General features: G+C 33.6%; 1 pseudogene; it reads right to left on the bottom strand.

Moving 5' to 3' along the window:
- Positions 1–29,051: 29,051 nt before the first annotated feature.
- Positions 29,052–31,182, bottom strand: LOC134237526 (uncharacterized; annotated as a pseudogene).
- Between the last annotated feature and the right edge of the window lie 23,683 nt (positions 31,183–54,865).

The following is a 54,865-nucleotide window of genomic DNA, read 5'->3' on the forward strand; positions in this document are numbered from 1 at the left end:
CAAATGGCATGAACTTTGTAAATCTTACATGATAAATTGTAAGAGAACTGAAATTTACAAAGGGAAAATCCATCACCAGGCTATATTCAATCAGTCTTACCGGGGTGTGTTCTCTTAAGGACAGATGATACAAACAAACTTTTGTCAAAGAATTTGAAAATAACAAATTGGGTCATGTTAAACTAAGTAAAATGAATAACTTTCACTGCATAGTTTTTATTTTTTTATTCAAATTTGCATAAAAATGGAATTTGAAGTGAAAATTATTTGTATAGATTAATAAGGATGATTTCAGAAGGGCAGACTTTTGAACACCACAGAAGGTTTACAATTTCTTTATATTCTAGAAATTTATTATTTGCATCATTTGCAATGAAATTAGGCCAAAAAATATACACCAATCCAGGCATCCATTTTTTTGTTTGTATCATCTGTCCTTAAATGGTAATAACTTTTTTATTTATCAATGAAATTTGGCAAGTTTGGTTTTATTTTTCTTGCAATGGCATGAACTTTGTAAATCTTACATGATAAATTGTAAGAGAATTAACTGAAATTTACACATTCACAATCCATCACCAGGCTATATTCAGTCAGTCATACCAGGGTAAACTCTTAAATGGTAATAACTTTTTCATTTTTCAATGAAATTTGGCAAGTTTGGTTTTATTTTTCTTGCAATGGCATAAATTTTGTAAATCTTGCGTGATAAGCGGTAAGAGAACTGAAATTTACATAGGGAGAATCCATCACCAGGCTATATGCAGTCATGCAGTCATACCGGTGTGTTCAGTTCCCTTCAATGGTCAACACTTTTTCCTTTTTCACTGAAATTTGGCAAGTATGGTTTTATTTTTCTTACAATGGCATGAACTTTGTAAATCTTACATGATAAATTGTAAGAGAACTGAAATTTACCTATAGGGAGAATCCATCACCAGGTTATATTCAGTCAGGCGTACTCTGGTGTGTTAATTCTCTTAAATGGTAATAACTTTTTCATTTTTCAATGAAATTTGGCAAGTTTGGTTTTATTTTTCTTGCAATGGCATAAATTTTGTAAATCTTGCATGATAAGCGGTAAGAGAACTGAAATTTACATAGGGAGAATCCATCACCAGGTTATATTCAGTCAGGCGTACGTACTCTGGTGTGTTCTCTTAAATGGTCATAACTTTTTTCTCTTTCACTGAAATTTGGCAAGTATGGTTTTATTTTTCTAACAGTGGCAAGAACTTTGTAAATCTTACATGATCAATTGTAAGAGAACTGAAATTTACATAGGGAGAATCCATCACCAGGCTATAATAATGCAGTCAGTCATACCGGTGTGTTCAGTTTCCTTAAATGGTCAAAACTTTTTCCTTTTTCACTGAAATTTGGCAAGTATAATTGGTTTTATCTTTCTTGCAATGGCATAAACTATGTAAATCTTACATGATAAATTGTAAAAGATCTGAAATTTACATAGGGAGAATCCATAACAAAGCTATATGCAGTCAGTCGTACCGGTGTGTTCAGTTCTCTTAAATGGTCATAACTTTTTCATTTTTGAATGAAATTTGGCAAGTATGGGATTTTTTTTTCTTATAAAAGCATGAACTATCCAAATATGAAATTATAATTTGTAAATATTAAAGGACTGAAATTTTCATGGGGAGAATCCATAATTATGTTATGCTCGAAGAGTCATAATGGTGAGTTCTCATAAAGGCAGTTTATAGTATATGGTATAATAATTTTTTTTAAAGGATAGGGGTGTTAAATTAAACATTAAAAAATATATAATTCAATACCTTGGTACTTGAGAAGCCTTTCTACTACTTATTCAAAGTTGTTTTAAAATCCCTATCACAGGTATAATTAGTTAATGACACCTTAGGGTATTTCACTGTGTATCCATTCATGCAGGTAGACTGCTAGCTCCAAGGCAATCACACCTGTACAAAATTAGCCCCTCCCTCACCTGGAATAAAAATACCACCCGGTAAAAATTCTCTGCCTTTAAATGACCATTTCTTTTTCTTCTTTTTTTTCTCAATCATATTAAGCCAATTTGGAATATTATTTTTGTTGTTGTTAATTAATGTTGTTGAAATATTTAAGATAACTTTCGTATCTGCATTATATCAAGTTACATTTATATCCACATATATTACTTGCACTTACAAAAAGAAGACTAATGTTAAAATGTAAAATTTTACATACATGTATATCTTGTTGCAGTGATGTTTATTAATCAAATTTAGTTGTCTAAAATATATAATATATATTACCTTTACAATATTAAAATATGTAGGAGTTGATGCCTCAGATTTAATTACACCGGGAAAACAAAGACAATCTGCGCATAATGGTATAGGAAAAATCAGAGGCATAAAGAAAAACTTTGTAGAGGAGTTGACTCCTCAATTTTTTTTAAACCTTAAGTACGACTTGGTTTGTGTACGAGTTGACTGTAAATCATCCGAGATCTCAACTGCGCTTGGCAATCGTAGTAAAATAATACATCATTTGATGAATTGTCGCAACAGAGATGCAAGAACTCGGAAAGAAGAATTTGGTGATTTGATCAGATTTTAGTCAATAATTGATTTAAAGACTAAATTTTAAGGATTAATTCACGTTCATTTAAATCAATTTAGTCTCATTCATATTCATTTCTGTGAGATATTGGTTTAACATGCTTGAATTAGTTCATTATCATCTCAACACAAAGTGAAGCAACTAGCAAGTGAGTATATAATTATAAATCAGTAAATGGTCAAAGTTATATCAACTGGTACAGATAGTATAGCTGTATATGAGCCTTGGGTAAATTCACCTTTCAACAGACACTAAACAGGTGTAAATAAAAAGAAATACATTTTATTATCAGAAAGAAGTGTTAGGAAGGAGCATGTTACATGTTACATGTGAACAAATAATGAAATATGACTGTATCAAACACAATAACAGAAGTACAAATCTGTGACTTTGACACATTTTTAATTGAAAGACATGTAAAAAGTACTGCCAGAATTATGAAGTTCATATCTTGGATTCATTAATCATGTTAATTAATTATGTTAGCAGCTGTCATTATAATCATAATCATTCAGAGAAGTTAAAGAAATATATTGTAACATAGATAACCTGCGTAGACCTAGATATTCATATGATAGATACATGTATAACAAATATCATTTCAATGTGTACAACCACTGCAAAGAAAATGAATGGCAACTGATGGTGGACAGACAAATCATCAGTAGCAAGACAATATGCCTTCTTGGGGGTAAATAACAAAAAATGATAATGAAAAAAAAAAAATTTTGAGAATACTACATGTATACTACATGTTACATTCTTCGGCACTAGAAATAAAACACCACTCTTAACGGTGCTTAAGGTTACTTATTGTGGTTATTTCAGATTTGTTATATATTTAATAGGTTGGTGGGATAATTTCTCCCATCACATACCAAAAATATGGGATAAATCCTATATTGACATCAATTAGTGGGATATTTTGTCCTGTGGGAAAAATAATCCCATTTTTGCAACAACCGTGGGATTTTTTTTCACATGTGGGAGAAATTATCCCACAGTACTTTTTCTCCCATGGGATTTTGGTGGGATTTTTGGTGGGATGAATAATCCCGCCATTCTCTCATGGGATTTTAGGTTTGGACAGAGGTTTATGAGAAAACTACTACAATGTGGAAGTTGAGATTGACATGATGAGGTCAGAATAAAAAATCCCACCAAAATATAGAAAAAAAAATCTAATGTAGGTCTTTTCGAAAGGGTACCTAAAAGTCCGGACTTTGTCGTGTCCGGACTTAAATGTCGCAGTGTTTAAGATAACTTGTTCAAAATAAAAAAAAAATATTTTAAAATGTGGATCATTCAATTCTCAAATATTAAAAGTTCATGTTACATATAATGGTTTTTAAAAATTCCTGTTAATCTTTTATTTCAATCTTACGTAATCAAGCCACAATTTTAACACTCTACTAATGACACCGTAACTGAATGCTTAATCATCTGCCTCTGTTACACTGCATATGATAATTACGATTACTCAAGTCCTATCGTAATTATTTTTTCTCGAAATTCTCTCTACTTTGTGGGTACTTCTTTACCTGCTACCCAAATTCCAACAACTTTGAAAAACTCAAATAATCTTTAACTTCATTCAATAAGCTTTAAAAACTCTCATCCACATTATATTATATTATATTGAAGATTAGCAACCGAACTGATAAGACGTGTTTTTGATTGCTCCTGATTACCTGTACTTAATTGCTATGAGTGATAATGCTGTGGGTTCTATGGCTAAATACCTGACGACATCTCAAAATAATTATGGATCAAAGTATTAACTCGAGCTTATTTACATCTTTTTCTGGACTTTCTCAATCATTTAGTGAAACTGGAATTATCACGCCTAATGGAGTGAGTATACCAAGTTTTTTGAATGTGACTTTTAACAAATACAGCATAACTATATCATTTCAACAAGACAAATATGCCACTATTTTGAGCTATTTGGAAGAAGAACTCAAAGCAATTAAAGAAGTAGGGAAGAATGGTCAGATTTTCAAGTCTGAGTGCAATACTGTGACAGCCACACTCTATTCTGGCACCAGCGTCCTGCACATTCAAGGATCATCGGCAAACTCGTGGCTGGATAAATTCCTTCATGACATAAAAAACAAAGACTCTAACAGCACTAGTAATATCTTGCAATTGGAACAATCTATTCCACAAATGTCATCAACACCTGTAAAAAATGATTCTCTTCTGACAGCCAATACTGATAATGTTCAAAATTTTACACAGTATGCGGCTTCAACACCAAAAACTGAAAATAAAATACGTAAAAACAATGAACTCGGAGAATGCAGCAACTGCAATAGTGCAGCTATGATAAAACAGCTTACTGAGACTGTGAAATTCCTTACCCTTGAGGTAGAAAAACTGAAAGAAAAACTCAGCACTAAAGAACCTACATCGTCAGTGTCTGCCAGTACGCAAACCTACAAACTGGCAGTTAAACACAAGGAGACATCTACAGAAAGGTCTTCAATGTTGTCTGTTGGCATTTCTAGACATGTGCAGTGCAACACTGTTAATTCCGTGACTGATTCGAGCACAAACACAGAGTTTTGCGTCCCAGAATTAGAAGAGGAAACCCCAATGGCCCCAAAAGCAACAAATGATGAAGAACTACAATTACGAAGTGGATCATCTCTCTTAATTGGAAGTTCAATCCTGCAAAGAGTGAGAACCCGTGGATTGAATAAATCTGTAAAAGTTTCCTCGAACAGAGGAGCCAAAGTCTCGCATGTCAAAGCAAAATTGGCCAAAATGGATGTATCGCCCTTCCGTAATATTGTCATTCAGGCTGGTGGGAATGATGTATCAAGCAACCGCGACCCGGAATCAACTGAAAACGACTTCGTGGAAATAATCTGCGATCTACAGAAACGGCATCCAGGAATACAAGTGTACCTCTCCGAAGTTTTACCGCGAAGAGATGTAAATGTGAGAGTAGTGAATGAAATTATTAGATATGTGTGCAAAGAGTACGGAGCTACTCCTATCCCGATGAGCAAATCGTTCCAAAGAAATCAGGCAAATGAGCTCTACTGGAAAGACGGCATTCACTTGTCTGATAAAGGCACAGCTGAATTATTAAAGAACATCAACAAGTCCGTTCCCATTCTTAAACAAAAGGAATACAGTATCCGTGTGGATTCATTTGCTATGAGGAATTATATGTGTTTCTATTGTGGAGAAGAGGGGCATTCTACTCGGAACTGTCGACATGGGAAAAAAGTTTCGTGTTGGCAATGTGGGAAAATGGGGCACAAGCAAAAGTTTTGTTCCCTCTAGGAAATCGGCTATGAAAGAAATGCCGTAGAACAAAATCGCGAAGATGCCGAACTTATTGTCTCAAATAACTTTTTGTCCCCTGTGAATAACAATATTTACTCAGTTTTAAATAATTTATGTGATGAATGTAACAATTTTGATTGCACATGTGAACACTACTTGTATACACCTAAACTTCTCAAAAAGTGTTCAAATTCTCAAAACAAGAATGTATCAATTAGTATTAACGTTCATGATGGAATACAAAAAAGTAACCTTACTGAAATTGTTGCACAGATAAGTCCTCAGAAAAAATTAAATCAGAAAGAAACCCAAAAACTCCCCAATAAGTCATGCACTCGAAGTAATTTTACTGGATTTGGACTGGTTAAAAGAGGTTTACGTTTTGGAAATTTAAATGTATGTAATCTTACACCCAAAATTGACGAAATTAAACTATTGCTACAAGACAATCATTCACTCGACATTTTAGGACTCTGTGAAACATTCTTAAATGATAATCACTGTGATTCAGGTTTAGATATTAATGGATTTACTTTTGAAAGAAAGGATAGACAATTTAATTCAGGCGGGGGAATTGTTGTTTATATTTCAAATGATATTAATTACAAGCGTAAAACTGAATTTGAAGTAAGTAATATTGAAACAATATGGCTAGAAATCAATCTTAAAAATTCTAAACCTATTTTTTATTGCTCTGTATACCGTCCACCATCTGCCCCCTCTTCCTGGGTAGAGGATTTTGCTAGGGAGATAAATATCGCCTCCTGCTGTGACGACAGTGAAATTATTATTACAGGTGACTTTAATATTGACTTACTCAAAGACCCCCCGCTATGCTGGACATCTGCTTTAGAGGAATTTGGACTAACACAAGTAATTAATGCACCCACTAGAGTTACTAACACCTCTTGTACTCTAATTGATCACTTTTATACCACCATATCAGATAACATATGTGAAGTTAGTGTACCCCCAATATCCGTATCTGACCATTACCCTATTTGTGCAACCCGGAAATCTAATTGCATACAACGTAGAAACAAACACATTGAAATTAAATACCGTGATTTCAAGAACTTTAATGAAGCAAATTTTCTGTCTGACCTGACAAATCAAAATTTTGATACTCTTGAAGACTTACACGATCCTAATGACATTCTTGATACTTTCTATATAATGTTTAATAATGTCCTTGACAAACATGCCAAAATAAAATGTAAGAGAGTTAAAAGTGAAACTAGACCAAAGTGGCTTACTAAAGAAATAAACGAAGCTAGGCATTTACGAGATTTATACCACCGTAATGGGGATTATGATAATTTCCGAATATGGAGAAATAAAGTTGTACTCTTGATAGACAATGCAAAAACTTTGTATTACAAATCAGCCATCGAAGAAAGTTCAAATCCTAGAGAGATGTGGGGATATCTTAATCAATTGGCATCTAAATCTAAAACCTTATCCCCTTCCCATAGCATTCATAATGACTCAGAAACTAAAAATTCACAAGATATTGCTAATATTCTTAATGAGCACTTTACAGGGATTTCAAATAAACTTTTACATAATCTACCAAACTACAAATTCGATCCAGAATTGTTAAGACAATTCACAAAATCTAAACTTGGTGATGACAACTTTTTTAGCCTTAAACCAATTAGTGAAACTGAAGTATTTGATTCATTGAACGGGCTAGATGTCAATAAATCTGCAGGCACTGACTTCATTGGACCTCGTCTCCTAAAACTATCAGCTAATATTATTAGTAAATCATTAACTCATTTAATAAACGCTAGTATCAGCAATGGTAGTTTTCCATCAAAGTTGAAACAAGCAAAAGTCACCCCTGTATATAACAAGAATAGATATGGGTTACCCCATATCCAAAGATATTCGACTGTTAGATTTAATATGTTTAACAGTGTTTATAATGACGTTAATAAAAAAACTGCACTGTCTAATTATGGAACTATTGTAAATTTCGTGATTCCATAGCATTACGGTCACCCAGTCTCCTAACAAACAGTACACATAGGCCTACATGTACCTGTGTCCGCAAGACCAATTTTAGCCTTGGTCTACACACGTGCAATGGAGCTGTCACACGCATCCAGCGAGCTCGGAGAAACACGTTTTGTGTTGCCGAGAAGTTACGGTGTCAGACAAAACTTTTCTTTTCTTAATTAGATCATATAAATACGAATTCTGATTAATAAAAATTATACAATCCCTGTTGAACTATATATAGTTTGTTCTAACATTTTCATCTGCAACAACTTGTGTTTAAAATGGCCGGGTTGGGAAAATCAGGTCAGGGTCTGAAAATTCTAAACTGAAAACATGGAAAACCTTTTTTGTTTTGAAAATAACTGAAATATACTAATGTACAGAAATTACTTACATTATTCAAGTTCTATATATATAATGGTATATGCTGAACTTCAACACGAAGAATCTCCAACCCAGTTCTCGTTTTGCCACACATACCCTACAGTTTACAAAGTGTACACACGAGCAGGCCAGGGATTGAAAATTCCGTCATTTAATAATACACATACACAGATCTAGAATGATTAATTTTTTCTTTAAGAACAAATTGTATGATAATTAACGGGCTATAAACATGTACTTAATACAATTTTTGATATAGTATTATCAATTCATCGGTGAAAAGATATGAATCGAAGAATGACCTAATTATTCTCTGTTATCAAACATGTAAAAAAAAAAAAGGCTGAGGAGGGAGCGAGCGTAGGAATATTGATATTTTTTATTTGCATTTCGGGGGGAAAGTGACTTTCTAATGATATTTTGACGTTATTTTTGAAACGTATGACATACACAACTAAATACTCTTATCATGAACAATAATGTGTATCTACTTAATATCATGATGGAATTATTTTGGTCGGACCAATATGTGTGAGCTGCCGCTGAATACAGTTATATATCTTGCAAAGATAGTATGCATTGATCGAATATATGAAAAGGGCAGCAAAACAGACCCCACTAACTACCGTCCCATTTCTATACTTCCAACATTATCCAAAATAATTGAAAAGCACATAGCAAACCAAATACGAGATTTTACCTCCACTTTTGATCTTATAACAAAATCTCAATCTGGATTCAGAGAATTTCACTTTTGTCAAACAGCACTAACTAAATTACCAGATGCTTGTTTGCATGCTATGGACGACGGTAATCTAATAGGATAACATTTTTGGATTTTAGCACAGCGTTTGATGTAGTGAGTCATGAAATTCTGATAGAAAAATTAAAGAATTACAACTTTGATGAATTGTCAATTAAATGGTTTCACTCATATCTGTATAACAGGACACAATGTGTAAAAATTGGTACAACTTCTTCTGATGTCTTACCTGTCAGCAGGAGTGCCACAGGGATCAATATTAGGCCCCCTATTGTTCTTGTTGTATATTAATGACCTTCCCTTACATGTAAGTCATTCAAATATCGATATGTTTGCTGATGATGCAACTCTACATGTTTACGATAATAATATATTTAGTATTAAAACAGCTCTAAATTCTGATTTAGTAAATATTGAAAAATGGTGTTTAGAAAATCAAATGGCTCTAAATGTTGATAAAACAAAATGTATGCTGATGGGTACTAAACAAAGGAAATCAAAATTAGATAATCAAAATCTCAGTTTACATATCTCTGACAAACACCTTACCAATGTTGAAACAGAAAAACTACTTGGGGTACATATAGATCAAACACTGAACTTTCATGATCATGTAGACTCGGTCTGCAAATCTTTAACATATAAATTGTTTACTTTGCGGAAAATCAAAAAATTTCTTCCTTTGAAAATCAGAAAACTTTTTTACAATGCCTTTATCCTGCCTTCCATTAATTATTGTCTGACTATCTGGGGTAATGCACCACATAATTACATGGAGAGAATCCATAAGCTCCAAAAACGGGCTGCTAGAATTATACTTGATGCTGCCCCTGACGCTCCTTCTAAGGCATTATTTGAAAAATTAAGGTGGCTATCTGTTTTTGACTTAGTAACTTTGCATAAATGTATTTTGTTGTACAAGATATTTAACAATCAGAGCCCGGTTTACTTGCAAGATTTATTTATTTCTCAAACTTCTAATGCTTATACTTTACGTTCAGAATCTAATTTTGACCCTCGCCTACCTAAACACCGAACAAATTTATTTAAAAATTCACTTCAATATTCCGGTGTTCATATTTGGAACAATTTACCTATAGATATAAGATATGCGCCAACTCTGCCAATCTTTAAACGAAATGTAGAAAAGTATATCTTCAACAACAGAACTTTATTACTCTGAATTATGTATATCTTTTGCACATGTATATAATTATACATTGTTAAATCTTACTCATGTGACATTATATTACTTTTTATGTCATATAAATATATCTGTTTATTATTTCTATTTTATTATGATTATCATTATTATCATGTGACATTGTGTATATACGTGTATTATAATTCACTTTCTAAGTTGTTCATCTTTGCTAATTTGATGTAATACTGTTGTAATTAGAAGGCCCTGAGGAAGAATAGTGTGTCACACTAATCAGGCCACCTTCTCTAAATAAAGTATTATTATTATTATTATATGTTTTTCGATATTCTATGAAGTAAACTGTCATTTAGAATAATAGTATTATAGTTAAAAACATTTTAACTAAAATTACACTACAACTGCCCCTCTAACTTATATCAGTATATGGCTATTTATCTTTTTTTTTTTTAAAAAAGTGTCCAATGTAGGAAAGAACATGAACATTTAACCTATCATAAAACGGTGTTAAGTTGTCATCTTACGTCCGTATTAGATTTAGTTGTAATTTGTATGTTAGTTATTAATTTCTCTTGCCTGTCCACACCTTCTTCTTCTCAGTACGCATATTAACTTTTCACTTCCATTAAAACATTATTGATCAGAAGCAGTTGAATTCATTAATTTATTAATTTTATGATCTAGCAACACAACCCTCGTTTACTTTTAATTATATTTGTAGTACATGTACTAGTTATCTAATACTACTTCACGGACCAAAAAGTAAGTCGTACACAAGCAATTCGAAAAAAATCTTAACCTTGATTTGAAATGGAGATCGATTAATTCGTTTGACAACCTTACTTTCACTATACATAGGAAACGAAAAAGGGCAAATAATATATAATTGTCATGACCTAAGATGTAAAAATGATAAAATTAAGACATTCCTAGTTTCCCCTAATGGTGCCTAGATTTTGTGTGAATGGATATTCCCTGTCTTCAAGGCCGGGGGCGACCTAAATTTTTTGCCACCTGGTAAAATAGGCGGCGTATCTCCATCACTGTCAGTGTTGCTGATAAGAACTGCACTGAGCTGAAGAAGCATAGAATACAAACTACCGATAGTGGAAATTCAATTACATTTTGTGTGTAAATATTAAGAAATGAAATCAGCTTACACTGCAAATCAAATTATTCAAGTTTAATTAACAGAAACATTTACTTATGGGACGACCTTTTGATTCTGAGGGGGGGGGGGGGGCTGTCAGATTTAGGAAATAATTAATCTGCCCCTGAAAATGTTTTTTTTTTTTTTTTTTTTTTTTTTTATTGCCCCATCACATGTCCAAGTATATAATAGTGCCAGGGTTGGGGCCCTGGGTTCACTAAGTAACATACATAATACACATATATATTACACAATCATAATGTGACAGGACATTTTTTTCACATATCATTCACACACCTTTCGCTACATAACATGCATATGATTATATTTATAATAATATTTAACAACTGAAATCTTAATATAATCAGTGAAAAGTTGATGTACATCTGTAACTGCATTGTTTTTTCAAATATATTAATCATATTAAAACATTATCAAATTCCATCGTTTTTTAAAACTGTCCATTTCCCCATTTTTCTTATAAATATATTTTTCACAATTAAAATAATACATAACCTCTTGTTTGACCCTCTCAAAAGATGGTACACATTTTTTGCATCTATTTCTATAAATATGCTTTTTAATTATACATACTACTTAATTAAATATATTGTTATATTTATAATGTTTTCCCAACAAAACATCAACTTTGTTTAGAGATATATCAACTCCAAACTGTTCTTTCATCCAATCCAGTACATTTTCCCAAATTTCTGCAACACACTCGCATTCCCAAAAAAGATGACAAAGTGTCTCTGGGTGTTTCTTACAAAAACTACATAAATCTGAGTCGGTAACACCAATTTTGTGTAAATATGTATTTGTAGCTAAAATTCTATGTACAATTCTATAGTGGAACCATCTTAACTGTATATCATTTGTTATGTTAAAAAACAGAATGTTTTGTTTTTTCCACCAAAATTCATCAACAATAAGTTCTAAAATGTTTTCCCATTTCATTTCACTTTTTGGTTTTTTGTATTTCTGAATAATTTAATTTTGTTTGTATTCTTGCCTCTCATTGGTTGATTTCCAAAAAGGAACGCATACCATTTTGTATAATCTGGTTTGGTATGGGGACACACCCCCTTGACAACCAGCTGAATCATCTGTATCCATCAATCCCCTCATTTCCAGTCCTTGGGATTCATGGAAAATTCCAGATTTAATGAATGTACCTTTATCTTCAAACAGTTGCTCGATCTTACCTCATGTAAACAAGCATCATGGCTGCTAGATCTATGTATCAGTTTTTACCTCCCCTTGCATTCCCATCACTTCCGTTACTACGGTTGTATTATTGCGCGGTAAATTTGAACTCATAAAAACAGCACAATTTTACATCCCCAGTTGTTTAATTATATTAAAATTAAATTATAAGGAATGACTCTAATTCTTGGCCAAATTATCGAGTATAATATGGTTTGGGTCAGTTTACGATTTTTTATAACCCGCTTCGCGTATTATAACGCTTAAACTGACCCAAACCATATTATACTCGATAATTTGGCCAACAATTTAGAGTCATTCCTTAACTAATAAAAACATCATAGAAATCTCTTGCACCTTGTTTGCTTTTTGTTATTGTTTGTAAGAATTTTGGGAAGAAAGGTTGATTTCTTTGAATTATATTATGGTCATAATTCAACTGTAATTTTCTAATACAATTTGTTATGCCTAAAAACATTGTAAAAGGTGTTTTTAAATTATATTGTTTACAAAAGTCTTGGTATCCTAACAAAGTCCCATTTGTATCATAAAAATCAAAAACAAATTGTATACCTTGTCTCAGCCATGACTTATAACAAACACTTCTGTTGTTTATACATATTGATGGATTATACCATATGGGACTTAAAATAGATGTTTGATCATCAATACATAATCTCAAATCCAACAATGCTGAAAAAACATCATTCCAGAAAACATTTTCCGTATCTTTCTTAAGTTTTTTTGAAAAATCCCTACCATAGATAACTAAATATTTAATGTCAGGAATTAAATCTTTTAGCAATTCTTTCCAGGCTGATTTACATGAACTATCAAACAATCTGCGAATCCATGTAATTTTTAAACTTTTACAAAATGAATCAAGACATGTCATTCTCATACCACCGTTTTCATAACTTTGGCATATAATATTTTTAGCCACCCTAGCCGTTTTGGTATTCCAGATATAATGAAAAAATATAGCTTCAATTTCTTTGAGTTTTTCTTTAGAAGGGCTCGGTAAACTAATTAATAAGTGACTAAATTTAGGTAAAAGCAAGGTTTTTACTACTGTTATACGACCTGCCGTTGATAAATGTCTTCTAGACCATGATGATATAAGCTTTTTGACAGAGTCAATCTTTGGCAAAAAATTCAAATCAAACGTAGTGTTTGTGTCTAGATCTACACAGTATGCTATACCTAACACTGTAAATGGTTCCTGTGACCACATCAAGTTTTGATATTTATCACACAAGTTATCATCAGTATGAACAGTAGATCCAATCCTAATACTTTGAGTTTTATCATAATTTGGCTTCAGTCCAGAGAATTTGGAATACTGATTGACTAAAGACAAAGCTTATCTAATTGAGTCTTCTGAACCATCCATTAATAAAACTGTATCATCAGCATATTGTAGTAGTTTATATTCTTTATCTTCAATAACAATGCCCTTTATTAATTTATTATTTCTAATCATAATTCCCATTATTTCTGCACATAGTAGGAACAAGTAAGGTGAAATTGGGTCACCTTGCCTACAACCTCGTCCCATTTGGAAAAATTCAGAAAAAATACCATTTTGAATAACACATAACTTAGGTTCTCTAAACAAAATCTTTATCCATTTTAAAAAATTCTCACCAAAATTAAAAAATCTGAGTACTTTAAAAATAAATCTCCAAGAAATAGAGTCAAATGCTTTCTCAAAGTCAATCAATAAAACAAGACCTGAATGATCATTCTCTTTACAATAATGTATGATGTCATATAATAACCTTGAGTTTTCACCAATATATATCCACCATTATATTTGATATAATGAAATTCCCCTCATTATCACTATAAACTTTAGAAATTTTTATTTCATTTGTGTTATTAAAAAGGGTTAAAGTCCCTCTTGCATCTGATTTTCCTGAGCTGATGAGTATGTCATTACCCCATTGGGCATAACCTGAATTTTTCTCTAATTCTGTACAGTGGGTGTCTTGTAAACAATAAATAATTAATAAGTGACTAAATTTAGGTAAAAGCAAGGTTTTTACTACTGTTATACGACCTGCCGTTGATAAATGTCTTCTAGACCATGATGATATAAGCTTTTTGACAGAGTCAATCTTTGGCAAAAAATTCAAATCAAACGTAGTGTTTGTGTCTAGATCTACACAGTATGCTATACCTAACACTGTAAATGGTTCCTGTGACCACATCAAGTTTTGATATTTATCACACAAGTTATCATCAGTATGAACAGTAGATCCAATCCTAATACTTTGAGTTTTATCATAATTTGGCTTCAGTCCAGAGAATTTGGAATACTGATTGACTAAAGACAAAGCTTATCTAATTGAGTCTTCTGAACCATCCATTAATAAAACTGTATCATCAGCATATTGTAGTAGTTTATATTCTTTATCTTCAATAACAATGCCCTTTATTAATTTATTATTTCTAATCATAATTCCCATTATTTCTGCACATAGTAGGAACAAGTAAGGTGAAATTGGGTCACCTTGCCTACAACCTCGTCCCATTTGGAAAAATTCAGAAAAAATACCATTTTGAATAACACATAACTTAGGTTCTCTAAACAAAATCGTTATCCATTTTAAAAAATTCTCACCAAAATTAAAAAATCTGAGTACTTTAAAAATAAATCTCCAAGAAATAGAGTCAAATGCTTTCTCAAAGTCAATCAATAAAACAAGACCTGAATGATCATTCTCTTTACAATAATGTATGATGTCATATAATAACCTTGAGTTTTCACCAATATATCTACCAGCAAGAAACCCTTTTTGATTTTCATGTATTACTTTTGACAGAATTGGTTTCATTCGATTTGCTATGACACTAGATAAGAGTTTATATGTAATGTTCAATAATGTAATTGGTCGCCAATTTTTTAATTGTTCCCTTGGCTTATTGCCTTTTGGTAGAATAGAAATAATTCCAAGCATCTGAGTATAAGATAATTGACCTACTTCATAGCTGTAATTAAAGGATTTGAGAATATATGAATTAATATCTGTCCAAAAAAACTTGAAAAATTCTGCTGTAAAACCGTCAGTTCCAGGTGTTTTGTCGTTCTTAAAATTTTTAAGAGCTTGAAGTATTTCTTGTTTTGTAATTTCAGCATTTAAAATGTTTTTCATATCATTATTTATTTTAGGAACCTCAAAGTTTTGGAATAAGTCTTCAAGATTTACATCATCAAGCTCCTGATCTTTGTTTTCATATAATTTTTTGTAAAAGTTCCTTACTTCTTCTAAGATATCTGCTTGCTTATTTACATATTTACCATCATTATTGATTAAATTGCTAATATTTTTATTGACATAAATTCTTTTTTCTAAGGCACAAAAATATTTTGTAGGTTTCTCCCCATCTTCTATCCATTTACAATGACTTCTTAACAATAGCCCCTTCAATTCATATTTTTTAATTTCCTCTAATTCTGTCTCAAGGTCACTTATCATATCTAGATAAATTGACAAAGGGTAATTATTATACATATCATGTAAAATTCTAAGTTGATTTCCAATCTTTGCTTTGTGATCCCTCCTTTCTCGGGTCAAATTTGCAGATAATTGTATTGCCATATCCCTTATTTTCATTAATAGAACATCAAGAAAAAGATTATCTGGTATTCCTAACATTGATTCATCAATACGATATTCATTATCCGTTTCCCTTATAATTTTTTTAACATTTGTCACAAATTCTTTGTTTCTCAATAAGGAATTGTTAAAACGCCAGAATCCCTTTCCACGTTTAAATTCATTAATAGTAATATCTAATTCTATGATAGAGTGATCAGTCCTATAGCCTGGCATCATGTGAACATCATTTATAATTGATAAGAGTTCCTCTGATACTAAAAAAAAGTCAAGTCTAGCCTGTTTTACTGGGTTCTTCCTACTCCATGTATATTTTTTAGCATCTGGGTTTTTGATTCTCCAAGGATCTACTAAATTGAATTTTGATTTTAATTTTTCAATTTCAAGTTTATTTTTGGGATTGTTTTCTCTAACATAATTGTAACAGTCTAACTGGTAATCTTGTACTACATTCCAGTCTCCACACATAATTATAAAGTCAGTATCAAAAAAATCATCCATTTTATCACTTATTTCTGCATAAAATTTAGGATTATCTTTATTGTGACCATATAAATTAACCAAAGTGATTGAGTACTTGTTATCCACCATTATATTTGATATAATGAAATTCCCCTCATTATCACTATAAACTTTAGAAATTTTTATTTCATTTGTGTTATTAAAAAGGGTTAAAGTCCCTCTTGCATCTGATTTTCCTGAGCTGATGAGTATGTCATTACCCTATTGGGCATAACCTGAATTTTTCTCTAATTCTGTACAGTGGGTGTCTTGTAAACAGTAAATAGATGATTTAAAATTTCTTAAATAGTTTAGGACATCCTTTCTTTTCATAGAATCATGTAAACCTCTGCAGTTTACAGAAGTAATTTTTAACTTAGTCATAGATTACACTACACAGTTGAATAAAGGCAAAAAAATATGCATGTTGCATACTCTCCATTCTTTCACACATATATCAAAAATGAAAAATACTTCCTGTATGGTAACAAAACAAATCAAGAAAATTCATGTATTACATCGCATTGGGTCTTTTTAATTTAACTTAGCCACCTAAATAAGATAGTGAACCGTAGTTCTCTCATAGAAAAAATAATAATAAATACAAGCTCCTCTATGAACTTCTACCAGTAATCTTTGTAATCTTTGTTGAAATTTAGGTATTTATTACATTAAAAAGAAAAAACCAATATGTCCCCATGTAATTTATACAGCAAACCATAAGCTGCCAAACAAATATATATCCTGAGACATACTACATGTAGATATGTTACAAGTTATCAACTATGACATAACACAGTAGTTCACAGATAACGATACCAAAAATTCTCAATATTTTACAAGTTATTAACAACTAAGGCATAACTCTGAATTTTACAGATATCATCCAAAGCTCAAAACACTGGTATTTTACTTTTAAACATCTACAGCATACCTTAGTATATCTTTCTAATAGCATCTAAAACCTACTTATTATTTGACAAGTAAACAACACGATACCAACTGTAGCATAACTCAGCACTTTACAGATATACAAAACCTTCACCATATCATACTCCTACAACCTGTCATCTCCTGCAAATAATATTGTTCTTATCTAGATCAATTAGAAGGAATCACTAAAAGCGAGCCATTCTTTTTCTCCTTTTTGTCGATACTCCAGAATCACATCGTCTTTCGTTTCACGGATTCTCGTCTTCATTCCTGATTTCCTGAGTTCATATGCCTTTTGAGCCAGTTCTGCCCTCTTTCTCTTCAAATGCACGGGTAGATCTGTTCGTATTGCATAGCCTTTCGGTAGGGTAGTGTTTCTGGCATGATTTAGTATCATATTACGGTCCTCCATAAGAACGAATTTAACAATGACTGCTTCTGGTGCCCCAGGTTTGTAACTGCTGTTGGGGTTTTTTGGAACCCTATGAGAGTTTTTAATCATTATAGACTCTGCTGTTGACATGCCCAATTTTTCACTCAAAAAGTTCACAATAACCTCGTTTGAAACTTCATTCTCTGCTTTAGGAATGCCATAAAATAAGAGGTTGTATTTCCGAGATCTTAACTCTTGGTATGTAATATGATCTTGCAGTTCTTTTAAAGAAGCCTCAAGAAGGCTTACCTTTTTACTTTGGGGTTGTATAACCTCTGTGTTTAGCTTTTCTAAATCAGTTAATCGGTCATCTTGGTTTTGAAGCGCTGTTTTCATATCAGTTATCTCCTCCTTAATAACGATCAGCGTTTCCTCAACTTTTTTGTCAAGCGCAGTAAGCCTCTCGTTCATTGAACTCTCCAACTTCTGTATTAGATTAGAGAAAAGTTCCTTTAACTCTTTATTTGACACCTCATCATTTTGCGCACTCTCCTTCTCCGTATCTTTTCTCTTCGGCATCTTGCACGAGCTTCCCAAATTTCCTTGTGCAAAGTAGTGACTTACAGTCTGTTGCATTTAACAAAGAGGAAAATACCTGAAATTCACTTAAAACACGAATGTCTTCACGTAATTAAGAAAACTATCTGCAATGCCTCGTATCAAATATTAATGTTCACTTATGAAAACAGAAAAAACGACCCTCTGCTCCTTCTCACTTCACGCCATTTGCGCAGCCCCTGAAAATGTTGAAAATAAATAATCTGTCCTCCACTACAGAGAAAATAAATAATCCGACCTTGACTTCTGATAAATATTGTAAAAAAAACCTTATTAATTTACGTGTAATTTATTCTCAAAAGTCTTCTATTCAAAAGATTTTTAAGGCTCCCTTCGCTCGCCATTTTAGAACCAAATAGTATTTAAAATCAGATTACCAGACTGGATACTTGAGTCAGTTTATCAACATGACAATGTGCACTTAGTAGGTGTGATAAAAAACTTTAAATACAAACCAATTCTTATACACAAACCAATTCTTATACACCACGAAAGATCAATTTTCTTTTCGAATAATTGTACTTTCCAGATAAATTCATACAAAATATACACTGGTGGAATAAAAGGGGGACGTACATGTGTACGACCCCAGGCCATCCCTTAAAATGTCAAACTTTGATACGAATAATAATAATAATGCCATACTTCGGGACAATACCAATATTTTTGTGCCTAGTTTGACTCTTAAAATACACAAAAACCCAAGAGCTCCGAGGCCCTTTTCATTCAAAGTATGATGTGACATAATAATGTCATATTGTTACACATCTAACCATTCCCACAAAAGTTTTACTCTTATACATATTGAGAAACCCAAGAGGTTCAGGTGGCTTTGATCCCTGAACTTACTTCATTCAAATTACAGTATGACCAGTATTAATTAATTCTGTCATTCTTTGGTTCATAATAACAAATATGACTATAAGGGGTTTTACTCTTAAAATTCTGATGCTAGAATAATTTCTATATGCAATCAGCATTTATCAATAGAGCTCTCAGAGGATGACATTTTTAGATCACATCCCATTGGTAAACCCAACAAAGACGGCAATATTCAAATTATATGTCGCTTTAAAAATTGGAAAGTAAAAATTAAAATCTACATATTTATAACCGAAGACCTCACTAAATACAGACAATCAATTGTCAAAGAACTGGCAAGTGCCAAACGTGCTGAAAAAGTGCATTCTTATTGGACAAGCGATGGACGGATATTTACCCAGTTGAATGAAAAGGGACGCAAATACATGATCCAGTCTATTAGAGATTTGTATGAACTGGCCCCACCACAGTCCTATCCACCAGAGGATGTGTTTTCTGAGGAAATGTAAATTTAGTACCCATTAACTATTTAATGGTGTCATCATTTCACCCACAAACTTGAAATCAAAAGTGTTTAAAGCGATTTAAATCTGGTCTTTTTAAGTTAATAACTTCTAATACATATCATTTTGGACTATTTATGATATTTCTCAATTGTTTACCCTAAACTCTCCCATTACAATTACCAGGTCCAGCACAATACCCCGATAAAGGTATATAGCTTGATAAAGCTATATAGCTTTATCAAGGTATTTAAAATACCTTGATCAAGGTATTTTATGTAATGAAAATTCAAAAAAATTCTTTAAAAATTAATTACTGAAAGTCGAGTTCGGAGTTGTTGTCAGTAAATTCACCCATGCATGTAAAGTACTCAAACACAAACAAATCAGTATAAAAACGTGTCGTAAGAGGAGACATTATTTTATGCTTTCATTTTGATACCAGAGTGTTTTTCATGCACGCATAGACACATTGTCAAAAACTCAGAACTCGACTTTCAGTAATTTATTTTTAAAGAATTTTTTTGAATTTTCATTACATAAAATACCTTGATCAAGGTATTTTAAATACCTTGATAAAGCTATATAGCTTTATCAAGCTATATACCTTTATCGGGGTATTGTGCTGGACCTGATTACAGTATGTTTACTGTTAATTGGAAAATCTTGTACAGAGTACAAATATTTTTATTGTCTTTCGACAATGCTTCTGTCACTACGCGCCATGTTTTGCCTAGTGACATAGAGGTGCCATTTTCCTCACGCTTGTTTACAATTTTTATTTTGTTTCCTTCATTATTGTTCCTGTCTGTTTTGTTTTTTGATTTCTTTCTACACAAACTTTTTTTTCAACGTTTTTTCGTTTTTATTTTTAAGCAAAGGTCATACAAACAAATTTGCATGTTTATTTACTATATGTCTCCTTGTGGCTGGTTCAAATATTGCTTTATACGTCTCTCTATGTCTTGAAAATGGCTAATTCAATAGAACAATATCGAGCTGCAATCGGACTTTTCTATTGTAAATTTAGATGTTCATCAAAATCACTGCTATTCAACGTACTACGATTTATTGATTTTGTTTACTTTTTTATTGAGTGTCTTAATTATATTTGGAAAAATACCAAATGCTTATTGTCAAAAGGGGCACAAGAAAACATTTTTTTAAATTATGTGTTACAAATTATGTACTTCCTTATTTTGTTGTCAGGCGACATAGAGACAAATCCGGGGCCATCTCAAAGTATACAATCCACACTACACATTTTTCATTTAAATATGAGAAGTATTAGAAATAAGTTTCTGAGTATTGTGTCAGATTTCGATATTTTATGTTTCACAGAACCCATCTTGATGCTAACATTTTAAATGAATACATCGCTATTGAAGGATTTAACTCAATTTTTCGTAAAGATAGAAACTCACATGGGGGCGGTGTAATTATTTATGCATCTGACTCGTTGCGCACTTATTGACGCCTTAATCTTGAACCTGTGAACCTTGAATGTGTAAGGGTAGAAATTAGCGATCCTACCTGCAATATCTTGCTCTGTTGTTTTTATCGTCCTCCTAACTCCGATAATTCCTTTTGGAAAAAAATCGAATGGTCTCATGAAAAAGCTGTTGATATATCCGATAGAATTTTAGTCATAGGTGACCTAAATGTAAATTTTTTAAATCTTCAAATCACACATGTAGTCAACGAAATTCTTTTAAAATACGCCACTAGAGTCACGAAAAACACGAGATCTCTCATAGACCCAATTCTTGTCAGCGAAAATTTACATGCCGATGTACTGGACTCGGGGACAATAGATGTAGAACAATCTCTCAGCGATCACAAAGCCACATACATATATCTTAAATCACATACAATACAAGCACAATCATATGAAAGGAAAGTATGGCTATATAAAAATGCAGATTTTGAAACACTAAACACACTCATACGCAATACAGATTGGAATACACTTATTAATGACGCTAAAGATATAGATCAGGCGGAGAGTAATTTCTCAACAAGTTTTTTAAATCATGTTAAATATTGTATTCCCGAAAAAACAGTAACGATTAGGCCTAAAGATAAACCCTGGTTCGATTCCGCATTACGAAAAACAGTTCGACAGAGAAATCGTGCAAGAGATAACCCTAACAAAAAAATACTATAGTTAACTATAGTTAACTATAGTTTACTATAGTTAACTATAGTAAATCAAAGTGTCCAAGTTTTCGTCAAAGTTTTTCAAAGTGTCAAAGTTTTCGCCAAAGTTTTTCAAAGTGTCAAAGTTTTTGTCAAAGTTTTTCAAAGTGTCAAAGTTTTCGCCAAAGTTTTTCAAAGTGCCAAAGTTTTCGTCAAAGTTTTTCAAAGTGTCAAAGTTTTCGCCAAAGTTTTTCAAAGTGTCAAAGTTTTTGCCAAAGTTTTTTAAAGTGTCAAAAGTTTTCGTCAAAGTTTTTCAAAGTGTCAAAGTTATCACTATAGTTAATCAAAGTTTTCAAAGTGTCAAAGTTATCACTATAGTTAACTATAGTATTTTTTTGTTAGGGAAAGCCCACAAAACCAAAAAAGAATCAGATAAGGATAAGTTTAGAAAACTACGTAACAAAGTAAATAACATGAAAAAAGTAGCGATGGCAAACTATTTTAACAATATAGAAACCAATCTTATCGAAGCAAGTATCAAAAGTTCTAAAATTTATTGGAAATTATTAAAAGATGTTTTTAAAACTAAGGTTAGGTCCGATATTCCACCGCTGCAGGACACTACAGAAAATGGAAATGTACATATTACTTACAGCGATATTGACAAGGTTGAAGCGTTAAACAGCTATTTTGCTTCGATTTCGTCTTCGCATGATGTCGAACCCGAATTACCTGCCTTTTCTTTACTGTGCAATAGTGTTCTTAATAGTATTGAGCTAGTTGAGCAGGACATTATTGATATAATTTCTATTCTCCCTGTGAACAAGGCCATAGGACCTGACAATATCAGTCATAAAATGTTAAAAGCTACCATTTTTAGCGTCTCTTTTCCCTTGTGCATTTTGTTTAACAGATCTTTAAGAGAATGTGTATTTCCTAAACAGTGGAAGGTAGCTAATGTACTTCCTTTATTTAAAAAAGGTGACCCATTATTATTGTCAAATTATAGACCTGTGTCATTATTAAGCTGCGTAGGTAAAATTATGGAGCGAGTTATTTTCAAATATGTTTATAATTATTTTCATTCTAACAATCTTTTTTTATAAATACCAGGCTGGTTTTTTACCAGGTCATTTAACGGTTTATCAACTTATTGAGACATATGATTATATAGTTAAAGCTATTGATGAAGGAAAACACTGTTGTATGGTTTTTTGTGATTTGTCTAAGGCTTTTGATCGGTTGTGGCATAAAGGTCTTCTCTTTAAGCTACAAACATATGGTGTTAGTGATAAGTTATTACTATGGTTTCAAAGTTATTTAGATTTAAGGACACAAAGAGTATTGCATAGGAATACTATGTCTAGTTTTAAATCTTTACATGCTGGAGTCCCCCAGGGGTCTGTATTGGGGCCACTTTTATTCTTTATATATGTTAATGATGTTGCTGAAAATTTGTCGACTTTAAGCAGATTGTATGCTGATGATAATTCTTTACAGAAATGTTCAGAAAATGTACATGATATTCAATTAGGATTGAATAATGATTTAAATCAACTTGAGCGGTGGTCTAAACAGTGGCTATTTAAATTCAATCCTACGAAAACAAAAGCTGTATTTTTTAGCACAAAGAAAAATGTAGATTTACCGCGTCTCAAAATTCAAGATTGTGACTTAGATTTTGTATCGTCACATAATCACATAGGTATTCTCTTTTCAAACGACCTCACTTGGTCAGCGTACATTGACTCTATCGTGGCCAATGCATATAAAAAATTAGGTCTACTTAAAAAAAACTGCAATTCAGGGTCAGTGCTAAAACTTTATCTCTTTTATATCCTACTTTTACAAGACCTCAGTTAGAATACGCAACTGAAGTTTGGTGTGGGTGTTCTAGTCAAGATTCCGAAAAATTAGAAAAATTACAACTTGCAGCGGCAAGAATAGTCACTGGGTTAACTTCATTAGCATCGCGAGATTCTCTTTATTTTGAAACTGGTTGGGAACCACTTGCTGTAAGACGAATTTCCAAAGTTAGAACAACCATGTATAAAATATATAATAACATGGTACCCGAGTATCTGAAAGATATATTTCCAAATATTCGATCACAAGAATCAAATTACGTAACAAGACAGTCACAAAATTATTGCATCCCTAAGTGTAGATTAAATATATATAAATCATCATTTGTTCCAATAGCAATAGGGAGTGAACTCTTTGTCTCTTGAAACACGACAATCTACTACTATAGGTTCCTTCAAAAATTGTGTAAACTCTCAGAGAACACCTGCCTCGTCCTTTTTTACTTTTGGTGATCGTTACTGGAGTGTAATTCATACTAGATTAAGAAACAATTGTGTTCTAAATAAAGACTTATTTATGTGTAATATAATTGACAGTCCATTATGCACGTGTGGAAAAATAGAAGACGCATATCATTTCTTTTTCTCTTGTACGAAATACACTGCTCCAAAAAACGACTTGTTCAATGCTATTTTTAAAATGATTAACTTGCGTATTGTAGACACTCATGTTCTGTTATGGGGAGATAATTCGATCAGTATTTCTGAAAATGAAAGTTTATTTTTAAATGTGCAATTGTTTATCAAGAGATCTGGTCGTTTTTGAGTATTTTGATTCGTTTGTACATACTGCATCAATTTTAAATTCTGTACATGCATTACTTATGTTAAATAATCTTATTGACCTTTGGTTCCAGTGTAAATTAATTTTTGGACAAAACTTTGTGTAATTAATTGTTATAAAGGAGAGGACGTTTTAAGTATTAAGTATTTGTGTCCAATCCTTTTGTTGTAAGATCTTAACAATAAAATATGTTCAAACCAACTCTTAAAATTCACGAAACCCCAAGAGCTTCGGGGGTGGGGGTGTACTTTCTTGGCCTCCACCAGGGCTTCGCCCAGGACCCACTGTGGCCCTTACGGCGGCCCAAGACCTCTTGCCTAAACAAAGTTATACCTGTCCCCTCCCCAAATCCTGTATCCGAATATTGTATATAAATGATTAGTCTTTTAGAATCAATTGATCAAGGTACGGTAAGACTTGGAAGAAAATAAGACATACGGCCAAATTAGATCTTGGAAGAAAATAAGACATACGGCCAAAATAGATCTTGCTTTGTACATGTCATTAGAAAATGATACTCTTATCCTGGTATACATTGTGATATTGTTAAAGCTTTCAACATAAAAGGTATCATGGCATAAAATGACATCCTGTGAATCCTTATAAACAATAGACTTTTGTGTGACCCCTAGCAACAACTTCTCGGCACACGTGTTAGAAATTACTTTTTAAAGAGATTTTATAGTTTGGATTCATTCTGCACCTGGAGGACGAATGGCAATTTGAGTGATTGTTCTGATAATGCTTTACTATGTCCAGTAGATGTGCTTGAAGTTTTGAGGCATCTTCACCGTTGCTAATGGCCCAGTGAAAGTGAGTGCACACTGGCACCACTTTGTCGTCAATTTTAAATGACCAGGTTTTCCCCTCAAAATATGCTGAACTTCTCAACTCAACTCTTGGGAGTTCCTGAGAATATAAGATTAAAAGAGTTTAAGGTATTTTTATTTTTCTCAACTTTTTTATGACGGCCGTTGAGTCGGAGAATTTTGGATTCGAGAAAATTCAGACTTGAGAGCATTCTCAGACTTACCATGTTTTATAACAGCGGACCCAGATGTCATTTTGATTTGTAGACTCGCATTCCTCACGAATATATTTATTAATTGACAGATTCCTGTCATGGGTATGAATTCCTACAGTTACATTTTGATCTTTTAAATGATGGTATATTCTTTCCGTTCCGAGCCTTTCATGCCGTTTTGACACTTGATCAACAGATTTTGTTATGTGTTGACATGATAAAGCTTTGTGTGTATTGTCCCCAATAGCCTCTACGCTGGAATCTTGCACATTTTTGCGCCAGCCATGTCGTGCATCAGTCATTATATTTACACTCTCCAGATCATCATATGATGCTACTACCTCCAGAGTTGCTGTGTAGATTTTAGTCTTCATACTTCTTTTGAATGTGTTTCTTAGATTGATTGAAAAACTTTTGCCTATCCTGTTTTGATATTTTTCCAATACCTGCTCCATCGGCAAATCTAGTGTAATGAAGGATATGGAAATAACGAACAGTATTCAATCTCAACGTCCATTAAACAAATATACAAAATAAGAGCAGAGCAAACACGGACCTCCGAAACATCAGAGGTGGGATCAGGTGCCATGGAGGAGTGAGCATCCCCTGCCGACCGGTCACACCCGCCGTGTGGTCGTTGTCATAATCAAGAAATAACGGAAAAAATCCGTGGTCAATTCAGTGTATAAATAATGGACTAACAATTGGTATGAAAAACGTCAGTCAGCATTTCATTCAATGATAAATTGTATTTGTTGACAAGGTCATTGCATCGACCATAGAATTTACGAAATGATGACTTTAAACGAGACTTGATATTCTTGTTTCATCAACTTCAATAATTTACCTCGTTTAAGAAATTGTTCATACGTAGAGCATGCTCTTACGTATCGAATCAACTGAGATATAAATACTCCTTATGCAAATATGAATCTAGTGTAATGTGATGGAAGCATCCCGCTGTGTAATAAAGACTGGTTGACACCGTTACCAGGGTATATTCATTGTTGGGCAAATAAGGAGATGATGACCACAGAAACGTATGCCTACACCCCTCTTCCTCGCATTGAAATTTGGTTGACATTACATGTCCTCTTTGTTGCACTTTTTAAATTTTAATTCTTTGAACAATTTTGACCAAGGTATTCTTCAATCAGTCTCCTCAAAGATTCTTCGGCACGCAAGAAGAGTTTTTCATTCACATCCTTTTTCTGAACTTCTATGTAAGGACTATGAGCTGGAGATTTTTCTTGTACAGACTGTGGAATATCACATTGGATTTGTTCCTATTTCTTTTCTCATTCCAAAGATAAAATAGTTACTCAATGACGTTGTTTCCAATATGATTGTTCTGTTGGCTCTCTAATTCGCTCCTTATTTTTGCAAAATTCCAAAAGACTGATTTTCTTATTTTGATCTCCCGATAAACTTTAAACTTGGTGTTCTCTTTCGTTTTTTCGGTGGACTAGACATATTCAATTTCACTTACTCATTATCTTTTGAGGTTTTTAGTTTTTACAAATATACAAGACACCAATTCTGGGAATATATTTTTTCATTATGAAGGGGAGTTGGTTTCAGTTAAGTATATTTCAGTTAAATTTGTTCTTTCATAAAATGAACATCAGGATATATTCTTCAGCATGTAATTCTTTACGAGAACATACAATGAAACCACAAAAAGAAATTCCAGTGACCAGAAGTTGTCCTTGAATTTGAAAATAGAAGGTATGAGAATTTTTCAAAGTAATTTTTCTATCAGTTCTGTTCAGCCCCATGGGAATCCGGATGAGAATAGGTCCCCAGTACTCCTTTGCTTGCCGTTAAAGGCGAATAAATTCAGTCTTCGAATAAATGGGGCGGTCCTTCGGATGAGACCGTATAAACCGAGGCCCCGTGTCACAGCAGGTGTGGCACGATAAAGATCCCTCCCTGCTCAAAGGCCGTAAGTGCCGAGCATAGGCGTAAATTTGCAGCCCTTCACTTTTGCGTCGAATTAATATCAGGTGTTGTTTGATTTAGTGTAATTTTGTATCGGTAATTATCATATCTTAAACAGTATTAAATCAATCCATCAGTTCAAGTAAACAAATATTTGGAAGGGACAGAGATTCTTGAATTAACAAGTCTCTACCATAGTAGGGACACTTAATTTCAACAATTACACCTGTATCACAGACAATACCATCTCGAGTTGCCCCTAAGAATGGAAATTCTGGATTAATGCACAGTCCGCAATCATGAACATGCAATCCCTGTCCTATAACATATATTTCTCTTGCTTTCTTTTCATTTGGAACTCCATATGACATATTTTCCGTTGAGAGCGGAGACATTTTGCAGAAATTCGGACTTCATTCTCCTTGTTGCTTTTAAACACCCTCTTGAAAAAAAGTCTCACTACAATATTTACAGCCTTGTTTAATTGAAAGGTTCATTCTCTATAAGGCCGTTTTCCGGCCTACGATGAAATTATCTAAAATGTGTTATTATGTTATTTTAATCCTTCTATATGATTTTGATCCTTTTTTTCCAACACCGATCATGCGAGTCACGTGATTCACAAATTAAAAAGGGCGACCAAGCATAAAAATATTGAGGGTATGTCTATTTAAACTTTATTTTTATGCATAAATTTTGAGATAATGTAGAATAAGTCATATAAATAGAAATGAAATATATTATATTTGAAATTTAAATGTAAAAAATGTACAAAAAAATGTTTAAATTCATGCAACGTGATGCAAATTATTGTCCATTAACAATTTGCATATTTTGACTTTAAATCTTTAGAAAATGCTCGCCTTATGACAAAATTATTTTTTTTTTTAATCATTTTTTTTTTGTCAAAAATACTTTTTTTAATCAATATGTATTGTGTGTCATTTATATACATATTTTACTTAATTTCATATAAGATCCCGGATTAAAAATACGGTATCGAATAACCTGTAATAATGTGGTTTAGCCAAGAAAACCGGCATCACGGTTTGTATTTAGATCAAACATATGAGTGATTATTGTTAAAGATATTGCTATTAAAATACTTAAATGAATACAAATAAATGCGTAAAAATATGCTTTTAAAATTATTTTTCATATAGTTGACAGGTATCATATAATTAATCATTGAATATGAAGTGTACGTTTTAAAGGGGGTATTAAAAATTTCTGAAAACGAATTAAAATGACGTATCGAATAAATACCTGGTATATATATAAAATTAGGCTTATTCTAAATTTACAACAGAACGAAAGCTTCTATACATGTAGTTCAGGATCTAAATTTAACTAAACAGATACATTTACTCTGGATTATCTTCAGACAACCAGTCACAATCCGCCGCGTCTTTTGTATAGTCAAAGAAGGGTCGTGGTACCAACTCACTATCTTGATGTCGCTGGAAGGACAATACCATAGCACAGCGGGAATATGTGCACAGCAGCCTAATGTGCGAGCTCCTGATTTACATTGACAATACCAGCCTGTTATTGGATTTCTTTTCTCGCAATCGTACGATATCCATAGTATGTAAGTTTTCGAGGAACTATGTCTTGATTGTAACTTGGCCTTCAATAGATTTTTATAAAAATATTCGATTAACTATTTTCTAAGGTGTTTGAATGAATTTTGTTTTCTCAACAGCGGCTGGGCCTACGTACCATATTTTTACTCGTAAACTCAGTTTGGCGGTGAAGAAGCGGCATTTTCTGTTGCTCACCGTCGCAATAGCCGGGCATTGCTCTACGAGCAATGAGCCCGGCTAAAAATCAGAGTTGTCCTTCTTGCCATGTCAATTGTTTAACATAAATTAATTTATATTGTAAATATTTTGTTTGTTCAATTGAATTTTAAAGTAGTATAGGGGAATCCCAATATACGGCATTTTCTTTGTTATGGTTTTAAGAATTGCATTGCTAATTTTATAATTAATTTTTTCAATGGAATTTAAAGAATTCGTAGTGTTTTAATTCATACATTATCATTATTTACTTTGCGGCTGTTTTGTTTGATTCTCCTTAGAATCAAATCGAATGATTTTAGGACATAAACAAAAAAGGAGAAGATATATATAAAGGAGCATTTATTAATTACTGAAATAGTTAAATGTTGTTTAGACAATTACATTTATTTTACAAGCAAATCCGCATTTTTTGTTCAAATCATATTTTAAAATTTTATAAATGTAAAAAAAAACTTATTTTTCATTTTTGTTTTTTTAAATTAGGCACCTCTAAGTAAGATCCACTTCTTATGCTTGAGGGACTTTTGCATGTTTTGCATTGGAAAATTTCCCCCATCTGAAATGTCCTTTTTTGGCTTCAAGTCCATGGGTATTTTACAAATTATGCAGTCCAAATTGGTTTTTAGAATTCCATATTTTCTCATATATTCAATTGTTTTTTGGACATCAATGGCGATAGGTATAATTTCAAAAATACCAGGTGCTTTCGGGAGGTCCGATTTATTTATATTTTCGTCTTCCATTTTTGTGTGTATCACTGTGATGACTGCACACACAACGTATACTTATGAAATCTACAATTTCATTTCATTAGCTTAAAAAAAATAGTAAGTGTTCTTTTAAAGCTCTTATTATTACCTTTACAATACTGTATTTTGAAAGCTCGACTTGTGTACAGTTTTACAATAAATCTGGCAAAGGTACTCTCCTTAGCTCTTTGAGCTTGTTGCATAAGTTCAGAAATAGAAACTCCTATCAAATAAGCTTTTGAATTTTCATCCAAAATGGCCTTAGCCTTTCTATAATCTCCCTTAAATTTTACCCTGGCGTTCACCCTGTGGTGATCTACTGCCACACTCGGCTGTCCCAGTAAACACACCGATTGTTTCTCAATGAAAAAATTTCCTGCATCGGGTATTGGATACTTTCGAGGATCTTAAGTTTTCAGGGTTTTGTCACTGAAATATTTATAAAAATATGGAAGACAAAACTGTTTCAACTCATAGTCAATTTTTTCTCCTTCGACATCGTGATTAATGTCAAATCTTTCGTAAACTTCAATCGTTTCTGACGTTACACTTCTTTTTGGTTTAGAGGTGTTACTTTCGTTTTCTCTACTTCCGGTGTTGGAATTAATGGATTCCGAACCCGACTTCTGTGACTTACGAGAAGAAGCTCTAGAATCACTGCTACTCCTAGAACTGTCAGAACTTTTAGAATCTGAACTGGAGCCAGAACTCGAACAAGAGTGTCTCCTTTTCTCTGCTCTACTCTTACTAGGATTTTGAGCTTTTGTGTGCCAACTACTTGGGGTTTCACCTATATCAAAATGGCGACCATCATGTTGAGAAAAGTGTTCTTTAGAATTCGCCGGCGAACTCGACTTACAAAGCCTAGACTGCTGTCTCGACCAGTTAGAGAAGAACATGAAACTGTCTGGTATGTTCAACACAACGGAAAGTTTCCTCATAAGACCAAGGTCGAGGTAAAAACATAACAACGAACACGGGCACCGCGAAGTGTAGTGGACCGTAACAATTCCAGCTAAGTGTCACTCACGAGCCAAATTGAAGAATGAGTAAATTTCTATAGGGAGACTTTTTATATGTCTATTCATAGCGTCACCTAGCGGCGAGTTAAGCGGAGAGAACACTAAGTATCTTTTCGAAGGTTATGTAATAGAATTGCAAACCGGGCCCTTCACCGAAGAATGCTGTGCTTACGGTTTATTGCCTTCACCCTCCTTGATAAAAAAAATTTTGCTTCATATATTAAGTGCGTCTGACATCACTAGCTAGAACCATTGGCGAAGACAAGTTGACATTTGAGACGCAGCTAAATCAAATCAAGACCGTAATGCCCTGTATTTAATTAGTTCAACATTATTACACAGAGATCTATGGACGGGGTTTAACACGAAGGTTTTAATCACTCTCGTACAGAATTTGTCAGCTTCCATTCATATTTTGAAAAAAATTCCTTATCACAATCAATTATCAGAATGAAAGGTTCATTTGATAAGAGCGTAATAAAATAAGAAATTAGCCTACAAAATTGAAGGAGCAATTGACAATGGATAATTATGAGATAAATTAAGGCAAAAAGTTAACACTTTATATATATACAACATATAACTGTTGCTGCTAGGTATTTACGATGTTCAGGACCTTTTAAATACTCAGGACAAAAGACTAAAAATGATTTTAAATAAGGATCTTGTGTCTCGATGCATTTCTCTGATAAATGAAAAAAAAAACATTTGAAAGTGGTTCTTCTTTCATTGTTCTATCTTTTCCCCGATATGGTCTTTTCATATTGGAAAACAATGACCAAATTTCGCGCGGAATCTAAAATATCCCCGGCACCTAAACCATTTGTAACGTTGGGGTAACAAAAGTCAAGCATGGCTATGACATAGGACCATAGAATTAAATTATCTTGAAATACTACTAATGATAGTAGTCCTCAACATACTTCACTAATACCTGTCGTTTTTTCTTTGGATTTCCAACCTTTCTTCTAGATGCTGACTGAATAGGGTTTTGTATTTAGGGTTTTCCTTGACCGATTCCAATTCAGCGGCTATGTCAGGAAGTTCGTACATATTTTTGGCATTCCTTTATAGTTATTTTGGGAAACTTCGCTATCTTTACCTTCAGTATTGCCTCGACCAATTCTTGGGACCCATACCGCTCATCGAGCTTATCCCAAATTCTGGCGAGTTCTTTCAATAGGTAAGTCGGGTGTGATGCGCGAAGTCGCATAGCAAGTTGCTTCGAATCTGATCCAAAGAACTAAAAAGATCCAACTCTTTCATGGGGTAACACTTTAGTCAGTCAGAATGATGGAAAAACTGCCTTTCCACAAGAGGTAATTATCGGGTCTGTCGTTGAAAGCAGATAATCTTATTATTATTATTATGTTTATTCAGGCAAAGAGTCAAATTCATTATAAATCATAACACAAATCTTGATAAGAGAATTTTTTTGACGAGAAACTTTGCAAGTTCTGTGCTGACGCTCGGAGAGTTGTTGTTACAATCTGTTCACATGATTTTCAATTGACGATTAAACAACGACGCCTTTCTGCCATGGCTGCTGGAAATTGCCTAACCACTCGGTATGGAGAAGACCGCAGGAGTGATTACTGATTAAGGCACAAGTCAAGGTCACCTTGATATAAGAACATTGCTACAATAGCTCTGTTATATCCATCCAAATCTGTTGATGTTAATGAACTCTTTGGAGGAAGCACTTTTAGTAAAATTCTTCATCTTGTATACCACAAATTGTGGAAAATCGGGTTAATCTTCATTGAACGGTATTTTAAATCAGTTATCGGGAAAAGACAAAGGATCATTCTGAACTGATTTCGTGTTGTCTTTGATACTATTGCTGAAATTTTAATAGATATAACCGGCGCATAAATGCTGGTACTTGCAGTTTGTTTTACAGGGTTTACTTCATAAAATTTAGAGCAGAATTTTCGAAAGGTACAATTCCGAAATATAGAGGAAGTGGCCATTCTGCCCCCCCCCCCCCAATATTTTCATAAAAGCTGTAGTGTATAGCACTTTTTTCTACTTGACGCCAAGAGGTAGATGAATCTGCCTGTCTAGCTTTGCGAAATGTCTTATTATAGTGATACGAATCACCCCGTCTTTCTGAATTGATCGAACAAGATCAATATATATACATGTATAGCCAAATCCAGCCCCGTGGGGATCCGGGTTAGAATAGGTCCTCCGTACCCCCTTGCTTGTCGTAAAAGGCGTATAAGGACAACTTATATTACTTAATTGTATTGTGTTTAATGTACTGAATACAGAAAGGACAGTACAATGGACGTGTTGCAATATAAATCGAAAGGACAAGTGAGGCCTAGTTAAAAGCCACTTTTCTGCACATTCAGTCAAAGACTACATTTTTTAAAGGCCGCATATTGCCAGCGACATTATTTAGGTCTCTGTTATAGCTTACAGTCTAAGCATCATTCTTCAGAAAAGGGCTGCTTATGCATCAGATGTAATGAATAAAACTATGGGAGACGTTAAGTCTATTTTAGGAAGAAATAAACAATAACCTGAAGAAATAAAAAAATAAACTATTAAAAGGCAAGAATATACAAATATATACAGGCATGTAGTATCATTTGTATAAGCAATTAAATGTTCTACTTTCCTACTTGTGAGCATTATGTGTCCAGTTGTAAGGAGCTTATTATAATAGCATAAAAAAGGATGTACAAATGTGAATAATTGATTTATTAAAAAAAAATTATTTCCTTCTCCCTCTGGACTTTGTTATTCTCATGTTCATAAATAAACCTAAGCATAAAAAGTCCTGACATTATAATTTCAAAATAGATAATTTCAGGGCCGCTGGGTCAGGGGTACCAGGGGGTAGAGGGTACTTTGACTAAAATAAATTAATGCTTTGAAATCTGCCCTTTGATAAGCGTTGGTGCCTTCTTCAAAATTTGTGAATTTCATGGCTTTTGGATTAAAACACGACCCAAATACAATCGCCAGAAAGTTGTTAACTGATACTCAGGTGACCTATAAGGCTTATGGGCCTCTTGTTCAGTAACATAAGAGAAAACGAAGTCAAAGTACTGTACATTGTACGCGATGACCTGTACCTTTATGCTTAAAAACGCTGCCACATTTCATGACAGAAAGTAAGAATTTCAATAATCCAACTATCAGTCTTAAATCAAGTACACTTTGTAAATCAATTATTTTACACAAAGCACATGGAAAACTATTTGATTTATAAATATTTTATAATAACAAAGTATATGGCTTGAATCAAGTTTAATTAGACATTTAATATGTATAATAGTTGCCATACTAATATAACCTTGGCGGGGAATTCATGTCCCAAAGACATATTTCTAGTTTTATGAAGGCCTGTTTTTTTTCTCTTAAGATCGATTAGTTCTGTCCTCCACACTTTCAATTGGCTTCCGATTGCATTGTAAAATTCTTGAAAAGACTTTTGATCATTCAAGATGATTAGGTTAAAAAATTGCAATATATGAAGAAGAAATTCATCAACCATTACTTTTATTTGCCCTTTTCCGAGTCGGGTGTAATTTTAGTGGATTCATTCGCCTCCTATTCCCTCTCCCAGCTGTGCATTATGTACAGAGTCAAGCATTTGAAAACCAAACAATCACTTCTAATTGCATTGTGTTATAAGCCCTCCCTTAAAGTAAAGATTTTGAATTGGCCTTTGGTGTGGTTATACATGTAAGTTCAACGATGTCCATTAGAAAAACTTGAGTTGGTGACATTGGATTCAAGTGTACATGTCGTTAGATTTTAACTCGCACTGATATCAAGTTCTCTGTCCAAATCACATGAAAGAACTTCTGCTTCTGGTATTGGTGCCTTTTTGGGGGTGCTTGAAAAAAGGGGAACACGTAGCGAAGTTGTTTCACCTTCAACGAAGGAATCAAACTTGTAAGGAGCGCCTGTTACATGTACATCACTGCCAAATTAATAAAAGGAAGGAGAATGAGATTGTGAAGATGCTGATAACAAATCGGCAATCGAAACATCGAGGTTATCACCATTGTAAACAATAGAGATTACGTTAAGAAAAAACGCACCGTGTGTTATAGAAATACCAAGATTATCATCATTTAATTGTTGAATTATCTCGTTCCGTTAATAATGCCCTTTTTACATGTTTGAAATGGAGGCTCAGAGATATCCTTCGTTATCTTCACAACCCTCTATTCTTTGGCTTATTTCCTCTGCATTCTACTCAATTGTGTAAACATACGGACTTCCTCTAGAATATGCTTTTACAACCTGAAACGGAAGAAAATTATATACAGGATGTGTTTTCTCGAAAGTAAATATCTTTTCTCAACAATTGAATAACTTATAAAACTTTATTTTCATTGAATCCAGAAAATCACATTTGCAGATGCAGCAACTGGAGATAGTCAGGATAACACATCAGTCCTTTTCTCTTTAATAGACTTTAGGCAAGGAAATACAATTGGGACAATGACTTTTTCAACTGTGTTTTTATTATCCCATTTAAACATTGTGATGATGATATGCTTCTTGATTGTTGATGAAATCTAAGGTGTTTGCATTTATACCAGAGACTCCGTTGGACATATTGGTAGATTCCTTAATTATAAAATATAAAAAATTCTAAGAAAAAAAATTACACTCTACATATATTATTCTTCTGTATATTGTAAAGTGTTGGGAAACCTATGGCATTCAAACATTGTCTATATTAAGTTTTTAACATGTACAGAATCATTATGTTTCTCAAAATTGCAGGGTTGTTTCTTAGAATTGCAAAAGTACATAAGAATTAGAAAGAACAAGGGGTGTGGAGTTCTGAGGTAACAACAAAATAACTAAGATTGATTGATTGATTGTATATTGTTTAACGTCCCTCTTGAGAATTTTTCACTCATATGGAGACGTCACCGATGCCGGTGAAGGGCTTCAAATTTAGACCTATACTCGGCACTCAGGGCCATTGAGCAGTGAGGGTTCTTTATCGTGTCAACGCCTACCGTGACACGGGACCTACGTTTTTAAGGTCATATCCGAAAGACCCGTGACTTTCACTTCTAGTGCCGAGCGCTTGGCGAAGGAACAGTCACTACCTTTGTTTACGTCTTAGGTATGACGCGGCGCCGCGATCGAGAATCGAACCCGGGCCTCCCGATCACGAAGCGAACGCTCTACCACTAGGCTACCGTGACCGGTCAAATAACTAAGAAGTTACACCATTATAGATGGGAAATTAATTGACCTCGTGGGTTTTTAGCTCTTCCAAGCCAAAGGCTCAAAGAGCTAATGCTATGGCCATTTGTGCGGTGTGCGTTAACTTTTTAGAATATGAGCCATAACTAAAGAACCGTTTGGCCAATCAGTACCAAATTTGCTATAGAGTATCCTTGGCCCAAGGGCTACCATTTGTACTAAAATAAGGGTTAGGACCCTAAAATAAGGGGAGATAATCAGAAAATCTTCTTCTCCAGAACCGCCAGGCAGATTTTCACCAAACTTACATACAAGGATCAGGATATGTTGAAGATTAAAAATTGTTCAAGGCATGACCCTGGGGCAAAGGGCGTGGTCTCAAGATCACTTTAAAGTTGACCTAAATTTACAATTAATAAAAATGTTTTTATTTTGCTTACTATAAGGACTAGGATCATCAAATCTTTAAAGTTGATGCATCTTAGGACTTCACATCATGTTAACTCAAAAGTAGGTCACGGTGACCTACTTTTTTAATTTTGCGGGCATTTGTTTTCAAATTGATTTGAAGGCATATTTTGAACTTTTTAAGGCCTATGATCATGAAAATTAAAATTAGTCAGTTGATGCATCTTGGGTCCGTAAATAACGTCAACTTAAAAGTAGGTCACCGTGACCTACTTTTTGAACTTTATGACTTTACCTTTTTAAAACATTTAATCCCATTATTTCAGGCACTGAAAGGGTTAGAATCAGCAAATCTTGTAAGTTGCTGCATCTTGGGACCTTGAAACATATTTAAGAAAAAGTAGGTCACTGTGACCTACTTTTAGAATTTTGCAGGCATATGTTTTCAAATTGTTTAAGAGGCATATTTTGATTACCTTCAGACCTAAAATCATCAAACTTAGTCAGGAGATGCATCTTGGGACTCTGAAAAATGTCGACCAAAATGTAGGTCACGGTGACCTACTTTCTGCATTTAAAGGCTATATTTAAGTATCTTAGGTATTTAATGGCGTAGAATCATCAAACTTTGTGAGTTGATGCATCTTGGGTTTTCGGAGAGTAACGACCAAAAATTAGGTCACGGTGACCTACTTTCGACATTTTAAGGCTATATTTAAGTATCTCCGGTACTTATTGGCTTAGAATCATCAAACTTTGTCAGTTGATGCATCTTGGGTTTTAGGAGAGTGACGACAAAAAAATTAGGTCATGGTGATCTACTTTTGACATTTTATGGCTATATTTAAGTATCTCCGGTACTTATTGGCTTAGAATCATCAACTTTTGTGAGTTGATGCATCTTGGGTTTTCGAAGAGTGACGACCAAAAATTAGGTCACGGTGACCTACTTTCGACATTTTATGGCTATATTTAAGTATCTCCAGTACTTATTGGCTTAGAATCATCAAACTTTGTCAGTTGATGCATCTTGCGTTTTCGGAGAGTGACGACTAAAAATTAGGTCACAGTAACCTACTTACGATATTTTATGGCTATATTTAAGTATCTCCGGTACTCATTGGCTTAGAATCATCAAATTTTGTCAGTTGATGCATCTTGGGTTTTCGGAGAGTGACGACCAAAAATTAGGTCACGGTGACCTACTTTCGATATTTATGGCTATATTTAAGTATCACCGGTACTTATTTGCTTAGAATCATCAAACTTTGTCAGTTGATGCATCTGGGTTTTTGTAGAATGTCGACAAAAAAGTAGGTCACGATGACCTACTTTTGAATATCTCAGGTATTTATTGGCTTAGAATCATCAAACTTAGTCAGCAGATGCATCTTTGGACTCTGAAAAATGTCGACTAAAATGTAGGTCATGGTGACCTACTTTTGACATTTTTTGGCTATATTTTAGTATCTCTGGTACTAACTGGCTTAGAAACTTTGTCAGTAGATGCATCTTGGGTTTTCGGAGAATGTCAACCAAAAAGTAGGTCACGGTGACCTACTTTCGACATTTTATGGCTATATTTAAGTATCTTAGGTATTTATTGGCTTAGAATAATCAAACTGTGTTAGTTGATGTATTTTGGGTTTTCCAAGAATGTAGACCAAAAAGTAGTCCTAATTGGCTAAGAATCATCAAACTTTGTCAGTTGATGCAACTTTGGTCTTAGGATACTGAGGGTTAGAGGCTTCAAATACAAGTGATAGGATGTACAATTTATCAGAAGAGCGATTCAAGGCCCTTGGGCCTCTTGTTTTTTTTACAAGAGCCAATTTTGAAAGATTTTGTCGTTAAATAAAATAACTTAAACAAGCTACATACCTTGATAAGGTTATTCTCTGTATATATGTGGAGTCTACTGAAGTTATTACTACAAGTCCCTGTAATTGAAAGAATGAAAATAGTTTATGAGTACCTGGTAAATAAGTTCATATCAAAATCTGAATTCTTTTACATGTAGTTATCATAGGCTTAGCCCCACTTTTTTGCAAAAATGAACGTTATATAAGCATTGAAAACTCGGATTTACCTTTTTTTGTTGGTTTAGCCCCCCCCCCCCCCCCCCCCCCCCCCACATACACACTTTAGTTTAATTTTCTTCCGATGCCCATGCTTATTACTATATAATTTAGTACTGATACAAAATGTTTATAACTTAGTACTTCCACACAGTAGTTAGCAATAATTGTTTTCCGATATTCGTGTTGGAGAAAAATTTCCTATGTTAGACTTGTTTGCCAAGTTACAAGGGTATATTGAAGTTAGACAAAAACCGAAGGAGGATAATTCTTTTGAAATAATATCTTGAAACAATATCACAGAAAATTTTATTTTTAGTAAAACAGCAACACCGTTCATCGAAATCAAAAGCCGATATATAGAATTATCTTTTATTATTTTGAAAAACTGTTTACAGACGGACAACTAGACGCATTACTATCGCATAAGCTCTTCTGGTCTTTGACCAGTAGAGCTTAAAATGTAATTACAATTTCATGTAACTACTTTTTAACCGATTTGTATTTTTGACGTTCTGATAAACTGAAGCACTTACAGAAAGGGATGATGAAATGTTTCAGAGCCGAAATGAATAAATACACATTGGATTCCGAAACTTCATAATAATCCTTACAAAAAATACATTCTGGGTTCCAGTTAATGTTCAACCAATCCTCTTTCAAAAGCTTACGACCCCGTGGGGATCCGGGTTAGAATAGGTCCTCAGTACCCCCTTGCTTGTCGAAAAAGGCGACTAAATGGGGCGGTCCTTCGGATGAGACCGTATAAACCGAGGCCCCGTGTCACAGCAGGTGTGGCACGATAAAGATCCCTCCCTGCTTAAAGGCCCTGAGTGCCGAGCATAGGCCTAAATTTGCAGCCCTTCACCGGCAATGGTGACGTCTCCATATCAGTGAAATATTCTGGAAAGGGACATTAAACAGTATACAATCAATCAATCAAAAGCTTACGACTGACGTACGACTGGCGACAAACGACGACGGACAAAAAGAGATTGACCTAAAAACTATAAATAATTACCGAAATAACTTACAAATAATAAGCTTTACATCAAAGCTCCTATGAAAAACTAACAAGGCAGTAGGCCACAAAACAAAAAGAACGTACTAGGAAGAAGTAAATCATGTATGTATATTTTCACAGATGTAACTGAAATGGCTGAATGAAATTTGCACAAGAAAATAGGGCAAGTAACTCTAGATACCAAAGAGTACTACTCAAGAAAGATATTTCAAAAACTTGACAACGAACGATAAATCTTTATGATTCAAATACACACAGTATATTACAAAGAAAGACAAGAAACATATTGACGTAAGCGTCAAAAATCGGCCGCAAACCAATAATTATTAATTCTTTCATATAATAAATAAGAAACTGAATTCCTATATTTATTTGTTAATTAATATATATCCTTGTGACATTTGAATGCGACATCCCAAGATTTTCTTAAGTACATAACATGTACAATGTATTTAAGCAACTTACTCTTAGCCCTCTGCGTCCCCGCACCCATTAACGAACTCTGGCGGAAGTTTGATGTTTAAGTTGTGTTAACACTTAATCATTAAAACTAACGTTTAAACTTATCTAACTAGAGATAGTTTAACATTAAATAAAACGTAACAACAATATGGGGTCCTCGCTTGCTCAGAGGATGTTGAAACTCCCAACTGTATTTCCAATTTATTTTATTTATCTATTTCCAATGTACCCGGCCATATGAGCACTAGTTGGGGTGGCAGAAAAAATAGAGAAACCTTAGGTTTGAATGCATATTATAGGTAATTTTATAGCTAGAATATTTTATGGGTGCATTTGGAGGGAATTGGTGGCCTTGTATATTTTATTGAAATATGACACTTTAGTGTCACCTCGACTATATAGGGGAAATGGACTAACTAACGAAACTAAGCTCAAAAACTCGCTCCACCGGTATTCCACCAGACAAGCAGGGTGGGTTCACAGGATGAATTGTAGCTTGAAAACTTAGATGGTTGAGCCTATATCTCTTGCTGTTCATTGGTATGTACAAATGTGTTATTCTGCAATTTGTGTGGTAGCTTGAGGTCATCAGCACGGGCCTGGAAGCAGATGCGGCTGCGGCGAAATAGTGAAAATAGGCTTGATTTACATGAAATTTTGAGATTATCCCTACGCCATCTTTAAGGCTCATTGTGTAAGTTGTATATGTTTTATTCCTAAAAGCTTCAAATTTCTCAAGGGACTACATCATACTTTTATTACATGTAGAGGGAATTTAAAATTTTTCAATGCACATTTTAAAAGCACGCAATACAGTTAAGGTGCGCAATGGAAATATCGACTTAATTTTGTATTTAAAAATGTATTCGCAATCGGGATGGCGATTATTTTTAGTACATTATTTATATCGGATAATTGTAAATATGATTAATAACTTCATATAGAGGACGATAATATTTTATATTTATACTAGTCACGTGATGCGGCAGTCACGCGATTTTAGCACATTGACTTGAAGTATTGATGTGACATATAAATATCATTAGTGCAAGGGCATAACCAAGTTAAATTTCCAACTTTAGTCTATAAATATTTTCAACACGCATTGTAGTTTCTAAAAAGTGCTGCGATCCTGTCTAAATTCTGCAATTTCATTGTTAAAATTATACTCGTATGACCGAATGCTATATTTTTTGCTGGTCAGCGGCATGAATTATTGATATAATGAAATTGTTTTTAAGATTTCATCAGGATCGCAGCACTTTTCAGTTACTTTAATAGTTCTATAGTCGAAATGTAAAAGCTTACTTCGATCCATAGAGTGTATGCCCTTGCACTAGATCGATTTATTAAGAACCACCACATTACCCTCCGATGTACTTGCATACAAATATACGGCAGTGTCAATTAAATACGTAATGTACAGAAAATATATTAATAAAATAGTGAAAAAGACATTAAATTCAAATTATTGGCCCATAGAATATCTGTAAATAATATTTTATTAAATTAGAGAATACATATTTTGTTCAGAAAATATTACTTGATCTGTCTCTCACTGCATATAAAATACGTCACAAATGACGTCATATTGACAAGTGTATTGCGATCAGTGACTTGTTTATAACTTGTTATGTGGGATTTAACTAACGACAATAGAACACGCTGTAGTAAGTTTTTATGTAGTTTGATGATTTCTTACTGGTTAAATTAGCAGATAAACTCATTTTGTGGTATTTTAAAGAAATGTTGTATGACGTATATTGTGAATGATGTCATAGTCAAGTTAGGCTCCGCCTCCTTTTTGTAACCTTAACTGTGCTGCGCACCTAAAAAATAAGTTAACCGTTAGTCAAACGTTTTGATTGCAAAAGAAACCATCCTCTGCCACCTGAGAGAACCAGTTTAAGAGGGTTAGACGATCGACACCTAGAGGACGGTTTCACACAGACTTCTACGAACCTGGTAATTGTACATGTATTATTTTAGGTATTTTAGATGTTATGGCATTCACTATTTTGAAAGAGGCTGGCAGTCTGGCGCCATTCATAACTATGAAATTTGCAATTGCTTAGTTTGGTTACTTAAAGGGGCAGGGTGGTCGTAGCCATTTTTAGACTATTTCTACCTCCTTTAGAAGAAGAGCTCCATGTAAAGATACACAAAAATAATCAAATTTTAAAACTAATATGGGGGTGTTACATAGTGTGAAAATAAAGTTATACTTTAAAATCTGCTCTTTGATATTAAACACCACTTTCTAATGAGATGAAATTTATAAAATTTTCAAAATTTTGAAATATGTGGCCCCAGGGTCAGTGGTTCCTCTGGGTTGGTGTGCACAACTGGTAGTTATATGGTGGAAATGCATTTTCTTGTTAGCTTGATCTGCCTTTGGGTATTAGGTAACCAAAATAAACATGCTAAGTGTAAAGTTATGGTACACAATGGTGCTTCCTTCAACCGGTATCGTAACAATTCATCTTTTAGTTTATGATTTGAATATAATTTATTTAAATTGCAGGCGAATCCTTACGACTATACATGTAAGGGTAGGAAAGTCTGGTCAGACACCTGCAATGAGCAAACTGACGCGGTGGTAACGCTTTAAAAGCTGTGTTATATCGAACGAAATAGATGGCAGCGAGGATCATCTCATTCACTTCCAGGGCATTGAGAACTATACGTTTGAATCAGGAAAAGAGGGGGCTGAAGTTAAATACAATGTCAATAGTTTTGCTTCGTTTGAGGTTGACATGAAGTCAGCGTAAAAAGCAAATGTTTTTTCATAAGCTGGCCTTGATGTAGGAGCGAGGGAATTCTTCAGAATGGCTGTCGTTATATCTTTCAGAGTGTTAGCATTGAGCGGTGAACTGCTGATGGCACTGGGTCCATATTTGTACACAGGTCCTGAAATTTCCGGACCTGCAAGCGAGAAAGGCGATCAGCAGCTACATTAAGTACACTTGGAATATGTGTTGCTTTGAAAAGAGAATTGTATTTTAACGTATTTACTATGAAACGACGCATTAACTTCATAATTATTGGGTCTGCTGAAGTTTGTTTGTTAATGATGTATACAACTGCGATGTTATCTGAATAGAAATTAGTACAAGAGTTCCGTGAAACAGATGCCCATAGTTCGCCAGGTTAAAAATATTATATATTGTCAATGATAATATAGGAAGTTTTTGACAGTTTTAATCGGCATATACTCTGATCTTTGCGATTTTCAGAACTGTCAATTAATTTTCTGTCCGTCCGTTTTGGGTTTCGGATGTTGGAATTCCGGTGACTTCCGTGATTAGACGAAAAATCGAGCGAAATTGGAGAGAAATAATTGATTTAAAATATAAGATGGATGAAAGGTTTATACCTGAGGATTTTTATCATTACATAAGAATTTTCTGGAGAGATGGGGGTTCATAAATCAGCTGGTAAGCAGCGCATATAACTTTTAAAAGGACAAAAATCGAGTCTGGGGCACGGAAAGGGGCAAACGAAGTTGCAAGCCTTGATTCTTTTTAGTATACAGTGGGATATGTCATTTTTAAAGCGTGCAATTAAATCGAATTTCCGCGACATTCTAGTGAATATGAAGCAGAAAGGTTTACAAAAAACTAAAAATTAACACTGCACACTGAAAAAATGTGACGAGTATAGTTCGAATTTCCTCGACAATACATTATATAGAAAAATAAAGTGCCCCGCCACAGCATGATACGCCCGTCAAATATTGTTCAATAATCATGAATTGGTTAGGATGCAAGAAAAACAGGTAGCCTTGATTAACAGATTGACACAGATTTCAAGTATCTATTTTCCATTTCTTATTATACATCTCTAAGAGACTTACATTGTTACTAGTGAGACATGACTGCAATTTGTAGCAAATATATAAAAATTGAAATATAATGGATTTTTTTTTCAATTAACACATGTATAATTAGTTTTAATCATATTGTGCAATGCTAATTTAGTTTTAATCATACACTAAAACATCAATTTGTTTTAATTAATTACACCAATTGAATTTATCTGGACTAGCCATCAAGAACTCTTAATTAACACAAGAACTATGAGGCCATTTCTTTTTACCCAACTCTCAAGAGATAAATTAACTGCTGCACCAGATCTAGAGATGCTCTTAGCTCCTGACAATAAACTCATTAATTTCTCTCTAATTTGACATGCAAATTTCTGCTATCAAAATTCTTCTTGACCAGTGTTTGATATTTATTAAGCCAATGGGACAAACTGAATTCCTCTCAAAGCATAAACATTTGTTACAGATTGCTTTAAAGTATATTATGAAAAAAATAAGTTTTTACTTAATTTAATGTTTTTTAATAAGGATACAACTATATTTTTAAATTTTTTAGGATTATGAAATTTAGACTTTAAAGACTTAGTTTTTTTTTAAAATTCACTTTAATCAAAGGTCACAGTGACCTTGAAATAGGCCGCAACACACCTTCTACTTTAGATGTATACTTTTGCTAAGTTTGAAAGCTCTAGGTCTAATAGTTTTCTAGTTATGAGCCGGACAGGATTTTTCCATATTTTGCTATAGCATCTTTGTTGCAAATATATAAAAATTGATATATATAATTTTTTTTTTAAATGAACACATATATAATTAGTTTTAATCATATTATACAATACTAATTTAGTTTTAATCATACACTAAAACATCAATTTGTTTTAATTAATTACACCAATTGAAAGATCATTATCAGGATTAGCCATCAAGAACTCTTAATTAACAAAAACAACTATGAGGCCATTTCTATTTGCCCAACTCCCACAAGATAAATTAAGATAACTGCTGATGCTCTTAGCTCCTGACAATAACTCATTAATTTCTCTCAAATTTGTTATGCAATAATGCAAATTTCTGCTATCAAAATTCTTCTTGACCAGTGCTTGATAATTATGCCCATGGGACACACTGAATTCCTCTCAAAAGCATAAATATTTGTTACAGATTGCTGTAAAGAATATTATGAAAAAACAAGTTTTTACTTAATTTAATGTTTTTTAATAAGCATACAACTATATTTTTGCATTTTTTAGGATTATGAAATTTAAAATTTGAAAGACTTAGTTTTTTAAAAAAATTCACTATAATTAAAGGTCACAGTGACCTTGAAATAGGCCGCGACACACCTTCTACTTTAGATGTATACTTTTGCCAAGTTTAAAAGCTCTAGGTCAAATAGTTTTCTAGTTATGAGCCGGACAGGATTATTCCATATTTGGCTATAGCATCTTTATTAAAGGTCAGAGCGACCTACTTTTTGTGCGCGACACACCGTCTACCCAAGAAGTATGAGATGACAAAGTTTGATAATCCTAGGCCTAATAGTATTCAAGTTATGAGCCGGACAGGAATGGACAGACGGACGGACAAGAAGCCTATAACATAATACGTCCCGTCTTAAGACGGGCGTATAAATACAGTATCCTTGACCCAAGCGCCTATGGATTTTTCCTTTACAAATGTTAAGCCATTATCACCCTCTTCGGTGGACAATTTTACTTGTTTTTCAGTTGGCTTTAGTAAAGTGCCAAAATCGACGAACTCGTTTGCCCATATTTTTCATTTAATTTTAGAATCAATGCATAAGGCTAGAGACTTAGAAATACTTTCTGGGGCTTCAAGAAAAGTGTTAGAAATACCCAGATTAACCATAGGCTCCACAGCGCTGTCATTGGCCGCTTCCCCCTCAGGCACTGAAGGACTTGCCCTTATAGCGGTGTCTGTACTAGCCTGTTGTTTGGATATCTCGCCCATTACCGCCTTCGTACCAGGAATGGCTGCTTGTATTGCGTTTTGGATTGTATCCACGATTTCCTGGTCTTTCGACGGTGCGCTGCGTTTTGGTTGAGACTCTGTTGGCTCCACAGCTTGTGTCGCCCGACTCCTTTTTTCTCTAAGGTGGCACGTTCCTACCTTGAATAAAATACGAAACTTAAGTGATATCATACAAATCACATGCTTGTTGTAAACTCAAATCAACTTCCCGTCAGGAATCTTCGCCTGATTACAGATCCGCTTGCCCTGACAAAAATGATTGAGTCCAACAAACACGTCTATGTTCATCATGCTCATATCATAGCCATAGTTGAAAGCGTTCATACTCAATTGAATTCGTTGAATAAAAGAAGATATCATAACTACTTAATGTACGCATATGCACAAGTGAGTAACTGAAGGTGTTTGCACACAAATCATATTTGTATCAGAACATATCGTACATTTTCATAGTGCCCGAACATAGAAACATAATACTCGTGCGTACATACAAATTCATAAAGTTTGTGCCATAGAACATTCAAAACCGTACTTGTATCAACATATATATGAGATGCATTAGTGCCAGCTCACTGTACAAACTCATACTTTAAGGAATGTACGTTTACAACTGTGCCAGCTCACAGTGTATCTGATACTAACATAAAATGTCACCACTAGTACTGTACACAGTTTGATTAGCGTATTTTATATCTATGTTTATAACATTTCATATAAGCCGTGAAAGATGTATAAATATGGAGGGGGGGATCGTGCGCCGTGTTTAATTGTTTTAACAACAGAAAGAAAATTTATTTGTGGAAACATTCTCTCTGCAAAGACCACGTCGGCATTCTCCACAAAGATTGTCCCTGCAATGTGCCTTACAGCCTCCAAAAGATGCCGAAAGGGGAGCCAGAGAAACTTCAATGGCAACGGGCATTACATCGCAATGATTTGCCGAAGAATATGTTCGTGTGTTCAACACATTTTATTGGTGGTCGACCAACTGCAAGAAATCCCATACCCAGTCCGAATTTAGGTTTGTTTACGACTTGAAAACTCTTCATACACGATGTTTAAAAATAGATTTGACATTCAGGTGAAGTGAAAGCTTCCAACAACGCATTGACAATCAAGGCGCTACTAGGCATATATACACTGTAAAAAATGCGCTTAGAAAATAAACACTTCCATTACGTGTTTTGACCTAAACATGTATAAGATTGTGTTTAACGGCTAAACACTTAGGTCTTAACGTGTGTTAGATTGTGTTTAACGGCTAAACACTTATGTCTAAACATGTGTTATATCTAAATGATGTTAAGATTTAAGGGGGATGTACAAGCCATATTGGATCTAGTCTGGTGTAAACTAAGAAATACCAAGAATGCGCTTAATACTCTACTCAACTAGCTCAAAGTTACTCAAAGTGCTAATGCACTAATTATCTACTGTTAGAGACCACAATTAGTAAACAATTAAGTTTATTTTGTCTTAATTAGAAGAAAATTAATCATGTTAGAACTGCGCAGCTACAGCATTCATGAGATGAAAAATGCATTGAAAATGGAGTTAGTTTGATTCATTGATAATATGGCTACAACCATTTGTTTCGTTTTTTTCTTGTCATTATCCATAATTCTTGAAAATTTGATTTTTCATATGGGTGTCTTCCTGATGCCATGTGTTTATTTCGTCCGCCATTCCTCTGTCACACAGAGTTCGAATAACAATGATTTTAGAATAAATGCGACCATAATAACACCAAGACAAGAAATTACTAAGTAATAATCATTAGGTTATATTACTTACTACTTTTATTTGTTGCATCGCATCGTCTGATTAATGAAAAAACGCGATTTTAACCTCACTCCAGCAAAACGGGAAAAACTTTTCTGTTTACAACTCGAAATTCCTCGCTAAAATTATTCCACTAAGCACATGGTTGGCATGTGCATATATCTGCTGTGTATAAATCCGTTTATTACCATGATTATATTTAATTTTTCATGGAACAAGTCTTGATAATTTGTTGGTTTCTTTAAAACTCAAGAAAAAAAGATAAAAATGTCCGAAACATATGTGTTTACGGTGGGTCTTTTTTCTGTGGCGAAAGAAGTTATTTTCAAATGGGGCACTGCAAGGAGGATGCTTAGCATTTAATTTGAAAATGTTAAACAATACGCAGTGCATGAAAAATAAATTGTAATTACATGTCTTACATTCGAAAAGTTGGTACATATGTCTATTTTGTTTATAAGTTAGATAGAAAAAATAGGCATTTATAGGATTTCCTTCAGGCACCTCACATAAATAGCTAGAATGTTTGCAATGACCCACACATTGTATGGGGTCATGTTTGGACACAAAAATGCATCATGTTTCATTATGTTGACAACGTTGTAAGCTCTCGCTCATTGAACATACCGTGGCGAAGCTTGATAAAATATAATGAGTTGTTTCTATGAAATTTAGAAGCGAGCACAATGTTTGCAATGAAAGGTCCATTGCATATGCTATGTCTATCATCGCAAAAAAAGTGAGTGCTACCCCCCCCCCCCCGAAAATCCTTTGTTTTTTTTCAAAATAGTGTCAAAGATTAAAAAAAATTGCATTACTAAGTATGTGATGGAACATGTACTAGCCTTATAATACCACTTGTTATAAAAATATTTGGTTGCCCTCTCTCCCGATCTACTGCCTAGAAATGGCCCGACTCATTTTTTTAACATTTCATTACACGATATTTTTTTCTTTTTCTTTCGTAAACAATTCTGTTTAAATTTTAAGAATTTTTTTTCTAACCTATAAATACGGACCCAATAATTTTTCCCTGAGTTGGGAGGACCACCAAACATCATTTTAAAGATGTTTATAGGTTGATTTTTTCTCTTTACTTTGTACAATTGTTATTTTGAAAATATGGGCAAATAGAAAAAAAAAATTATGTTCAAACTAAATAAATTACTTCAAGCCACACTATAACACCTTTCCTCTTTTTAAAGTGTTCATATTATTTGAAATATTTTGCAACTGTAATTCTCTTCTACATTTAAAGATTGTTATGCCCCTCCATATTAAGAAGAGGACTGGAAAACAAGATTCTGTGCTAAAAATAGACCACGTGCTGCTATCCATGAACTACTTTCATGGTTGGTTACACTCTTTTTGAAGACAATGGTACCTTGTTTTGAACTTGAAATTATCATTTAAAAGTGCAAAATTTAGACATTTTCTCAACAAATGGTTGTAGAGAGAACATTAATGCACAGTTTGCATATTTTTTTGGGATTTTTTAAGGCTCTGCTGAATTCTGTAGCTGCGCAGTTCTAAGGAGCATATCAAAAGCATTTTTCTGCAAAAGTATAGATTATATATGCACAACATGCATTCGGTTATGCATATTTATTGTATCTTTATCAAAAAGACTTAAAATTTGATCAAAATATAATGTATTTTAGCCATTAGAAGAAATGTTTACATTTTGCGTTCACTGCACTAAAGGTGGCCGTACATCCCCCTTAACACATGTTTAGATATAAGTGTTTAGAAATTGAACACTTTTCTGTGAAGTGCAGAGTTATCTTCCCGGAAATGACGCATATATATTCGAATGATAAATAGAGCTGTTATCGAAACAAAGGAAATCCCAATGTTAGCAAAAGAAGATGGATTAAAAGAAATGAATGCTAATCAAAGTGACAACCATGAACAGATTGTGAAATGCATTTAAACTGCAACATTACTGCGATAAAAGGTATGTTAACTATTATTTTTATTTTCCATAAATTGACCATGATGGGCTACGTAAACAGACAAGCGTTTGCACATGTAGCTGTAGATCAAGATTACCTTCGGTTATATTTTGTATTCCTGAAATCTAGAAAGGAGTACATTACTATAGAATATCAACAATATCTATAACAGTATCAATACTAAATAGTGGTTATATAGACGAGGTTCAATAAAAGTAGCACAATAATAGCTATCAAACATGTAAAAAAAAAAAAAAAAGGTTCATACAATCCAGCCATTGAAAAGCATATTTTGATAAAATTTGAATTTCTTTCTTAGAGGATATGGTCCACATCGAACTTGAAAGCAAAAATACACGTATCAGAGAAACTGTTGCCATCTCCTAGTCCACGATGAGTTGCCATCGTTCTTACATTTTTCAACACTTCTTACTTTCTATGGGAAACTGAGTTTTTTGAAGTCTGCTGTTCGTTATAGCTTTGAACAACCTAAAAATATTCTCAAATAATGACAGTGGATTACCTACTAACGGTCACAGATGAAAACAAATTATGCGTGTGTTGCTCAGTGAAAAATTGATGGAAGTTAAACTTGATACAGACATGAGAAATAACTGCTTGCTAATCTGGTTAAAATTGAAATCAGAGTGTAAAAATTTAATGTACATGTATATTTAATTTAAAATTCTTTATAAAAAATCCATGTTTGAATGTTCATTGAATAAAATTTAAAATGTAAACAATTGTTATTTTTTCAGTTTTTTTGCAGGAAGACAACTAAAACATCCAAGTGTTTAATTTGTAAACACGTATCATAACATGTTTTGTAAAGTGTTTAAAGTCTAAACATGTAAGTGTTTAGGGTCTAAACACTTTCCGTTACACGTAATGAAATTGAATGTGTATAAAATTTCAACGCATCAAAAAAAAGTGTGACAAGAAAGTGCTTAGGAAAGTGTCTATCATCTAAACACATTTTTTTAGGTGTATTCAAAACAAAGCACTTATTGAACAGAAAATATTGACTAAAGGTATGGCATCAGAAGTTGTGAATACTTGATTGGGCCTACATCATCTAAACCTTGCTATGAAAAGGGATGGTGAACAAGGAATTCAGAGTTTACTTTCTGAAATTTGTCAAGACACCTTAAAAGTTCGTTTATTCAATATCGCAATATCTAAACCACTTGGAAGAATGAATATCATTTTTTGATACCCCAGCAAAATTTCAATATCGTAAGGTGTGTCGTGACGTTGTATTTTGACATTTGCACCAGGTACGACAAAGATCCCTCCCTGCTCTTCTAAGTGCCGAGCATAGACCTAAAGAATCAGGGGCATTAAGCATAAATGAGCTGCCCAATATTTAAAAAAAACATTTTTATACCAATGCTATCATTAAGTTGGTTCATTTTTCATATAACGAGATGTCCAGTTTGATGTAAATAGCAATAAAGTTTTCAGCATTTGGTTTGTAGTTGACTTATCACTGTGAAGTTGTGTGATTTTTCCGGAATTCAGATATTTCCATCAAATTCTCACATTCCAAACAAGATTGAGATTTGGCCGCACGAAAACAACAGAGTAAAAATAATAGATTGTTTAAAATAACGTTATAAATTATATCCCAAAATATCATTCTGTTGTTTGCATGCAGCCACCCTGAAAAATATATAAAACGATGCCCCTGGGCCTCTTGTTTATTCAATTAATAATTATCATTATTAATAATTATCATTATTAATTGATAATACGTCGTCGATATATCTAAATGTCGAGTTGAAGGCCACAGCAAGTGTTTTCTTCTTTTCACGTAAAAGATTTTGCATAAATTCTGCTTCATATGAATATAAAAATAAGTCTGCTAATAACGGAGCGCAATTTGTACCCATGGGAATTCCAATAGATTGTTGGAATACCTGGTCTTTCTTATCGCATAACATTTCAGCAGTAATTTTCGTACCGTCGGAAGAATGTGCCGATTCTTTTCTCAGTGAAATCTGAACGTTTGAAATAACTCTCTCCAGTTCTGAAAAGTACTGACTGAAAAATATGTATGGCGTATCTCTTGCAAATCTATTGTCAACACTCATTAACCGAAGATTAAAGTATCTCCCAAGTGTTACCTTTATATTTCGTTCTTCTGAATGTGTTTTTTCCAGTTGGAAAATGAACAGGAAATGTTTTTGCTTCAATTCCTTCCTCTTGAAGAACAGAAACTGGATTGTCAATTAATAATGATAATTTCCATTCCTACGTCGACACGATATATCTTGGTGAGCTTGAGATAAAAGATACCACAGAGTCCGACACCTCTGCTTCATACTTGGATATTTTACTTGAAAAAGACACTAATGGTAATCTAACAACCAAGCTATATGATAAACGTGATGACTTTAACTTTTCTATCGTCATCTTCCCTTACCTATGCAGCAATATACCTTCATCACCTGCATACGGAGTATTTATATCTCAGTTGATTCGATACGCAAGAGCATGCTCTACGTATGAACAATTTCTTAAACGAGGTAAATTATTGACAAGCAAGTTGATGAAACAAGAATATCAATAGTCTCGTTTAAAGTCATCATTTCGTAAATTCTATGGTCGATACAATGACCTTGTCAGCAAATTCAATTTATCATTGAATGAAATGCTGACTGACGTTTTTCATATCAATTGTTAGTCCATTATTTATACACTGAATTGACCACGGATTTTTTCCGTTATTTCCTGATTATGACAACGAGCACACGGCGGGTGTGACCGGTCGGCAGGGGATGCTCACTCCTCAATGGCACCTGATCCCACCTCTGATGTTTCGGAGGTCCGTGTTTGCTCTGCTCTTATTTTGTATATTTGTTTAATGGACGTTGAGATTGAATACTGTTCGTTATTTCCATATCCTTCTTGAAGGATCTTTTTAAGAAAGATGAGGCAAATAAATTTTTGAAGCCAGTCAGAGGAACACCACCATATTGGCAAGCAACACAAAAATATATTTTTGCGATGATTCGTCAGTTAGGAATACCTCAGTTTTTTTGCTTGTTTTCATCAGCAGACTTTAGATGGACAAAAGTAGTAGAAACAATACTAAGGCAGCAGGGTGATACACGACAGGCGGAGAATCTTGGAATGATAAATGCAAAATTCTACGCAGTAATCCAGTAACAGCAGCTAGAATGTTTGACCATAGATTCCACACATTTCTGAAAAAGGTTATCATGTCAGATGCTGAACCAATTGGAAAAGTCATAGATTATTTCTACAGAGTTGAATTCCAGCAGAGAGGTTCTCCACATACACATTGTTTATTCTGGATATAAGGTGCTCCAAAGTTTGAGAAAGATTCTGACGCAGAGGTTGTAAAATTTATTGACAAATATGTGACATGCGAAAAACCAGATAAAAACGAAGACCCAGAATTACATGAAATTGTCATGTTTGTGCAGCAACATAGCAAAAACCATTCAAAATCATGTAAAAAGACAGGAACTGTCTGTAGATTTAACTTTCCTAGGCCACCATCTGAGAGAACTTTTATTTCAAGACCAAAGGAAACGATAGAAAACAATGAAGACAAATTTGCCAAAGAGAGATTGTCGCTACTATGGGATGTTGTAGAATCCAATGAGAATGAAAACGTATGTTCTTCTGACTTACTCCAAAAAGCAGGATTGATTCAAAGAGATTTTGAACAATGCTTTAGCTTCATTACAAAGAGAAATACAGTTGTGCTGGAAAGACGAGTTCAAGAAATATTTGATGACCGTCAAGCGAAAACCAGACTTAAGTGCATTGTGACGTTATCGAGAAAACGAGCGCTAAAGTTGACGTCATCAGGTCATAAATGTTTGCCGTATTTTGCAAATAAATGCAGTGCGAAGACACGTCATTAATAACTTTATCTATTAATCAGGTCCAGCACAATACCCCGATAAAGGTATATAGCTTGCTGGATAAAGCTATATAGCTTTATCAAGGTATTTAAAATACCTTGATCAAGGTATTTATGTAATGAAAATTCAAAAAAATTCTTTAAAAATTGATTACTGAAAGTCGAGTTCTGAGTTTTTGACAATGTGTCTATGCGTGCATGAAAAACACTCTGGTATCAAAATGAAAGCATAAAATAATGTCTCCTCTTACGACACGTTTTTATACTGATTTGTTTGTGTTTGAGTAATTTACATGCATGGGTGAATTTACTGACAACAACTCCGAACTCGACTTTCAGTAATTAATTTTTAAAGAATTTTTTTGAATTTTCATACTCCTTTCTTAATGAGATTTCATGAATATGCATATCGAATTCAAAACGAGGCTAAGGTCGTACCGAGTACAAACAAAGATGGAGGAGAAAAAAGCGTCTGCATCGCGAGACTTGACAAAAGTACCAAATATTACCTTTGGATTTGTCGAGAGCTACATAAAGAAAGGAAGTCAGAGTCTCGGAGAAAAAGAAATATCTAAAGGATATAAATATTTCGCTGAGAGATATGTAACAAACATCACAAGTACGTATAAATATCTCCGTTTGAACTTTCACTTTGCTTACGATCATGATATGTACGATGGTCAAGTGTAAAAATCTATACACACAATGAAGGGAAAAAAAGATGCGTTTAAATTATATTTATGAATAATAATCTTCATAAACTAATAAGTCAACAAAGTTATTCATTTTCCTAAATTAATTTAGTTCACAGTGCAGTAAACGGTTGTGTAGTTAAAGGAAAATGCCACAGCGCAGGAATGAATCCCCTCATGATATTGAGGTAAGAAAAAAAAAAATTAGTTTAGATCAGTAAGATGTTTAATTACATGTATAATTAGTAAGTCTAATTAAAAAAACACTGATATCAAGATTTGTAAATTTAGT

Source organism: Saccostrea cucullata, unplaced genomic scaffold, assembly GCF_032062105.1.
Source record: "Saccostrea cucullata isolate Sc308-1 unplaced genomic scaffold, CSIRO_AGI_Scuc_v1 ctg3510, whole genome shotgun sequence".
NCBI classification, from domain to species: Eukaryota; Metazoa; Mollusca; class Bivalvia; order Ostreida; family Ostreidae; genus Saccostrea; species Saccostrea cuccullata.